At 34.2% G+C, this 60,948-nt stretch overlaps 1 protein-coding gene and 2 pseudogenes across 1 annotated transcript; 1 reads left to right on the plus strand and 2 right to left on the minus strand.

Annotated features, from left to right (window-relative positions):
* The first annotated feature begins 25,238 nt into the window (after positions 1-25,238).
* Positions 25,239-25,919, plus strand: LOC120130233 (serine--glyoxylate aminotransferase-like). Its single transcript, XM_039147513.1, has 2 exons — positions 25,239-25,458; positions 25,645-25,919. The coding sequence occupies exons 1-2, from the start codon at positions 25,254-25,256 to the stop codon at positions 25,917-25,919; spliced, it is 480 nt and encodes a 159-aa protein (XP_039003444.1). The 5' UTR covers positions 25,239-25,253.
* An 8,316-nt stretch (positions 25,920-34,235) lies between these two features.
* LOC120130211 lies at positions 34,236-49,841 on the minus strand (annotated as a pseudogene).
* A 6,931-nt stretch (positions 49,842-56,772) lies between these two features.
* On the minus strand, positions 56,773-60,145 carry LOC120130234 (annotated as a pseudogene).
* Between the last annotated feature and the right edge of the window lie 803 nt (positions 60,146-60,948).

Raw genomic sequence — 60,948 nt, forward strand, 5'->3', positions numbered from 1 at the left:
TTCTATCCTGATATTTGCATCTTGCATGATCTTTACAATGGCATGATGAGGGTGATTGGTAAAGAGTTTAGAGGTCTTTATCTGCTCAGGTTCCCTTTAAATTCTGTTTTTTTGTTTCTGCCTTACAACATTCTGTATGTAAATCTTTTTTCAGTTCTGATATTTTTCTCAATACTTGTAAATCTGTTGATACAAATAAAACACATCTTTGTCATGCTCGTTTAGGGCATGTTTCAGCTTCCTAATTGAAAAAATTACCTATGCTTCATAATACTAATTTGCATCATGAATCTGTTCAACATTTCTCTATCTGTCCTTTAGCTAGACAATCTAGGCTTCCATTCTCAATCAATAGTTCTAGGACTGCTAGTCCCTTCAGCTTGATTCACATTGATTTGTGGAGGCCTTATCGAATTTCCACTCATGCTGGTCAACGTTTTTTTTTCTTGACCATTGTTGATGACTATACTAGGATGTCTTGGATGTACTTATTGAAGCTCAAGAATGATGCTATTTCTTCTCTTCGAACCTTTATCTTAATGGTTCAAAATCAATTTTATGTCTCAGTTAAAGTCATACGTAGTGATAATGGTCGTGAGTTTTTTTAATTTTGAATGTTCTCCTTTGTTTGAATCCTTGGGAAGTATTCATCAAAGTTCTTGTGTGCATACTCCTCAACAGAATGGGGTTGCAGAACGTAAGCATAGGCATCTTTTAGAAGTTACTCGAGCTCTTGTTTTCAGTCTCAAGCTCCTTTCAAATTTTGGGGAGAATGTGTGTTAGTTTCCTGTTATATAATTAATAGGTTGCCCTCTTCAGTCTTGTCTTGGAAAACCCCTTTTGAACTATTATATCATAAATCACCTTTTTATGACCATTTAGAGTTTTTGGATGCTTATGTTTTGCAACAAATCTCAATCCTCATGATAAGTTTGACGCTTGTGCCTTTGCTTCTATTTTTTTGGGATATTCTCCAACCCAAAAGGATTATTTTTTGTTTAATCTTGATTCAAAAAAATTATTCATTAGTAGAGATGTTAAGTTTCATGAAGATCAGTTTCCTTTTCATCAATCTTCTTCCTTTTATGATTCTGCTTCTGTTTTTTACAATCTACTCTTCTTCTTGATGGTGATTTTTTGGTGTTAAAATCTCCAAGTTCTCAAACTTTTGTTTCTCATCATAATGTTCCCACTGAGCTGGTTTCTGTTGATACTGAACATAATTCTCAAGTTCCAGTCCAGTCTTCTGCTTCAATAAGTGCGCCTGACTCTTCCAGGAAGTCTTCTAAAGTATCTAAGCCTCCTTCTTGGTTAAATAATTTTGGATGTTCTTGCCAATCTTCTTCACCAACTTTCAGTTCTCTTTCTTATTCTCATTTACCTCTTTATACTCACGTGTTTTTATATTCCATTTCTCAAATCTTTGAGCCTCAATCTCATTTTGAGGTTGTTCAAGATCCACTTTGGGTTCAAGCAATGAAAGATGAAATTCATGCATTGGAATCTAATAGAACTTGGTCCCTTGTTCCATTACCACCAGGAAAAGTTCCTATTGGATGTAAGTGGGTTTATAGAGTTAAGTACAAAGCATCAGGTGAGGTTGAGAGATATAAAACTCTCTTGGTTGCTAAATGTTATAATCAATAGGAGGGAATTGATTTTGTTGATACATTATCTCTGTGGTCAAAATGGTTACTATTTGAACCATTTTAGCTCTTCCTTCTGCCTTCAATTGGCCATTGTTGCAAATGGATGTCTTCAATGCTTTTTTGCAAGGAGATCTTTCTGAGGAAGTTTATATGCAGCTACCTGAAGGCAGCAAGTATGACTATTCTTTGTTCATCAGGAGGCAACAAGTTAAAATGGCTTTGTTATTAGTCTATGTTGATAATTTGGTAATAACAGGTGATAGCAGTGAATTGATTAATGAATTGAAGCAAATATTGAATAGCCATTTTAAGATGAAGGATTTAGGTGAACTAAAGTATTTCTTGGGAATTGAAGTATTAAGGTCAAATGAAGGTATACTTTTGAATCAAAGGAAGTATGCACTCCAGTTAATCAAAGATACTGGTTTGGAGGAAGCCAAGTCTGTTGCTACTCCATTAGAACAAAATTTGAAAATGACTTCTTTGGATTATGATAAAGCTATGAAGCATGATAATGAAGATGAATATGATCTAGTTGAAAGGTCTGGTTACCAAAGACTCATTGGGAGATTGATTTATTTGACATATACAAGGTCTGACATTACATATGCAATGAATTTTCTTAGTCAATTCATGCAGCAACCTAAGAGGTCTCATATGGAGGCAACCTTAAGAATAGTCAAGTATGTTAAGAAGGAACCAGGACAGAGAGTCCTGTTAAAATCTTCTTTAGACTGTCAAATTTTTGCTTATTGTAATTCAATTGGGGGTCATGTCCAATGATAAGAAAATCTATAACAGGGTTTTGCTTTAAGATTGGTGACTCACTGGTTTCATGGAAATCAAAGAAACAAAATGTTGTAGCAAGATCTTCAGCAGAAGTAGAATATAGAGCTATGGCAGTAGTTACTTCTGAGCTAGTATGGTTATAAGGTTTACTTGCATAACTTAGTATAAAAGGCTTGAAACCAGTAAAGCTTTATTGTGACAACAGGGTTGCACTTCAAATAGATGTCAATCCTGTGTATCATGAAAAACAAAGCATATTGAAATTGATTGTCATTTTGTAAGAGAAAAAATACAGGAAGGGATGATTCAAACAGAACATGTTTCAACACATGAGCAGCTTGTAGACATCATGACAAAAGCTTTGGGAAGCCATCAGCATAGTTATCTGCTATCCAAGTTAGGAGATAAAAATGTTTTTCAACATCCAACTTGAGGGGGAGTGTTAAGTTTGCAGTTAGTTTTCTGTTACTAATTAGTTAGAAGCAGTTTTGAGTTAGTTAGGTTTTTAGATTAGATACTTGTATATTTATATGAACAAATTGTAAGTTTATAATTGTGGTGGATATGAAAAGTAATTTTTCATTTTTTGGTTTTACATTTTAACAATTTGTAATAATTTTGATTACAACTAAAAATGTTATATGAATTTATTAACTATGTTTTAGATTATAATTAGAATAGTTTTTTAATTTACATGATATATGATACATAAAGTAATATATTCAGTTTCAACCTAAAATATTATCCAATTTACTCTAAAAAGTTACGTACTTTATAATTTTTTAGTTACAACCGATTATATTTTTATATTTTTTAACTTTATATTAATCAGTTTTATTTTACACTCCTCTTAAAACAATACTACTGCTCTAATTTTAAGTGATGTTCCTATCAATAACTCAAAAATATTTTTTAGGGTGGACACACATACGTTAATATCATAAAAAATTAAATGGATAAGCATAATTTTTTTAGGGTAGATACCATTAATAAAATAAGTAATTAATCAGAGAAAATTCATATTTCAGGATAAAATGTGTCCACCCTTAATTATATGTGCATCTTGAATTCATATAGATTTAGAATAACAATGTTAAATTGCTCAAAAATGAGTTGGCCAATTATATTATATATAAAAATAAGAAAAAATCATATGAAATCAAAGAAAGTTCGGGTAAATTATATCATTCTTACTGAATATTGCTCTCTTTCCTATTTTACTCACCGTACTTTCAGTTTTTCTAATTTTCTCACTAAACTTTACAAATTGAATCATTTTACCACTCCTCTATTACCTCTCTAACGTTGTGATAACATGTCATTTTATTATTATTATTTAATATAAATTAATTGAAAATATAAAGGGTAAATTACATCGTTCCTTGCTGAACTTTACTCTCGCTTATATTTTTCTTATCCAACTATAAAATAAAAGGTGGTCAGATGCCAGCATCAACCGCTGTAGCTAGTGGTCGTTCGGTCCCAAATTTCATCGGTCGCTTATCTTCAAGACCTTCAGTCTGAATCTGACCTCAATTTTGTCAGAACTTGCTTAGAAGTCCACGAATTGGAGATTGAAAGTGAGAAAGCCAAAACATTTCATTCGAGATTCACAAATTTTGGGATATTTTCCGATGAAACAACCACTAGATTTGGACTAAGGGGTCGAGACAGACCAACCCATAAATTTTGAGATCGAACGACCACCATCAACGACGGTAGACGGTGGCCAGAATGAAAAATGACGTGGTGGATGACAGAGGCAACCAGTCACCTTATTTGCAAAGTATAGGGAAAATAGAGAAAAAAGAGGTTCGAAACGACGTCGTTTTGGTGTATATTTAAGTTTTTTTTCAAAACGACGCCATTTTGATGCTTGTGTCATATCATAACACCGTTAAAAAGTTAATGGATGAATGAGCAAAATGATTCAATTTGTAAAGCTTAGTGAGTAAATTAAAAAATTGAAACTAAGATAAATAAAATAGGAGAGAATAAAGTTTAATAAGAAACGATGTAATTTACCCATAAAATTCATAGTTGAAAGAAAGAAAGAGAGGAGGCCTAACGTCTAAGGGGACTTTCTTTTCCATTTAATGATTGCATTCGCTAAGAACATTGGCTTTTTAGCCCAATAATCCAGGCGGGCCGATTATTTAGCCCAAAGGGCACCCGAAATTTTATTTTGGGATCTATGACAAATGCTATAGTGTCCATGGAACTCATCATGTCGGCGTGACGAGTTCCAAGTGATATATTTTTTAATGGTCCGTGTCACGTGGGTCCCACAACCTGAATTTATTTAATATATTTTATAGACTCGTCATGCCCACGTGACGAGTCCCAATAAAAAATAATTTTTTTAGAAATTGTTAAAAGCATTGTAAAATATATATATTATTTAAATGCTGAAGGAACTCGTCATGCGGTGTGACGAGTTCCAACTGGTATAATTTTGAACTTGTTAACCGTTGGATTGACCGTTGTAAAGCGGTCAATTTTTTTAAAAAAAAATCAAAGGAACTCGTCACGCCAGTGTGACGAGTTCTAACGACTATTTTCAGTTTGAAAAAAACTAGTCGTTTATAGCCATTGGGTAGAGTAGTATAAATAGAGGTTTGGGTTGTATTATTTTTCACTTGGAATCGAACATTCTATTAAGAGTAAAAACTTTTGTGTTGAAGATTTTGGGTTGAAATGGCCTCAAGAGAAGAAATGTTACGTCTTGATGATGTTCATATTTCGTCGATCGAGTTAACTACGATAAATTTAATTTGTTTTATTTCATTTTAGTTTTAACAAAATTATAGTATTAATAATAATTATTTATGTAATTGTATTAAATAATTTATTTTCAAATTGTAGCGAGAAGAACGAGGCATTCGTCATCAAGGAATGACGAATGAAGAGCCACATCAACAGATGATGATATATCTTCATAATCCAGATTATATGGAGTGACATTTCTTTGTGGATTTAAGGTGATGTTGGCACTGGTATCGGCATTGATTGAGGGTTAGAGGCCCAAAACGCATACGTTTCATTTTCCTTGTGGTGAAGTGATGATAACATTGGAAGATGTCCCATATCAACTTGGCGTACTGATTAATGGTATGCCATTGGTGCTTCGCAACAATTATGTGTGAGATGCTGTTATTTAAAATTTATTGAGAAAGAAGGCTCCAACCGATGTCATTGATGGGATGCAGATACAAATGATGTGCTTGGAAAGAGAATTTAGAGTAGATGGATAATCAACGGATCAAGAGGTGATATATTCAGTTCAAACATATCTTATGACGTTGATTGGAGGGATCTTGCTACCGGATAAATCGGGCAATTTGGTACACACCCAATATCTTCCGGTAATGGAGGATTTTGCTGTATGTTGCCAACATAGTTGGGGTTCTACGGCTTTTTTGTATCATGAACTCTACTAGGCGACCATAGTCGTTAGAAGACAAAAAACGGATGTAGCGGGTTGTTTAGTTTTGTTACAATCACGAGCATATTATCGTCTCCCTTTTTTACGCCTATTACATTCGCTCCTAGGGAGTTTCCTCTCACCGCAAGGTAAATTCCTATATTTAAAGTTTTTATATTTTATAATATTTATTTAAATATTTTTAAAATGGCAATAAATAATGTATTTTTTAAGATGGCGACAGTGATAACCGATACAAAGTTGTTAGGTGCAACCAAAGTAGATATCCGGATAAGAATTGATATCGCCGGTAGACATGCTTTAAATATTAATAATTTGTGCATTAACTTTGAAAATTGTAATATTAATTGTTTAATTATATTGACACAATACTTTTGACAGTTTAATTGGATGCTTTAATGTGAGTTGGAGATCTAACGGTGTCTACTGCCATTTTTCTTTCAAGGAGCAGAGACATTGTGCCGTAACACCATTGCACCACTTCAAAATTGTTGAGATCCATGCTGTTGATAGAGCTTTGCAACAATTTGGGTTTTACCAACCGATGGAAATGTCCATATATAACATGGACGATTTTCATAAAATAGATGCGCGTGGGAAGCCTAGGAAAGATTGGCCGAGGAAGCATGTCATATTCATACAACAATGAAAAATAGACATTTATATTTGCCTAATCGTTTTGAGGTACAACCCGAAGATTTTTATTTCAATGTTTCTCCCTACCTCCAAAATTATGAAGCAAATGGGAAACCATACTTGACAGCGCCGAAGGATCGGTCTGAGTGGGAAATAATGAAGGTAAAATATGCAGAAAAATCATCATCTTCATCTTATGATTCTGCCAATTTTTATCTATTGCAAGAAAGTTATAGTGGATATGGTGCATATCAACCATCTATGGAGAGTCGTGTGGCATGGAAAGGAAGTTGGGGGGATCAAGTGCTACCTTCACAACAATTTTCTTCATAATCTGAAGAAAGAGGTCCATGGGATCATCTTGTTTAATATGAACAATCTCAATCTCATGTCGATTTCAGTGTGCACTTTAAGGTGATGACGTCAATGATGGCGTCAAATACCTTAAATACTCCATCGTTTTCACCCAAAGATGTAAATCAAAGTGGTGGAGCAATGTTCAGTACACCGGAACTGGAAGAAGACGAAAATGACGAATGTGGACGACCACGAAGAAATTGACGAGCACCACGTCATTACTATTTTACCACTCCTCGACATCGGCAAGAATTGCGCAAATATAAGTAATAAATTTGTTTATTTAAGTTTTTGTACTCCATATTTATTTTATAAAAAATCATTGATAAGTAATTCCAAGTTTCCTCTTATTCTTTTTTAACAATGGCGAAGGAAATGGGTAAAATATTTCTGTCCCCATCTTGTGCAATGGTTATCATCAAGACGTGTCTGTAGAGCCCATACAGAAAAGTGCCATCGACTTGAATAATTTGTTTGCAAAATCTAAACCCTTTGATAGCTTACTTAAATGCCCAGAACAAACCACCAAAAAATTCTCTTCCCACAGATAACGTCTCCCTCAAGAATGACTACAAGATGAGTATAGTACCTAACAATGGTTCCAGGGATGAAAAATTGTATTGCTTACAGTAGATGTGATAGGTCATTATATGACTGATCTCAATCACCATACAATAAGGTCATTGCTTTCTATTTAGCCATCCATGCCTTGTAATAAGTCGAAATATAACCAAATGTATTGAATGGATGCCACTAACATAGAAATGGGCACTCTTGGATTTTTTTCCACCAACAGCTTTACATAAGGGCATATGACATCCGAATCTAAATGTCTATAGTCTTGTGTCAAGGAGGTCATTGTACATGTGTGATGTGCATTAAACCTTATGACTTCCCAAACATCTTCCGTTGTAGGTATGATACTCGTATCCTCAATTTACAGCCAACATCATGGTGTATACATAGTACAAAATAAGTCTTTTGTTCCGACTCCGCGACATAGAATTGAAGATGAGCTTTGATGCAGTACTCCTTGATTGCTAGTTGTGCCTCTTTTTTGTTTCAAATTGAGAACCAATAGCCAACTCAGATGACCACTTGTCTGAATAACCCCAGTGGGCAGCACATAACTTTGGCATATCATATATTTCAGGATTCCATATAGCATCGTAGTTAATGTCATGCATTGTAACTGCATGATGATACCGAGGTAAATCATGTCAAGGCATTTCATGTTGAGAGTCTCTTTTTGCTCAAATATTTGGAGCATTATGAAATCCTTGACATCTTGAAAGAGTTGTCTCCCATACATCAGCCTCAACATCCACACCTTGTCCCTCTGAAGCATCCTCAAAAACATCGAACTCATCGACTAACGGTGTGTATCATCGTCTACCAACAGAACAATATCTTCATCATCTTCACTAAATTCAGCAAGACTTTCACTGAACCGTCCAACAACGTTATCATCACCATCACTTGCATGTGATTCAGAGGGGCTTGCTTCTTCTGTTCTTCGAGATGGTACTGATGAGGTTGGAATATTAGTTGTATTCGTGGTTTTGACGTACATCTACACCACATTATTATTTGATGATTGATGAAGTCCAACTATAACAACAACATCATCGTCGTCATCAAGCTGGACTTTTTTATACGTCATTGGACTTGAGGTGATCAGGTGCCGATAACTTAAACATGAAATAGAAGCCCCAAGTTTTCTCTCAATTTTTTGCTTCATTTGCGATGAGATACATTTACAGGGAACATCATATTGATGGTCCTGTGTGACTTAAACACAACACCGACATTAGTTTATAAAATTTCGTCAATATAATGGACAACTGTGAAGAATTTGTTTCTCATTGTTTGAAATGTATTTGGTTAGAAGAAAGGAGTTTGTTGTGTAAGAGATTGAAGATGAAAGGAGTGTGTTGTGTAAGAGATTAAAGGAGTGTGTTATGTACAAGATTGAAGATGATGTACACTACTTAAAGGGATGAAAACTTTTTAGCCGTTGGAACTCGTGACACCGACATGACGAGTTCCGTTGAATTTTTAAAAATAATTTGACCGTTCAACAACGGTCAACAAATTCAAAATTATACATGTTGGAACTCGTCACGCCAGTGTGACGAGTCCTGTAAAATATATTAAATAAACTTGAGCTATGGGACCCACGTGACACGGACCATTAAAAGTTATATCCCATGAAATCGTCACACCGGCAAGACGAGTTTCCATGGACACTGTAGCATTTTCCGTAGATCCCAAAATAAAATTATGGGTGCCCTATTGGGCTAAATAATCCACTCGCCTGGATTATTGTGCTAAAAAAGCCAAGAACATTTATTAACATTATTTTACTGTTTCTCCAATAATAAATTATTGTATTGTGAATCACATTTTTTAAAATAGTTTAACGTATAAGATAGTATCTATTTAGAATTTTCTTTAATCATTGACAATATAATATTAGACTGTAATATTAGACTCAAGTATTGATGTTTATTATAAACATTTAGTATTTAAATTATTACTTTTATTCTTTTTTTAGTATATAATTTTTTTGAAATTATACTTAATTTTTAGTTTATATTTTAATTTGATAATCCACCGTTAAAAGATTAATCAAATTATTGATGTGATATCTATTTTATTTTTTTAATAATGATTTGGTATTATCTTATGGTGGTGACACGTTACCATCACCGTTAAGTTTTTAACAATGATATATTAAAATAAAATATAAACTAAAGATTATATGCGATCCAAAAATATAAATTTATTAATTTAGATACTAAATATATACTTTTATTTTAAAGTTAACAGTAAAGTTATTTCATCAAAATCTTTTCTAACTGTTTAAAGTCAATTGTATATCAATTGTTTTCAAGAACATATTTTTTTTTGAATAGTTTAACTTATTAGGTCATATTTGTTTAGAAATTTTTTAATCATTGATGGTATAAACTCGTAAGCAAAATTTTTGAACTTAAATTTTTTTAAGAAGAACAATATTTATTTTAACTATTTAGGCCACCTGATAAGTTCAAAAAATTATTTTTTATATTATTAAACAACTCCTTCAACATATATTGCATGAAACAAACAACTGAGAATATTTTTCAACCAAACTAAAAATCACTATTAGGAATTTAAATTGCGGTAGTGATTGTGTTTTCTGTTGCGTTGTGTTTATCGTAGTAACAAATATAATAGATGTTATTATGATCATTTTGAGTATCACGATCGTGAACTATTTTCTAAAGGATATGATTTTTTAAAAGGAACTGATTCTTTAAATTGTAATAGAAATTGAAAATATTAGTACTTTTGAGTATTATTAAATTATAAATGTTAGAGAGTATACTAACATTTGTATGGTATGTGTACTAAATTGATGCTTGTGTAGATCATAACCAAGCTCCCGAGTCAAGCAAGAAAAAGGGCAAGGACAAAGTTGCGGAGTAGTTGGACATCACTACAAAATACTAGGGAGGCATATCAGGTGAGTGCATATATTGTAATTATATGGGATGAGGGAGAATCACAATAAGTCAACCTCAAATGTTTAAATTAATGTATGTTTTACCGTATAAGATATATGTATATAATGTGTATGGAATTGATATTATGAATAATTTTTAGAGTAGAAACTGCTCTAAATGAAAGGTCAAATGCCTAGCTGTGCATTTGGCAGAAAGGTGCTTGTAATACAAGTTAGATGAAATGTTAAATGCCTTTGGAGGAAAGTTTAAATGCCTAACTGTGCATTTGGTAGAAATATGCCCATAATGCAAGTTAGATGAAAGGTTAAATGCCTTTAGAGGAAAGTTTAAATTCCTAACTTTGCATTTGGTAGAAATGTGCTCATAATGCAAGTTAGATGAAAGGTTAAATGCATTTAGAGGAAAGTTTCAATGCCTAACCGTGCATTTTGCAGGAAGGTGCTCATAATCCAAGTTAGATGAAAGGTTAAATGCCTTTAGAGGAAAGTTTAAATGTCTAACTGTGCATTTGGCAGAAAGGTGCCCATAATGCAAGTTAGATGAAAGGTTAAATGCCTTTAGAGGAAAGTTAAAATGGTTAACTGTGCATTTTGGTAGAAAGGTGCCACTAATGCCAGTTAAATGAAAAACAGTGTATTTCGGCAAAAATGGTGCCATTTATTGGTTTAACTAAAAAGATAGTAAAGGATTCTCACAAAGTAGATGAATTATCACGGTTTTGATAGTCATGACATGCTTATGAATAAATTGTAGTTTATTTACAGTATTATGCATCACTAAGTAAATCCTTAACGTGTGATGATTCACGCTTAGGTAAAAATTAAGGATTTGCCTAGTAAGGAGTGCAGTAACAATATCTATCATCAATTTAAGATTGATTCGTTAGTAACATTATGACAATCATATTTATTTTGAAACTTAGTTGGCATGTAATCGAAGTTAAGAAGAATATTTTGTAAAGGATTTGTAGTGATAGTTTTTAGTAATATATTTCAATGAATATTTTATCATTGTAATAAAATGTTTGGTTTGAAATTATATACAAATTTTTTTATGGGTTTTAGAAATGAGATAATGTTTTTATAAGTCAGGTGACACCTATGACTTGTGTATGGAAACGTATACGGGAAATGGGTGTTACAATCATGCTCATTCGTTTCTTGAATCTAACTCTTCCGATATTATATAAATGATAAATTTCAATCATTTCCCAATTCACTCGAAATCAATTAACGAACCAAGAATGAACAAACTTTGAACTTCAATAAATCTAAACGTTTTCACAACCAAAAAAACCCAATAACCCAAGCCAATTTAGTTTAGTTCATGCTGGGTGCAAAAGAAATACAAAATAAAAATTTCCCAACATAAATCAAGAAGAAAAAAAGAAGAAGACATACAACTTTTCTCTCTCTAGTCGGTCACCACTTTGCAAATTGTGATTCCTTTCATATTTATAGGAGAGAAATAGGTTAAATTGGTTATTGATGAGGATGAATTTCAATTGGAATAAAAGAGGTATTAATTCTCTTTTATCTTTAACTTCAAACTTCCTTGCAATTCAGACTTATTCTCCTATTTAAATTCTGTGTGAAAATCCAAAATTTTAAGGCTTATCCTATTTTTGTCGTGATATTCTTGAATGAGGTGAACCCCTTCAAAAATCTGCTTCAATTGCCAATGCAATTCCTATTTGCCAAGGCAATTCCTATTTGCCAAAACAATTCCTAATCTGCACAAATTTACACACACCAGCAACATCTTTTCCAAAAAAAACCAACCAAAATGTAATATCAAACTTAATGGTGAAGGAAACTATGAAATCATGCATGGATGACTAATAATGCAACTAAAATGAGCTTAGATCTAATAATAATTATGAGTAAAGGGTAGAAAATATAGTACTTTATACACTTAACAATAATATTAAATATTATAAATATCTAGATTATTTTATGGATATTTCTAGATATCTAATTTTTTAAATTAATCTAAAATATTCATAAGATTTATCTCCTAAATTATAATTATATATATCTAAAAGTTACATTGAATTTCAAAAACATAACTTTGAATTTGTATGCGCTGAGTTTCACCGTTATAGGTGTCAAAACCGTCTTTCGGTTGGGCCCGAAATTGGGCTTCGACTTAAATAATTGGATTAGAATCGTCACCGATCATTTTAAAACAATATTTAGGTAGATCATACACCATCTTACCTGATCTGCACTTTACCAAAAATGTGTCAGGTTCAGGAGTCGGTTATAGTCAAGGAAAGATTAACACCCTTGTACTGCCCTTTCGGTACCAATTAATTGTCGGTTGTCTTAATTGTGAAAATTGAAATTGAAGTTTAAATTTAAATTTAAAACGTTCGATTCAAATTACTTACCTTTGATTGGTTGAAAACTATCCCTAAAGTCATAAATATTGTTAGATTGTAAAATAAAAATAAATATGAAAAAAGAAAAAAATATTAATATAATAATAATAATAAAATAAATAGATAACAAAGATAAATAAAAGTTAGTAAAAAATAAAAAAAAAGGACCAAAATGAATGATGATCAAAGATGGAAGGATTACACCAAGGTTTAGCACTTTATAACCCCAAATACACGTGGGTTACACGAAGCAAATGAGTCTGGTTTTTTAACCCGTGGACCCAGAGGGATTGCATAAATTGGTAATTGTAGTATCGACAGAGAACCATAACAATGTTTAAAATACCTGCATAAGCATTTTAGTATTCCAGAAAGAGAAGCAAGATGTAATAATTGGGGAAATAAACCGTCTTCTGAGGATGAATGGATATCAGGAATTATAGCTACTCCACTTTGTAAAATTTTGAAAGCTACATCCTTTAAATTATCACATGGCCCAACATAGAAGAGATGTTTTGGAATTGATCTACCATGCCCATCAACTTTCTGGTTCGTGTTCCCTTCTTGGAATTCACATACTGTAGTGCTTCCCATATTTTGCATGTAGATTAACAGAATGATTAGCACATAGAAATGCAAGTTTTGAAAAGTCATCAGCCAACACCTCTCCGTATAAGTCTTGTCTTTGCGGAGGGAGCGTTGCTTTTTGGGACCAAGCCAAGCAGCAACGGAGCGCTGGTGGGGAGAAATTGTGTACATTTCACACCGTTAATAGAAACAGACTTCATCTTTCTGCCATACGCCACCATGTTTGCCCTTCTCTATTTCTCATTTTTCTTATTTTATGAGCAGAAACAGACACAGACAGAGCAAATTTCAAGCGGAACAAGGAAATCACGGCACAAACGGAAGAGGCTTCAAGCCTTTTTACGGCTGTAGCGGCTGCTGCTCATTTGTCTGCCTCTTGCTTACTTTTCAGCTGGGTTTTTATGCCTAGAGAGCCTTTACTAACCGTGGTTCCCCCTTTAAAGCAGCGTGTTTGTTCAATATATAGGGGAAGGGAAGTGGTATGTAATTGCCAGAGATTATGGCCGAATTTTTAGGGGTGTAGTGGAATAGTTGAGATACGTGGGGGTTAAACATGAGGCCATTTAGATCATGACTCAGCTGATGTTGAGTTGACTCTGCAATCATTTCCTTCATCACAAATTGATCATTGGGATGTTGCATGGAGGGCTGCAAAATAATATTAATTAATTAATAATAATAATAAGTATAATATATTTTTTTCCCGGATAAAAACGGATGTCTATAGCTGCCCCTCTTTTCACATTCTTGTATTAACAAGAATATGGCAAAGACAAAAAAAGACAACCAGTTTTTTTGTCCGATTCTTTTTTTGGTTTTGGAAACTTGATAGTGTTTGTTGCGACACTAAGTTGATCCATTGGGCACGATATCCTTCTTCTTAAGGTTAAAATCGTGGGTGACTCCTTCGTTGTGAAGTTGAGTTGAACTGTAAAATTCTAAGCACGATATCCTTCATTTTTAAGTTAAAATTATGGACCTCTTGAGGGCGATAACCCTCCTTGTGACGTTGAAACCGAGCTCAAAGTATTGGGAAGTAACTCCTGGATTGTCTTCTAGCCCAATATACTTCGTCGGGAAGATGAAACTTAACCCGAAGACTTCGGTGTTGTTGTGTTAGATGACTTCTTTGTCGTGAAGTTTGGTTAATCTTTTGGGTACGATATTCTTCGTCGTGAAGTTGAAATCATAAATGGCTCCTTCGTTGTGAAGTTGAGCTTTGAATTGGATATCCTTCGTCACGAGGTTGAAATCCAATCTTGTGTAAGTTGCGTTGTTTCGAGTTCAATATCCTTCGCTATGAAGTTGAAATTGACTCTGAATGAAACTGGAAAGCTCATTCGCTGTGAAGTTGAGCTTTGAATTGGATATCCTTCGCCGTGAACTTGAAATTCAATCTAGAGATGGATGTTGCTAGTGGGCACGATATCCTTCGTCGTGATGTTGAAATCGTGGATGGCTCATTCATTGTGAAGTTGAGCCTTGAATTGTATATCCTTCGTCGTGAAGTTGAAATACAAAGATTGTTGGCACGATATCCTTCATCATGAAGTTGAAATCGTGGATGGCTCCTTTTTGTGAAGTTGAGCTTTGAATTAGATATCCTTCATCGTGAAGTTGAAATCCAAGTATTGTTGACACGATATCCTTCGTCGTGAAGTTGAAATCCAAGTATTGTTGGCACGATATCCTTCGTCGTGAAGTTGAAATCGTGGATGACCCCTTCGTTGTTAAGTTGAGCTTTGAATTGGATATCCTTCATTGTGAAGTTAAAATCCAAGTATTGTTGGTATGATATCCTTCATCATGAAGTTGAAATCATGGATGGCCCATTCGTTGTGAAGTTGAGCTTTGAATTGGATATCCTTCGTTGTGAAGTTGAAATCCAAGTATTGTTGGCACGATATCCTTCGTCGTGAAGTTGAAATCGTGGATGGCCTCTTCATTGTGAAGTTGAGCTTTTAATTGGATATCCTTCGTTGTGAAGTTAAAATCCAAGTATTGTTTCACCAAATTGGTTTTCAGTTGGATATCCTTCGTCGTGAAGTTGAAATTTAATCTCGAGTAAATTGTGTCACTTAGAGTTCAATATCCTTCGCTGTGAAGTTGAAATTGACTATGAATTAAACTGGAAAGTTGTTTGTTGACAGACGCCCCATCGTTGTGAAGTTGAGCTTTGAATTGGATATCCTTCGTTGTGAAGTTGAAATCCAATCTTGTGTTGTTCGAGTCCAAGATCCTTTGCCGTGAATTTGAAATTGACTATGAATGAAACCGAAAAGTTGTTTGTTGACAGACTCCCCTTCGCTGTGAAGTTGGGCTTTGAATTGGATATCCTTCATTGTGAAGTTGAAATCCAATATTGTGTTGTTTTGAGCCCAAGATCCTTCATCGTGAAGTTGAAGTTAACTCTGAATGAAACTGGAAAGTTATTTGTTGAGTCTAATATCCTTCGTTGTGAAGTTAAATTTACTCTGAATGAAACTGAAACGTTGTTTGTTGAGTCCAATATCTTTCGTTGTGAAGTGAAATTGACTCTAAAAGCTGCAAAATTATGTATGCAAAAAATGATGAATGTGATGCTCTTAAGTATGTCTAAGATGCATTCAATATGAATTAGCTCTTGTTTTATCTCCTGGGTGGAGTCTCGTGCTTTGTCTGTCGTTCTGGTCATCGGAATCGATCGTGCCCCATTTTCTTCTTGGGTTTTAACTTCAAGGACCTTTCATATTTGAGACTATCCTGTTTGAAAATGTTTTTATCCTTTCTCTTATTTTAGGAGGGAAAATGATATGAGTGTATAAAAACTTCTGTAAAATGTTGCTCCTTAATTCAGGCTTGAAATCGAATCAAATTATAACATGAGTTCAAAGCATATCAAAAGAATCAATAGCTCTTTTAATGCTTTCAGAGTTATATCTCTTTGACAAATATATGAATTGATGAGTTGGCTCCAGGTTGGCTTCCTAACAAGAAATGTCAATTGGTTATTGCAACTTGCCTTTTTCTTGGCTTGGCATTTTAATTGGATGCGGACAAAATGATGCAACTAGCATAATTAATTACTAGACCTTCTATTTCGGTCCTCTAAAATCTTCCGTTTGTTCAAGCTTTGTAAACTCCTCTAACAAAGGTAGTGCAAAAATATCGTTCAAAAACTAAAATTCTTGAGTGCTCGTGTGAAATTGACTATAACAGGTGTTCCTTAACTCCCTTAGTCCATCATTACCGAAAATTTCTTATTTAGATAAATTTGATTTAATTGGTCATTATCTGGCTAGCCAAATCCATAAAGCTGGGGTGTTTAACCAATTGCTTTAGAGGGACAACTTAGTATTATAATCACTTTTATTAGGTTAACTAATGGGTTCGTCTCGTCACGAAGTCTTCGGCCTGACAATAGCAGTGGAGAAAACATCAAATTACCAAGTGTCCGAGCAATGTCATGGTTTGAACGCAATCTATTAATAAAGCTAGGGCTCTCGAGTTTCCTCTATAACCAATTGCCTTAGTGGAATAGCTGAGCTTTACAGATTTAATTACTTAAGATTGTCAAGAAGAACCTGTTATAGTCTAGGTGTTTGTTGAAGGTAAAAAAATTTCATCTTTAGAGTTCAATATCCAAGCAACTAACCTAAACTAGATTCACCTACTCGACTATTCCATCTGTAAAGATCATGACATCATTGAACATCTTAAACAAAAAGTATAGTAAAGTCATATGCAAAAGATGCCCCATGTTGTCCACACCTATGCACACCTAAATACCAAGCCTCTTTTTCGTTCCCTTATGAGAGGAAAAGGATATATCGGTTATTTACAAGAGAAGGGTACGGTGTTTGAGCGTAGCTTCTTAGGTAAGGTCAAAGTCCTTTGTTTTATCGGCTTTTAATAGTGTTACTTTGTCAAATATCTGTAACTCTGAACCATTTACAAAGTTTTTTAATTCAGCTGATATTCAAAGAATTTCAAGTTGTAAATTTGATTCAATGCTCAACATAAATTCATTGAAATATCCTCATAAAAAGAAATATGTCAAAGTTCAAAAAATAAGTTCAAACAGGATGCTGTAAAATAGAATAAATAATCATTAGGATGCCCCACTATTTCCAGAATGTCGAGGATTAGGGCCTTCATCTGTACTTACTCCCCATCTTTTAACTGTTTCACTTGTCGGGGCTCCTTTTGATGTACTCTCAGACGCACAAATTTATGCTTCGGGAGTGTCTTTTCTTTCATCTTTTTTATGAGACATCTCTTGTTAGTTAATGTAATGAGAAAAATATAATATAAAAGAAAAAAATAATGCGAAATATGCAAGAATGCATGATGCATGAAGTTTCGAGGCACTGATCCAAAAATGTGTCTATTACTGTAAATAATCTTTATTGGGGACAAAAATGTTATTTCTTAAGAGACAAAAAAACCGCTAAGTCTTCTAGACCCCGAAGACCTTTTGACAGGTCGACTCATCTTCTGCCTCCGTATGCCACCGGTTGAATACCTTATCGAACCGCTCTGATGAATACGTCATTGGAGCCCTCCATCGAAAGGAAATATCTGAACCTTACTTGCTTGCTTCTTGAATTCGTCAACAATGGCCTCTAATTTCAGCTATCATTTTGCCATCCTACTCTTGTTGTCTTTGAAGGGACTCTCCAAGTCAGTAGCCTTTTTCTCATCTTGCCCCTGCAAATTTTTCCAACTCAGAAGGTCGACTTTTGATGTGCTCGATGTAAATCCCGGTCAATTTTGAATCCTTTATAATGCAGCAGTATGTCATATTCTTCGATTATGGGTACCAAGTCTTTTTGGTTGAGCTGTCTTACAAATTGTCTCCCTGACCATAGCCAGACCTATGCGTTTTTCACCTCTTGTATTATAACCCCTTTGTCCATTAATGCAAATTATTTTCGTTTAACGAATACATTTTAGTGGATCAACACCTCTTTTAAATGATGGAAATAAAATGAAAGAGAACAAAAATAAAAAGAGTTAGTGAGGTAAATCAAAACAATAATGAAAAAAAATCCTACCCCGCATGATATCTACCCCATATGCTTATTATTCCTACCCAGACATGATCTCTATCCCGTAAGTTGATTTCGAACAAGTCCTAACCACATAAATTTCTAGTTCACATACTTTGAACAGAAAATAAAGTAGGAAATAATCTCAAAACAGCCTAGGGTTTGAAATGAGGCTTTGAGGTGGGCTCTAATTCCCTGTAGCCCCCCGGTTTAGGTTCTAAAGATGGTATCTGAGTTCTCCTTGCCGGTGTCCCCTTGGGCTTGCCAGACCCTTAGTCCTAAGCCCATTACAAGCTTGTGTGGACTAAGTTAAACTCGAGAGGATACATTCCCTTATGCCCATACAGAGAATAAATTCACACAAAGGCATAAGGTATATGAATCCCAAAGGTTACTTGCTAGGCCCATACGGAGAATAAATTCTCACGAGAGCATCGCTTTCCCCACACTTAAAACGGGTTTGGAACTCGGGTATAGAGCCTTAGATGGAAAAAAGCTTTAAAGCTGAAATCATTGAAAGAAATCGTTAGTACAACTATTTATTTGAAAAGAATATCAAAGATAAATAATAAGAATCGAATAAATAAATTAAAATTTAAACTTATAATTTTCGCTAAAAAAGACAACCGAAAATTAATTTCGGCTTGACTCACATACCTGTCCCCAGCAGAGTCGCCAAGTTGCCGGAACCGTCTTTCGGTTGGGCCCGAATTGGCTTCGAATTGAATAATTGGATTAGAGTCGCCACCGATCATTTTAAAACGATATTTAGGTAGGTCGGATACCATCTTACCTGATCTGCGCTTTACCAGAAATGTGTCGGGTTCAGGAGTCGGTTACAGTTAAGGAATGATTAGCACCCTTGTACTGCCCTTTCGGTACCAATTAATTTGTCGGTTGTCTTAATTGCAAAAATTGAAATTTAAAACGTTCGATTCAAATTACTTACCTTTGATTGGTTGAAAACTATCCCTAAATTCGAAAATATTGTTAGATTGTAAAATAAAAATAAATATGAAAAAAGAGAAAATATTAATATAATAATAACAAAATAAATAAAATAGATAACAAAGATAAATAAAAGTTAGTAAAAAATAATAAAAAATAATAATAAAAGGATCAAAATGAATGATGATCAAAGATGGAAGGATTACACCATGGTTTAGCACTTTATAACCCCAAATACACGTGGGTTTACATGAAGCAAATGAGTCTGGTTTTTTTTAACCCGTGGACCCAGAGGGATTGCATAAATTGGTAATTGTAGTATGGGCAGAGAACCAGAACAATGTTTAAAATACCTGCATAAGCATTTTAGTATTCCAGAAAGAGAAGCAAGATGTAATAATTGGGGAAATGAACCGTCTTATGAGGATGAATGGATAACAGGAACTATAGCTACTCCACTTTGCAAAATTTTGAAAGCTGCATCCTTTAAATTATCACATGGCCCAGCATAGAAGAGATGTTTTGGAATTGATCTCCCTTGCCCATCAACTTTCTGGTTCGTGTATTCCTTTCCCTTCTTGGAATCCGCATACTGTAGTGCTTCCCATATTTTGCATGTAGATTAACATAATAGGATATAAATAGCGTTTGCGGCCGCGTTTTCAGTCGTATCGCGTTTATCGCGGTTGCGGACATAATGGATGTCATCGTGGTCACTGCATGTGTCGCGGTCGTGAATTTTCTTAAAGTTCTCACAACTTATTCTAAACCATAATAATAATAATTATAATTTTAAAGAGTTTTTTTTTAATAATTTTTAGAATGTTTTCTAAAAGAAAATAACATATATATAATATAGTTCAATCAAATATAAATCAGTTATAGGATATGATAATTAATTAATAATAACATTGTGAATACATTATTATTTAAAAAAATAAGACTATCAACATAGGAAAAACTCAAAAAATAAAATAGATAAAAATAAATTACCCGTTATTATTTACTTACCAAAATCAACATATTATAACTTAAAACTTATTAAATTAAAAATAACTCATTATTTATTTAAAAAAAAACTATACATAAGTAAAAAAATATCAAATCCAAAAAATAATTAACTTATTAGGTCTGTTTTGGTCCAAACCCAAAACATTAAAAGTTAAAAATTAATTAACTTGTTATTGGACCTGTTTTGGTCCAAATCTAAAACATTAAAAGTAAAAAATAATTATTTAAAACATAAAATATAACTAAAAAATTATTAAATCCCTTCTTTTTATTCTTATGTACTACAGCAAAAATGGCTTATTGCGGCATTTTTTTTACTTATAGCAGCGTTTTTAAGCGCCGCTAAAAACACCTACGGCGTAAAAACAACGCCGCCGTAAAAATAGCGCCGCTAAAGTTTGCGGCGTTTTTCAACAAAAAAACGCCGCAATATGTTACAACATATAGCGGCGATTGTTCAACAAACGCCGCAAAAGGTATTGATATTTAGCGGCGTTTAGAATTAAAAACGCCGCAATAGGTGTTGATATTTAACGGTATTTGGCAGACAAACGCCGCAATAGTCGTTGATGTTTAGCGGCGTTTTCTTCAAAAACGTACAACAGTCTTATGTAATGTCAGTTGTCATAAATATCTTCATCAACGTCCTCCCGAACCCATTGAAATTGTGTTGTATTACTGATAGTTTCATCTAAGTTTTGTGGTAGTAGAGGTAAACACTCTGATCTTGTTTCAATGTCATCTCTACTTCCATCCCCGATGTCTATCAAGTCTCTGGGAGTATTTCGAAGCACAACATACCAACCGTCATCCATTGGATCGTGACAATAAAATACTTGTTTCACTTGAGAGGAAAATACATATGGTTCATCCATCAAACGTTGACCCGTGTGAATTAATCGAGAGAAATTCACCATTGAAAACCCGAATTTATCTCTTTTTATACATATGTTTACATCAACCCAGTCACACCGAAACAACACAACCTTTCGTTTTCCATAATAATCTAACTCAATAATGTCCGTAAGATTTCCATAATAATCGACCTCTCCATCCTGCGAATTATTGTCCCTTACAGTAGCATAACTTGTAGTTGATGAAGTAACTACGACTCCACAATTTTGTGTCCTCCTTAATCTTTCACGAGATTTCGTGTGAAGCCTGAACCCATTAATGAGGAAGGCATTATATCTTTTAACTATTCTATTCGGACCTTGAGAAAGCCATTTAACTTCTTCACTAACTTCTCTCCCACTCCAAACCTATTACACTTGAATGGTGAATTAATTTGCATTGATGTCGATATAAAAAGCAAGACATATATTATTTATAAGTGTTCGTAAGATTTAGTTGCTTACGTCTGGCCTAACCATTCATGAAAAGTTTCTGTGAATAACTTATGTAGCTCTCGCTGATTTAATCTTCGGGAGCGTGCTCGAGATCTCAATACTTCTTTAAACTCACTATAAAGAATATTATGTCGTTAAAAATTGATAAATATAAAAGATAAAGAGATTTCATTAGGATTGGGTCCGAAAGACTTACGTGCGAAAGTGATCTATTGAATCGTGATGGAAAAGAATATATCGGTGTGCTTGTACCCAAGACGTGTCATCTAAATGTGCAATTTCAACTTTCCCTAATGGTTGACCATAACTTCCAAACAAATAATGTTGAGTTAAGTCATCAGTACCTAACTCATCATTTCGATTTGGTCTATTCCATCTTGTTTCAACATGTTCCAAATATCTAGAGCAAAATGTCATACATTCCTCTGCCAAATACCCTTCAGCAATTGATCCTTCCGGATAACGCTTATTACGACAATAAGACTTCAACTTGCCCAAGAACCTATACAGAAAACAACATACTACGTAAATACATTTTATTCAAATGTATAATCAGTAGTAATTTGAAACGTGTAATTCAATTAACACCTCTCTATAGGGTACATCCATCGATAGAAAACGGGACCACCAACTCTTGCTTCGTGAGGAAGATGAATTAACAGATGCACCATAATTGTGAAGAATGAAGGCTGAAATATCTTCTCCAAGTTGCATAAAGTCAAGGCAACTCGATCTTGTAGTTTATCAAGTTCTTCAACCATTAGAACTTTCCCACATATGGCTTTCATTATATTAGAAAGTTCAATGATACAAGACGTCACCTTACTCGACATGCAACCGCGAACAGCTACTGGTAGTAAATCTTGCATTAATATGTGATAATCATGAGACTTTAAACCATAAAGTCTTCGATCTTTAACACTACCACATCGAGAAATGTTTGATGCATACCCATCTGGGACCTTTATATCCTTCAACACCGTGCAAAACACTTCTTTTTCTTTCTTCGAAAGAGAAAAAATAGAAGGCGACAAGAAATTTCTTCCATTCGGACGTAATTGCGGATGAAGATCATGTCGAATTCCCATGTCCACTAAGTCAAGTCGACTCTTAAGATTATCTTTAGATTTTCTGCCATCATTCAGAATGGTCCCGATAATATTCTCACAGACATTCTTCTCAATGTGCATTACATCAAGATTATGTCTCAAAATCTTCTTTTTCCAATAAGGCAACTCGAAGAATATACTCCTCTTTTTCCACAAGTCTACCTCATTTGGATCATCCTCTTCATCATACTCATCATCAGTTTGTTCGTCAACTTCAAGCTCTTCATTGACCTGTTTTGCCTTTTTATTTGATCGTGTACTAGTTGGTTGATTCATCTTTCCATAAGTAAAATTGATATTTTTCAACATTTGAATATTTCAGAGCCGGTTGTTTGGTCAGGAGCATTTCGAAACTCTCATCACCATCAAACATATTCTTTTGACATCTAAATCTATGATTATCAGGTAACCACCGACGATGTCCCATATAAGAGAACTTTTTTCCATTAACCAACCACTTCGAACATGTTTGTGCAGCACAACAAGGACAAGCATAACGACCTTTGGTACTCCAACCAGATAAATTTGCATACGTAGGAAAATCATTAATTGTCCATAATAAAGTAGCGCGTAAATTAAAGTTCTCCTTCGTCAACACATCGTACGTTTCGACCCCTTCCCATAACTGTTTCAACTCTACAATTAGCGGCTGCATGTAAATATCAATATCATTTCCGGGGCCTTTCTCGCCGAGGATTATTATGGATAAGATGAAAGATGATTGTTTCATGCAAATCCAGGGAGGCAAATTGTATGGAACAAGTACAACAGGCCAAGTACTATACGAAGTACTCATGAGTTTGAAAGGATTAAACCCATCTGTTGCAAGACCGAGCCTGACATTTCGAGGATCTCTCGCAAAAATTGGATACTTGTTGTCAAATGACTTCCAAGCTAAAGAATCTGCAGGATGCCGTAATAATCCATCATCGGTTCTGCCATCATGATGCCACCTCATAGACTCAGCAATCTTGGAGGACATAAACAATCTTTGTAGCCTAGGTATGAGAGGAAAATATTGCAGAATCTTGATCGGTTTCTTTCTTGATCGTGCTTGAGCTTCATCCTCAGTAACATTTTCTGCCTCTCTAGTAATCCATCGAGATTTTCCGCATACATGACAAGACTCCTGATTTTTTCGATCACCCCAATATAACATACAATCATTCGGACAACTATGAATTTTGTCATATCCAAGACCCAAATCTTTGATCATTTTCTTCATATATTTGCATGATTGAGGGATTTTTGCAAAAGGAAACACTTCTCCTAGTAACTCCAACAATTGCGTAAAGGAGTTACCAGTCCACCCTCCCAGGCATTTTAAGTGGAAAAGACGAATGCAGAAAGAAAGCTTTGAAAACTTTGATCCCTCATAAAGTTGTTCATTCATTTCATTCAGCAACTTGTAAAACTTTGCCGCTTCTCCATTTGGCTCTTCATCACATCCACTTCTTCCAATCTCAGTGAAATCATTAACATCATCCTGACAATAATTTTCTGTATCATACGACTGATGATTGTGCATATTAAATGCATATCGTAACATCCCTTCCATGTCATCTTCTCTAAAAGTTGGATGGGGAGAAGGAGCACGATAAGTTGAGTAACTCGTGGAAGCAGATCTATCTGATACAATCTCTCCATGAAAGATCCATTTTCTATACCCCCGAACAAATCCAAAAATTACTAGATGCTCGTACACAACTTCACGAATGTGCCAATTAATGTTCACACAATTCTTACAAGGGCAAAGAATCATATTTTCTTGGCTTGCATTCAGAAAAGCTAAATTTAGAAAGTTTTCGACTCCATTTCGATATTCGACGCTTACCCTTGAGAAATCCATCCAACTCTTATCCATTTCGTATTTCTGGAGTTTCAATTTCAAATGTTAATTGCTAATAATATAGATAAAATTAGAACCTAAACAGAAGCATTAAATTATCATATTTAGTGCATAATAATATTTGCATAGTATAAAACTAATCACTCGTAAATTATACAACTTTTAAATTGATAAAATTGTATGGGAGCAAATGTATCTCAGTTAATTTATAAAAATTATAACGAGAATTATATACAACTGCATACTATAGAACTAAATACTTACACATGTTTCATCGAAATGTAGCATTTACATATAAACAGACTCATGTGAAATATAACCAGATTTAGATAGCTACCATAATCTTCTAGCATCTCTTTGTTCATTTGGTTTTCCCTCTGCGTTTATTTATATGATAGAGTGATAGAGTGCTGTTAGTAACCAATCACCCTAATAAATCTGCATTAGAATCTAATTTATTCATATTATTTGAAGCCTATAGAATGAGATTACAGATTAATTTATCATCTGTGATTTTGTTTTCAATGTTGACGTTGGAACACCGAAAAGTAGTGGAAATTCAAGTTATCGGTGGTGATATTTCTAAGTGGGAGAAAAGATGGACTATGTGTATGGACCGGGAAAGAACTATCTCTTTATTCCGGGGCCGGTTAACATCCCAGAACCGGTTATTCGGGCCATGAACAGGAACAATGAGGATTACCGTTCCCCTGCCATTCCTGCAATGACAAGAACTCTTCTTGAAGATGTCAAGAAGATTTTCAAAACTACCACCGGCACTCCCTTTTTGATCCCAACTACAGGTATTTATTGTTTTAATCACGCTACCATGTTTTCAGCTATCCATCTGAAGTTAATACTTAAGATTGACCGACTTGAAAACTAATAGCATTAATCAATCACATAAGTAATATGTTGTTAATACTTAATAATAGTATCTTACCTGTTTCAGATTAGCTAACGAAGATAATGTTGGTGTTTGAATTCAGGAACTGGTGCATGGGAGAGTGCACTTACTAATACCCTGTCCCCTGGAGATCGAATTGTATCTTTCCTTATTGGACAATTCAGTCTGCTGTGGATTGATCAACAACAACGCCTCAAGTTCATCGTCGATGTAGTTGAAAGCGAGTGGGGTCAAGGTGCGAACCTTGACATTCTGGCGAAAAAACTTGCAGTTGATCACGCCCACACAATCAAGGCCATTTGCATTGTTCACAATCATGCAACCAAAAAATCTTTGTTAACAACAATGCAACAATAAAATAATTAGACTTTCCATTTTTCCATGAAACATTAGCTTATTAGCAGCAAAATCCGAAAAGAAACTCGATTGAAACTACATCACACGAATCGCTTATTAGCTTATTAGCTTATTTCCAGTTTTCCATGCAACAAGAAATGTTGTTGGCAAGAAGAGAAACTCGATTGAAACTACATCACACGAATCGCTTGAGATTAGGTAATGATTGTACATACCTTGTTTCAAAGCTGAGATTGAGATGGTCGGAAATTTGTGACTAGAAATTAACGACAACAGCTTGATGCGCCGCGACGTTGATGATTGGTTGTGCAACAGTGGTCACCCGCGGCGTGATGGTGGTGAGTGGTGCACCGATTTGTCAAGTATGCACTGCTAATTCGAGGAAGAAGATTTGGGGATAAAACAAATAAGGGATTCGGGCTGTAGAATTGGGGATATATAAATTAAAGGACAATTACGGCGTTTATATTAAAAACGCCACAAAGGAACTATTCTATTACGGCGTTTATTACGAAAATGCCACTAAGGGACACACTATTGCGGCGTTTATGTCACAAACGCCACTAAAATACAACTTTTTAGGGGCGTTTTTTAAAAAACGCCACTAAATTCAAAGTATTTTACGGTATTTTCTTAAAACACGCCGTTATAAATGACAATATACAACTCTATTGCCACTACAATATTACTCTTTTGCGGCGTTTTTGGATACAAATGCCACAACATATCAGATCTATAGCGGCGTTTCTGGATACAAACGCCGCTAATTACCTTTTATTTAGATAATATTAGTTGATTTTACATATTTCATTTCTAATGTACATCAACTAAATTGACTGATATATGTATAAACATTATATGGAGAGCTATTGTTGTTCCAGAGAAGAAGCTTTGAGGGAAGAAGAGTTTAAATGATTTTAGGGTTTGGGTAGGAGAAAAAGAGGATTATATATTTAACATTTTGCGGCGTTTATACAAAAAAAACGCCACTATTGATTACACTATTGTGGCGATTGTTAAAAAACGCCACTATTGATTAAAACTATTGTGGCGTTTATCTAAAAACGCCACTATTGATTAACACTATTACGGCGTTTGTGGTATAAACGCCGCTAATTTACCGATATATTGCGGCGTTTCTTAACAAACGCCGCAAGAAACCACACTATAGCGGCGTTTTTTGTAAAAACGCCACTAAAGTATAAATTTGTGGCGCTACGATTGTAAACGCTGCTATATGTTTAACTTTTGTGGCGTTTTCTTTCCAAACGCCGCTACATATCAGTTTTGCTGTAGTGTGTATGGTGCATGAGTGAGAAGGAGGCATAAAGGCAGAGCAAATATTAAAAAAAAGAGATTTTTTGTTAAAATTCGTCATTTATCTTCTTTATTTTTTCATGTTTTTAAATTTTCTTTGCTTGCTAGCTTGATTCCTGTCAAATATACCCAAAAAATCTTACTTTGCTGTTTGCATGTTACACCAAAAGAAAAACAAGAAGAAAGATAAAATAATCATGTACTTCTCTTCAAAGTGAAATTTTTTTTTCTGATTTTGTTTGATTTTGAGTTTGGACAATTAAATTTGAGAGAAAATCTGAACTTTTATTTTGAGTTTGGTGTTGACTTGGTGTAATGGAAAATAACGGGAATAATGGGTCGTTACAGTCGCGATCGGCCGTTACACGTTAAGTTGCGGCCGCTATCGGCCGTTATTGTTGTGATTCTCGCGTCACACCGCTTCTTTGAACAATATCAATTTCGGATGGTGACGTTACCGTAAAATAGCTGCCGCAATAGCGCTTTCATTCCGCTATTTGAAACACTATAACAGAACGATTAGCACATAAGAATGCAAGTTTTGAATAGTCATCAGCCAACACCTCTCCGTATAATTCTTGTCTTTGCGGAGGGAGCGTTGCTTTTTGGGACCAAGCCAAGCAGAAACGGAGCGCTGGTGGGGAGAAATTGTGTACATTTCACACCGTTGATGGAAACGGACTTCATCTTTCCGCCATGCGCCGCCATGTTTGCCCTTCTCTACTTCTCCTTTTTCTTATTTTATGAGTAGAAACAGACACAGACAGAGCAAATTTCAAGCGGAACAAGGAAATCATGGCACAAACGGAAGAGGCTTCAAGCCTTTCTGCGGCTGCTGCTCATTTGTCTCCCTCTTGCTTACTTTTCAGCTGGGTTTTTATGCCTAGAGAGCCCTTTACTCACCGTGGTTCCCCCTTTAAAAGCAGCGTGTTTGTTCAATATATAGGGGAAAGGAAGCGGTATGTAATGGCCGGATATTTAGGGGTGTTGTGGAATAGTTGAGATACGTGGGGGTTAAACATGGGGCCATTTAGATCATGCCTCAGCTGATGTTGAGTTGACTCAGCAGTCCTTTCCCAGCACAAATTGATCACTGGGATGTTGCATGGAGGGCTGCAAAATAATATTAATTAATTAATAACAATGATAAGTATAATATATTTTTTTGTCCGGATAAAAACGAGTGTCTACATTAGGCATGTTCCTATGCCACTATGGTGCAAGGTAACAGCTTGTTCCTATAATCTCTGTAAACGATTTGCTTTGTTTAGGCATCATTAGCTTGACCAAACTAAAATTTATGATCTTCATCTCGATTAGTATATTTTTCAGGTTTGATGTCACAATGGATGATTTGGATGACATTCTTCGTGCAAGTAAAATATTTCTCTAATTATGTTCAATATTATACCAATTCTTCTTTCCCAATGTATCTTCAAATTGGATCTAAAGAGAAGATATGCAAGTGTCCCTCTTTTCATGTACTCATACTCCAAGAGCTTATTGGTTTTATCATAGTAGTAACCAAGCAACTGAACTAGGTTCACGTGAAGAGTTTTCCCCATTGCTTTCATTTCATATCTGAAATCTTTTTCTTCTTCGGCCATTACTCTTTTAAGTCTTTGGTATGAAACCTCCGAAGACTGTCATGTATCTGTCTCTCCCAAAGCAATTCGTCAAATTGCTAGTTGCACTCTTTATCTCTTCTATGTGAATGACTTTAATGTGACATTCCCAACAATACTATTATCCTGCTAGTCTATAATCCTTGTGTTGTTGAATCCGATGTCAGTACATAAGAACACCAGAGAACTCTAAAAGGTATAGCGCGACTGACAAACATGAAATGCTTGAAAAGAAGATGTTCATTCAAAGTTCTCGCTTCTTGAATTTCTCTAAACTTATTTTTTGAGAACATGTTGCCATTTTTACAAATGTTGTCGATCTACCTCTTTCCTGCTTTTCTGTATCTTAATGGAAGCTTCAATTTTTTGCCTACTTCCTTGATGCTTTGATATATGACAATTGCACAGTTAAAATCTCGACTGCATTCTTCTTTGCAATCATTTTTCAATCTCGGGTTAAAATTAGTATAATAATCTTCATCCCAAGATAAACGATATAGTTCAATAACGCCAGAGTTATGGTCCTTTCTGGTGCAAGCATCTTCGGTATAATTTATTCGGCATCTCTTTTTGGAATCATTATCTTTTGGAACTAAACTTCTTTAATAAATCTGGGATAAGTACAAGGCAATATCATTTGGAGCGTCGTGATTCCTCATTATCGTCGAGTATTTTACCCAATTTAGCTTGCCAATTTTAAGAACCTTTTTTCTTTAAAATACCACTATAGCTTTGTGAGCATTTTGTGTCATCCTCAAAAATTTGATAGTGTTTCAGTTTGTATGAACCGAAGAAATTAGCAACCTCAGATATCAACATTGTCGATGTAGTTAACCATAGTTGATGAACCTTGGTATCTTGGTCCAATTGTTCCACTTGAATTCCATCATCTCCTTCAACATGGTTTTCCTTTGTTTCAGTGGTGTTAGAAGAAACTATGTTATTTCAACCTTTTGAATATCAACTTTCTTACCAGCCTGAAACAATTTATCATCAGTTTTAGAGTTTGTTAGTGTTGACTATTTATCAAACACATGGGTGATCATTGTGCTTAGGTTGACTCCATTAGTGCACGGGAAGTCATCTGCCTTACTACCCTAAATCAATTGATCACCAATTTCAGAGTTTATTGGTGTTGGCAATTCATTGAACACATGGGTTATTATTGTGCTTAAACCGTCTCGTTTAGTCACTACTTTCTTTTATCCATCAATTTTAAATTGTGCCTTGAATGTTAGTCCAACTGTGATGATATAACAGCTAGTTGGCATTCCACCTCTTGAAGTGTTTGTTGGATCTTTTTGTTCACTTGTTTTTACTCTTCAGCATGCTCTTGCAGAAAACTTAACAATTGTTTGTAGCGAGCGACGGTTTCCTGCACCATAGTTCATTCTTTGTGATCGTTGGTGATCGTTGCTGGATTGCTAGCTCCTCTACAGATGTGTTCTCAATTCTCCCTATTACTGCCTCTGTCCTATCATAAACACTTGCCTATACTTTTGTTTTTTTCTTTGTACAGGATATCATGTCTTCTCAATCAATCATACAGATAAGACAATCCTTTTGGTGGAATAGGGCAATCACCACAAAGGAAGGAAATCAGTACATACTTTTTATGACGGTAAAAGAAAGTTAAAAACAGCAATAGTTTTGTTGTATGACGTGAAAATTGAAGGTTAATTTATAACTGATTTTAATCTAAAATATTATTATGTCTATTATGAAATGTTACACGAATGTTTTAGTGATAACATTTTAAGTTCCAACGAGAATATTATGAAATGTATATGATTTGTGATGGAAAACATAATATTTCAGTTTTAACATAAAATATTACTTAATTTATTTTAAAAGGTTCGTATTTCATAAATTTTTTAATTACAACCTATTAATTTTTTTTTTGTTCTGTTGTATCTTACACTCCCCTTAAAAAAAATACTACAACTCTAATTTTAAGTGATGTTCTTGTATAATACGTTTAAAACATACATTTTCACATCTTGAATTAAGGGGAATAATATGTAAAAATAAATTATTATTATTATTATTATTATTTCATTATTTCTCCAATAATAAATTATTGTCAACAACGACAAGGCGTAGTTCTTCCCTGACTTTGTTGCAATATCAGGCTCAAGTATTGAAGTTTATTTTATGGTTAAACCACACGTTTAATATTTAATTTATTATTTTTATTCTATTTTTAGTGCTTAATTTTATTTTTTAAAATTATATTTAATATTTAATTTATATTTTAATTTGGTATCAGACTGTTAAAACACTAATAGAAGTGTTGATGTGATATCTTTTTTATTTATTCAATGATGGTGTGGCATTATCTTATGGTGACACGTCAATATCAACGTTAAATTTTTAACAGCGGAATACCAAAGTGGAACATAAACTAAATGTTAAACGTTTTAAAAAAAATAAAATTTAAGTACCAAAATGAAATAAAGTTAATAATTTAGATACTAAACATATACTTTACCATAATTTTAAAGTAAACAATGAAGGTACTTCATCAAAATCCTTTCTCACTTCTTAAAGTCAATTGTATATCAATTGTTTTTTTAAGAAAATGTTTTTTTAATAATCTAGAATACAAGATAGTATTCAAAATCTTTATGGATCATTGGCAATATGAACCTACATACATAATTGTTTGAACTTAAGATCTCTAGGGAAAATAACAGTGTCTTTAACTATTTAAGTTACTTAATAAGTTCAAGAAAATATTTTTTTTATGTTATTGTGTTGAATCTATCTTAGAAGTAAATCCGTTCATGTAATTAGAAATAAATGTGACTCTTAAAAGAATTTAATACTTATAAATTTTTGTACACTTGAAATGAGCCAATGAAACTTAAAATAGTGTTGCTCTTTCTAAACCGAAAAATAAAATGTTGAAAGGAAAACTAGAACCAATTGTGATCATTATTGGAAGGCTCGACTAAGAGAGGAGAGGATGTTGCAACTGATTTGTGTGATTAAAAAAAGAAGGGAAGATCTCCTTTTATAGCTGAAAATGGAGGGAAAAAGTATCCAAAATCAGTTGGACATGATTTTAACTTGTTGATAAGTAACATCTTAAATCTTACGTCGGTAGAAATGAATATTTTGATTGGCTAATTAGATCGGTTAATAATTTTAAAAAAATAGTTTAATTAACGGTTAAATAAAAAGATCAATTACTGCAATTTTAGTTAATTCGATTCGAGTTATAGCTGAATTAACAATCTAGACTTGAAGTAAAATTAAACTCGAGTTTTCAGTATTATTTCTGTGGGTTTATAATTACTAGTGTTTAGGGTTTGCATTCATTACCTGAAATTTTAAACTAATTATTTAGGGATGAAACAAATTGTACTGTGATTGTTTGATAATGGAGAATGCCATGCTATATGAATTTGAGTTGGGTTTACTTGTAATATAATATATAATAATTAGAGAGGCATGTGTTCTCATTTGTTCTTCAAAATGGCTTTTGTCTTTTGTAACCCCTTAGGATTGGGGAAATTCGAATCCAGTTCCCTAATGAATGAAATATATACTCCATCTTTTTTTCTAAAATGACATTGTTATCAGATCAATATATTTTCATCTATCATTCAAATAAAAAAAATTATACAAAACTATTATTATTATTATACTTGGTTAATTAATTAAATGAAGTGGAACTCTTTGTATAAACTTCATAATGCTACGTACGATCTATCAATTATAAATTTTAATTATTTATCAAATATGTAACTCTTATCTAATAAGATGTTATTTTAATTTTGTAAATAAAAGATGTTATTTTAACGATAAGCAAGTATTGGTGGTGTGCCAAGAGACCATTTAGACAAAGCTTAAATCCTTGGATTTTTAAGCCAATATAATGTCTTTCTAAACCCAAAATAAAAGATGTTAGGTTATTAATTTATATCGCCTGAGATTTCCTTATCAAACACAAAAACACCCACTGTTCAATAAATCAGAAAACAAAATTAAGATGAAAGTTATGCATTTTCCTATTGGAGATATGGAAGAAGCATCAAATGCATATTTACTGATACCATTTTCAGAGCTCAACAGAAGAATAGGGAACTCCATAATAATAACCACCATGTTGATGCTGATCTAATGAAATTAAACAAGAGAAGGAAACATTCCAACGAAGTCTTGCTAAGGAAAAGACCAAAATCAAAACTAAGTTGATGAAATAAAATATCGCATTGAAAAAACAATGACATGAAAGAGACAAAAAAGTCGCTCGGGTTGTACCAGAAAACATGGGAAATATGACTGATATTGTGATTAATTTAAAGGTTCTGAAGGCATTCGAGGACTCATCGTATCTTTATCCTGGGAGTAATCAATGTAGGAACTGTATTTGTAATGAATGAGGGTTGAAAAGCATTTTTGTATAGAATGTTGCAAACAAGCTCTATGCATACATTCAAACTGAGTTTGATCGTTAAGTTTTTGTGTGTGGATATAACGAAGTATAACGTTAGCTTATGTTATATAAGTTTTCAATATTGTTTTTGTCTTCTTCTTCTATTTTGTTTCACTTTAAGGTTTGCACTGCTATATATAGTGACGGATTTTGAAACATTTTTCAGGGTGAGTAGACATATATATATTAATTACATAAAATTTTGATAAATGGGCACATTGGGAGGCTATTATTCGTTTAATTCCTAGGAGTGAAAATTCGGAGGCTAACATATTAGCAAAGGAAGGAATAGGTTGAAGCTAAGCTTTTAGGGGGAGTTTGAAAGATGGGGTTCAGGGTAAATTAACAATTATGAAGGGCATTTTTAATGAGACCTCTAAGTCTTATAAAAAAGTTAAAGGGTGGAAACAGCTAAAATTCAAGTGGGTACACTCTTCACAAATCTAGTAACAATGATACATCTCATCTCATATTTATAGATTTTAGTGTTCATTGATTGTTGATACATGTAAATATTTTAGCTATCAATCTTATAAATGTTGAGAATCTTTTATAGATAATTCTAGATGTAATATCAAATATTACAAATATCTAGATTATTTTATGAATATATATATATATATATATATATATATATATATATTATGTAACACCCTAGTCCAGTTAGACCTGAAGATCCTTGGATTACATTGTTACACGGGACTACTAAAATAGTTACCCAACAATTTCTTTTAAAACTGCTTGTAAATGTAACACCCTATTCTCGTATTTGTTTCCGCATACGAGTCAAGAATGTCACATAGAATTTACAAAAAGTCCTTTTTCAAAAACCAGTAAAATTTTGATTCTTTCTAAAATAATTCAATTATTATCTAAGGTCTTAAAATATTTCATTTCGATAGCATTAAAAATCATTTAAACGGAAATATTAATCAGCTAATCTTAATTATAAAACAGTAATAATAAACACTACCAATCAAAACCAAATTCCAACATAACTATTTTTAAGTATCATAATCATCTAGTATACATGCCAACAAGTATAACATCATTTTAGAAGATGTCATATTGATTCTAGAGAAGATCTGATCTTCAAAAGTTGATGTTGAGCCTACCTCTTTACTCCGTATGCTTACTCTTACTTACGCGTGAAAATCATCACACGTTAAGTATACACTTAATGAGACATTAAATTCTAATAACATTAAATTCTAATAATAATAATATTAAATATAGTAAAATCGGTAATAATATATTTATCAAAATATCACATAAATAAAATATAAGTGTTATATGAAAGATTGACTAAAACTAATTTGACTTATTAGAGTCAATATCATATAAAATAACTTGTGAATAAACAATTCATATATAAGGATTTCAATGCCAAATCATAGTTCTCAATAAAAACTTTATTCCAAATCAAGTAGATCAAACTTATACGTTTCACTTTCATTTCAATTCACAACCCATTGTATGATGAATGAGAATATATGATACATGAGTCATATATGAGTGTGCGCAACTATGTAGTCGAAATTGTCGCGTAAATAATATGCACATAAAATTCCACGTAGATTATATAGGTATTGTAGAACACACCAACACTGTATAAATCTGGAATATCATAATGATCAACATCATGAATTTCCTGAATGCACAAATAGTGTCACGTAGAATTGCACATAAAGTGCCATATATAATTGCACTCGAAAGTTGAACGTAGAATGTATATGAATGTACCATGTTAGATCGATCAAAGATCACTCAAACTCTTGGCATGCCAATTGTATCACTAACTCTCAATGCACATACTTATATTTAAATCCATATACCATTCACATGTTGTAACCCCCTCATACCGATGCGGGTAATCCAATCCGATCTGGAGTGTCATATTAGGGCCACCGGAGCGATCCACTGTAAAAATAGCAGAAAATTTAAATTTTTTATTAAAACATGTAACTTATAAAATGATTTTATCAGTATGCATAAATAAAACAGATTTTCAGACTCGTATATAAAACAAAATACAATTACATGCCCCCTAATCACATGTACCATACTCTGCAAGCAACGCCGGAAGAACTCGCTTACTGAAGTTGATAGTTTCACTGGTGCAATTCTTTTAACCTGCAATGGTGAGTAATAGAGTGAGCTTCGAAAAGCTCAGTAATACAAAACTACCAGACGATGCTGAATAACATGCAGATACATACAAACATATATTTCCTTATCAGTTTAGATATCTACATATCTTTATGATGAGAAGAAATCCTACTGATATTTCAGGTAATAATAGACAGTGAGCTTTCAATTCAGAGAAATATTTCAGATGACTGAGTTTAGGAGATCAAATATGTTATCTAGTGTGTTCCTGCCAAACCAGTGAAGAGATACAGATCTTTTCATTTTTTTTTAAATAGTTACAGTTTAAAACATATTTTTATTCAAAAACCTTATTAATCCCTCCAACCAAACACTCCATAATGTTTAGGTTCCCCAGAACCATACACCCACCTACACACCAAGTAAGGACTTACCCTGAGCACAAAGCAGAGGAGCCTGCAATAACGGTAACGGTAACTTCCTCTAATAACACCCTCCATAAAACATTTATCAAAAACCATAGTATTCCCTCCAACAGAACACTCCATAATATGTAGGTTTCCCATAACCATACACCCACATGCCCACCTAATAAATACCATGATTCCATAAATCAGGAACAATTCATATTTTCCAGTGAAAATAGGAAACCATATAACACATTTCAGGTAAACATAATTCATAAACCAGTAAATTCCATGATTTCATAATTCATGTACAATTTATATTTTTCGATGAAAACTGTAATCGGAGATCACATACCATGTTGCCATGGTTCATAAACCAGTAAATCAATAATTTCGGTAAAACTCATTTCAAACATATAAAACCGTCATGTAGTACATGTGGAACACACTAGAGGATTAAAGTATTTATCTAGATATATTGGATAATCTTATCGGACAGAGAAACACGAATCTTCAGTATAGTGATAGAATGTCAGAATTTAGAATCACTATTGGAAGAGTTTATTAAATGACAGAATCATCAGTTATTCATAATGTGATTTGAGCTTATAAGAAATAAATAAAGGTTCAGGACATTTACGGTCTGTGTCGATCTATCGGATTATCGAAAAAACTCAAACTGAACAACTCCCAGAACTAATGCTTGTTGACCGGTTCATTCTTTGTCCTTCAAATATTCACTCTTTAATAACAACAATTAATGTCCATAAATCATCTTTGGAGTCATCGCTGAATGGGTCTTCTAATGGTCTTTATTTCATTTCCACACTTCAACGATATCATGAAATGCTGACGTACTTGATTTTTTGGTTCATAACCCATAGTAATTGTACACTATGTAAACTCTTCAAAGTTTCTAGATTTATCCAAATCAATTACTAAATCCTCAGTCATTGAGGTTACCTAGTTCATTTAGTAGTCAAATTCATTACAATTACTTCAGAGTTTTCCAGATTAATTTGGACGTCTCTGAATTTTGGATACAATCATTTATTTGAGTCATTTCGTATAATTCTGTCAAAAGAGCACTATCGATAAATTATTCTTAACTCGGATATTTTCAGGTCCATTGCCTTCTCAGAAGTTACAATCAGGTTATCATAAATTTTTTGAACAAAAACAGAATCTTAACAATTAAATCTGTAATTTATCGAGTTAAGTATGAATCCTCAAAGTAGTTTCTCATTCAGGGTCAACTCGGACTATTTTTACCTCTTAAGGGCATTTTTGTAATTTCTTAACCAGGTAACTTCGGTATTAACTCTTAATGAAAATAATTATAATTTAGAGATCCTATGGTTAATTGCTTTCCCGAACATTCTCTGATCTTGAAATGATTCCCTTAACAGACTTCTAGCATCTTGCACAAACCCTCATGGGGTTAAAAACAAATTATCCAAATCTTCTAAGCAAAACTAGCATTTCTTATGCACATTTGTAATTTTACCGGATTAATATGTCTTTTCAGAGTTATTAACCAACTTCCAAGGACAATTCTTGTCATCTTACAACATAAAGGTATTTTCGTAATTTTACCCTACCGGAGTATTCTCATAATTTACCATCCAAGTACCTTTGATGAAATAAATTATATGCTACAGATCCAAGTTGATTCCTTTATCACTAATCACAGAACTCATAATTTAATTCTAACAATCCCTTAATTTCTTATATCAGTTATCCGAGATGTATTCATTTACCAAATTTTTACCGCATTCATATCGAGTGTATGAAATAATTAACTACCCAAATGAGACCAAACATATTCATTCATGCATTTATCAATACCAACATGTTCCATAAAGCATGAAAAAGTAGTAATGTATTACCTCGATTTTCGTGCCATACTGATCGACCATAAAAATTCCATTTGAACGCCCTCGATCTTTAAATCAACTTCCAATAATTCCTTTGATGCATATCAATTGAAATTTCATTAAAAACGGAGTTTAATTGCAAAAAAGGATCGAATCGGGTGATTAATCAGTCAAAAACAACTTACTTGGTTCGAATTTGATGAAACAGACTTCGTATTCGAATTCAGGACGTCGAAAAACATAAAATATGGCTTTTCAAAAAAATTTACTTTTTGGTCAAATTCAACGGGTTTGACTGACAATTTCGAGACTTTCGTGTTCGAATTTTGAAAAATGTACTTCGGATTCGATCTGAGGACGTCAAAAAAATAAAATATGGCTTTTCAAAAATTTTGACTTTTTGGTCAAAGTCAATGGCAGTCAACAGTCAACGGGTCGGGTCAATGGGTCAAGTCAAACGGGTCTGGTCAAAACTGGGTCAAACTGCCCCAACAGTTACCGAAGCTCCCCCACTCGTAGGGGCGCTTGAACAGTGCTACGGTGTCGGAAAAATTCCCGAAAATTTTCTAAAAATTATTTTAAGGCATTTTGAGACACTTGCCAAGCTCGGTTCACAATTTTGAATGGTGGAGAGCTCAATTCTGAAACGTCGAAAACTTTGACTTTCTCACCCCTCCATGCTCCGGCGATGAAGGAGGACACCGCTGGGATCGGAACAATGCAAGGAACACGATGGTGCAGGTGGTGTCGAAAACGGATGTCCAGATCGACGTGAAATCGACGGAAAAAGAACGAAAATTGATTTAAAACTGACGATACTTCCGACTGAAATTAACGACGAATGACGACGATTCACGATGAAAGGTTTGAGCCCTTTTGATCATCTTTTAACAACGAACACGATGGTGGTTTCGGTTTGTCAAACGGTGGTCGGACGGTGAGTAGATCAGAGTTCAAATGAAGGTTGAGGGGAAGGGAAAGATGGGAAATTCTGCAGAAAACACACGGGGGAGGGGTTATAATTCATCCCATAAAAAAGAGTAAACCATAAGTTTCATCACTGAATTTCTTGCACTTCTTAAAATGGTCTGCCAACTTTATAATTTTACAATTTTAATCCTTAATTTCTTTCAAAATACCAATTAAATCCAATACTTTATAATTTCTAAAATTTAGCCCCTAAATTAGAGTGTTACACATGTCAAAGTTTCGTAAACACGAATATATATATATCAAAATATTATATATATAAAAAATTGCATTTGTTAGTTCATACCCGAAATCATTCAAATAATTTATTCAAATCATTTTCATTGTCGAACTTTCAAAATTGGTTCAGCACAAGACAAATCATTCAAAATCATTTAACAAAGCATTATGACAATATATAATAATACGACTCAAAACATTTTTCTTTCAAAACAGTCGAGGTTGACGCATTGCAAGTCTTCCTCATATCACATATATATAAGGTAGAAAATGCACACCTGGTAATGCCTCACTAGTAACTTTACTTAACGTTCCTAGCTTTACTCTTGAACTTTTCCTTTACTTTTAATCTCTCTTTGATCTCGATCTTCGCTTTCTTCATTTATACATCACATACATTCCAAAGTATATATTAGTTATTTGCTAACATAGGCACAATTTAGTAGTAAAATTCATAAAAATTCTATCGATATTAAATCCATTTCAAAACATCAATGCTAATCATAACACTTAAGTATAACTTCAATCCTCTAAACATTCATGTCAACTCAAAACTCAATTAATTATTTTAAATTCCATTATCTAACCACTAAAATGAATTCTTTTAGAATTCTTCTCAACATTTCCAATTTATTCAAAATAGTTCCTTGCCATTTAACTTCAATTTTAAGCATCCAAAAATATACTCAAGCATTTTAATCAAACATTTAAACATTACTCTTCAGCTTCTAATCCATTTCCACTTCTATTCTAAAATTTTCATATTCTGACAACTTGCACTACCTTTAAAGAATCATTATTCTGTATTGATCCACACACTGGAATTTAATTTCGTTTCTTCCTTTGGAAACTAAACTCAAATAATAATCTAACCATATAAAGTACTTTTTCTAATTCAACTTGTACAATTTATAGTGAATTTTCTAATCCAATTTCTAGAATCTATTTTGAGCATAATTTACTGCCCTTTTTTCTGACCTATCATCGATCAAAAATTCACATCGTTCATTATACAATTTGAAATCGATCCTAGTTTGTTTTAAAAATAACTATATTGGCATACGAACACAACGATATAAAAATCACCTCTAAATCATTTTAATATAGTTTATGGTGATTTTTCAAACTCACTGTTAGATTCAAAAATCTAAACAATTCTCATTATTTTTGCATCCTTAATTTCTTCTATAATTCCTACATCTTGCATCTTGATACCTTATAATTTTTACTTATTCGAGTCAATCCTAAACATTCCAGAATTGTAAAATATATATTCAATTCAATACCTTCATACTACCATAATTACAATTCAATCTCGTATTTCCTAATTCATTCGAATTTCACCATCACATTTAACCAAATTTGCAATTTGATCTTATACCAACCTTTTAACTTAAAATTCAGCATCCAAGTATTAAATTTCAACATTGAAACCTCAAAATTGGAAAATTTCACTTCAATATCTCATAATTCCAAAAAAAACTTATTCTTTTTTAATTTTTGGTTCCTAAACCTTCATAAGCTTCCAAATTGGTCCAAACAACTTTCCAAAACCTACAAAATCACCAATTCATCATTTCTAGCCTTAAGGAATTTTTTATATATTTTCCCCCAATTTATTCACTATGTCCAAATATGAAGGGTCACTTTAGGCAAATTTTCCAACTTGATTCAAGCATAAATTCAACTTCCAAACATCATTTCCAATCATCTACAATCAATTCCATATCAATTTCAATTCAAACAACCAATCTCCTTAAAACCCTAACTTGTCCAAAAATTACTACAAGCATTTCCAAGTAGTTTCAATCATCATACAATCATGGAAATAATTCTCCAACATCAACTACATCATAATCCATCCTTAATTCATCAAAACCTAACCTTCCCTTCATCCATCCAACTTATAAAAATTCATCATCCAAACATGATTTCCATGAAATAATTATACCAAATGATATACCCTTAAAATTAAAAATTCATAAAATGCTAAATTACTGATTTACCCTTAAAATTAAAATATATTTACTAATTTACCCTTGAATTTCATTATAATTACTAAATTACCATGCTTTCATCATCCATTACATCATCACTGCACAAACAATTTTTTTGTCTTCCAATTTTTCCCCTGCAATTTTCCAAGAATTACAATATAGCCATTTTTCATCCAAAGTTCAAATTGAATATAGAAATTATCTCAAATCCAATGTTCATATAAAATCCTACAATTTAAGTCATGAAAATGAAATTTATAACATTGCTTCATCATCCTTCAAATTTTCCTAAAATTTTGAATTCGCTCCAATTATCCGAATTTTTCCCAAAATTTATCGCTTTATAGCTTTTTAATACAAAATTCATACAAAAAAATCTTATTCCCAAAGAAACGTAATTCTTGGGGGTGAACTATTCATTTACGGGACCAGATTGCATAACTTTTTAAAATTACATTTTGGTCCCTAAACATTTCCCAAGTTTATACTTTGGCTACTAAACTTTAAAAATTTACATTTTAGTTACTAGCTGAAATTTTGGGGTATTACAGTAAATCTATAAAATTTAGACATCCATAATGTAATATAAAAACATAGAAATAAAATGGGTTTACAATTGGTTTACAATTAATGGGGAGCTCCCAAAATATATCCGCAAAATAATACAAAATATTGAGTTTTAAATGAGTTACAACTAAATACATAACAAGGTTCATACAATACATGCCCTCTAGAGATTACTCAAGATGTACTCTAAGAGGTCTCTGGAAATATGCTCTACTGTACTAGAATATCTGATGATGATGGTTCCCCACAATATACCCCCAAGAACCTACGCACGGAAACACATTCCGAACGCTGAGCTTACAAGCTCAATGCCTCACTAAAAATAGTATTATACTATATGCATTCACTACATGAAATGGAAAGTGGCACAAGTTTGAGTATACAACTATTGGACTGCTAATATATGGTTTTTTATCATGGTGCAATTGAGGGATTCTGCATCTCGAAGCTCATGCACCCCTTTAGTACTGTCGAAGCACTATCACGTACTCCTGGGTGAAATCCAAAATTCTGCATCGAAACGTACACCCACCGACTTACTCTATTGAGTCTTGAGGCATCTGCGCCCAATCGGGTGATATAGTACCATGGCAATGACTTGGATCCATTGACTGTCTTATTTCTGCTAAAGGAACTCGGGTGTCCTGATTATTTCTCGAACGTCAACCAATGCTAGTTTTATGTAAATCTGTTATTATGTTTCTACTATTCTAATATTAATTATTGTCTCACTTAAAGTCTTATTTGAGGATATACTGAAGTGTTGGGGTACCTCAAGTCTAATTCCTTTAAAAATGGAATTTTTGTCCAAAATAGACTCAAAGTATCGATATTATCCCAATAGTATCGATACTTCTGCAAAGTTTTGATACTATATATAATTACGATACTTTTAAACATTCGATCTGCCTAGTTTAGAAACATTTTGTAAATTTTGAAACCATGACTCAAAGTATCGATACTCTTGCCTAAAAACTCACAAGTTTGCCCGATAAGAAGAAAAAGTTTTTATATTATCCATCAATTATCGAAACTCAACCTACAGTGAGCATAAAATACGTGCAAAAACTCCTATTATACTATCCCAAAGACCTTAATAAGGTCTCCAAAGATTAAATGTTTTATGAAGATACAAAGAAGCACAAAATAGGGCTTTAGACATGTTTATAACTCTAAAACATGAAATCCACCATGAGGATGCTTCAAGCTTATGCAACCTACTACATTTCATCTAAATAACTGACATATGGTATAGTTTAGTCAAGAGTGAGTTACCTTTGATGCTAAACTGCTGAAAACACCCAATGCTCAACCAAGGGTGAGATTCTCCTTCCCTTTAGATTTGGAGCTTTCTCCAACCTCTCTCACTAAACAAGATTCAAAACAAATATTACTAGCTGAAAGTGAAGTCTAATAAGGGTTTAAAAACACTTTCTATAGCTAGGAAACACTGAAAAGAGTTAGATTCTATGAATTCCTTAAACCTCTTCAAAACCCTTTTTTGGCTCCATCACCAAACCTTGTAAGAGTGGGCTTGAAATTAAGCTTGGGAAGAATAGAATGTGGTTCTTACCTTGGTTTAAATGGATAAACTGGAGATAAACTAAAGCTCCCAACTTTGCTCAAGTTTTCTAAGAAAGAAGGTAAAGCTTTGGAAGAAGAAAATGACAAATGAGAGTTAAGAAAATGAGGAAGGGAAACAGACGTGAAATAAACTTCAACTAAAGGATTTCAACTTTATTTTTGAACAAGGGTATAATTGCTTCCTTGGTCCCTCCAATTCTGACTGCAGATTAAAAGCACCCTTTTTAATATTTATTTGGCTTACCTCAATCCCACATCCTCTTAATTTAGGTCAAGCTTTCTACAAGCTAAGGAATTAAACCAAGGCCCATCTCGAGTTAGCCCAATACTTCTAACCCTAGATTCGGGGCGTTGCATATTATTTTAGAATATTCTCAAGATATATCTTGTAGATGATAATATATATTTATATAGTGATTTTCTAACATTGGCATTTTTAATGATTAAAGAGAAAATCTTTATTTTAAAATAAATAAATAAAAATGATTAATTTGTACAAATTATTTGTAATTTGATACTCTTAATTTATCTCCATCGTTGCTTACAACCGCACACCGATAAAATGTTTGTTTTCGTATTCATTAGATATCTGATATGCCATGACAATATATCCTTGTGCAGTCCCTCTATCTTAGCTTGAGTTTATTCTCCTGCTTCCCCAGTCGGATGAGGCAAGAATGTCGACCCTGTAATATATTCAGAACTGGCTGGAGATGCCTCGTACAAAACAAGTTGCCTACAACATGAAGTTCTACTATGAGACGCCTAAAATAAGGTTAATAAACAGCATGACCAGTAAAAAGTATATGTTAAAAGCGGATCACAAAATATTATAAATCAGAACTGAAAAAGTTATAGTCGGAGTAACATAACGGGTTGCACTAAAATGTTATACATGGTAAAAAAATTTAGTTATAATCGTTATAATCGGTAAATATTATTAATACTATTAATATTTTAGGTTTCTCCAAGAATGTCATGATTCAGTAAGAAATAGTTTACAAACTGTAATATTATTTTTATTAATTATTCAAAAGTATTAATAGATTTTAATCTTTCATTGTTTCAAATATATTATTTTAATTTTTGAAATGTATTTATAATTAATGTCATGAAATATAGATTTGATTTAGTGATTTGATTATATGTTGATTTAGTATTTGTAAATTTTAATGCTTTGATTTAGTATGCATAAAAATTATTTGATTTAATATATACAAATATATATATATATATATATATATTATTTTGATATTTTGTTTGATATTTATAAATTTATGTTTGGTATATATTAATTAATTCAAATATAATATTTTGATTTTTGGAAAGTTGCTCATCGTCGTTTGACCCATGTGATCTCAGAGAATATTTGTCCACTCGCCGTCGTGAAGTTTCTCACCGTACGAATTTACGGTCGGAGATGTTCGTCATCACCAAAAAATCTCAATAAAGGTTTGACGTTTCCTTAAAATTTGCTCTATTTATTTTAGTTTCTTCTATTAGTTATTCTCTATTTTTTTTGCAGGTCTACAAACTATTTTTTTGTAGATATTTAGGTTGTGTTACAATTTTTTTTTACAAATTATAGTCTTATCAAGTTATTGTATTTTTTTAGATTAACTTGCTGAAATATGAGAATAGGTAATTATTTTGTCATTTTCCAGTATTTGGTGCAAAGTGAATTTGGAGGAGATTCAAGGTTGGGTTGACCCGTTACGACTGCTATTAGAGCTAAGGGTATTGGATCTAGATTATATATTAAATTGGATTGCATATTGGATTTGAGTTTTAACTAGATATATTTTTTGTTTTATTTTAATTCGGGCTTGATGAATGAATTTTAAACCCAAATAAAATTAATGTTTATGATAGGCTTTTTTAGTTATATTTTAGACATAAATAAATTCAAGGTAAGCATAAAAATAATTAGGGTGTGTACAAATTAATTTTAGGATGAGCAAATATATAAAAATTGAATACTTAATACACAAATTTTAAATTCCAGTGTGGACAAGTATCTATCTTAAAAGCATATACCTCCGCCACGGACTATATATATGCGAACTTGAGATAGGGGTTTACTTAACATAATATAATATAATGGACAAAGGAGTCAACCTTCTACAAACACTGAAATGAAGAAATGTTAAAGTTATACCAAACACTGAAATGTTAAATTTGCAGAATTTGCAGAATTTTCCTTTTACAAACACTGAAATGAAGAAATGTTAAAGTTATACCAAAATGTTAAAACTAGATTGGGTTTTTTTTTTGGTAATAGTTAAGTAATATTTTTCGAAGAGGATCTCACGTATCTCTCTCATGAAGCTTCTTTTGATATTAAAATCTTTCCTTTATTTACTTAGTCATCTCTTGCTTCGTGTCCAAAACCCATAATTTTGTTTTTCATTTTCAATTAATTTATGGCCAAAAGATTAGGGTTTATGACCCCTTGGGATTGGGGGAACCGAGTTCTAATCTATTACTTTTCAGTCCCCTCCTCTCCAAACAAAAATAACTAGCATAAATATATTATAATTCCAAATGGAAAATATACTCCACTTTTGTTTTAAAATGTTTTTTTGTCATATCAGCATCAATAACATAACAGTAAGGATTAAATTGCAAATTTTGATGAAGTACAAAGAGCTGTACAAAATTACACAGTATTACCATTATGAATAAGGGGAAGGGCACCTCATTGTATAAGCTTAAGTTTAGAATTTGATATGAATTAACACTTCATTTACCTTACAGTGTTAGGGGAAGAAAATATTTATGTGAAAAACATATTTGATAAATCGCGAATTTCAAGATTGTTGATGTTGGTATTTATAATTTATTTAAAAATTCTCAAAATATGTTAATTATGTGAATATGAAACTAATTAATAGGGGCGTTCAAATTAATCATTAACCGGTACTATTACATTTTACAAGTTAATTAATTTAAATATCAAGGTTAAATAGTTTCGATTAACCAAACCGCTAAAATATCGATTAACAATTACAATTACAAATTTTAATAAATAGTATCATCGATTAATTATTAATAAATTATAATTAATTTAAATTGTTTTTCAATGACATGACATTTATTTTTTAACGATGGCAACGGTGATCATAATAAAACTAAATAATAAATTGGTGACCAAATAGATAGTTTAGCCTAAGATTTAAAGCCGAGGGGCTAAGACGATACAAAGCTTCTTACGTACCCGTTGGGGACCATTTCATTAACAAAAGAAATGGGCATACTCAGTACGAAACAAAAAGGCAGACATAGCATGAATTTACAAATTCGCTGTGAATGCTGCCACTAAAACAGGCTAATACGTTGAACCAAACCCAGGAGAAGCTTCACAACCTCAGGTGAGAGAAGAGGGATGGGACAAGATCTACCACCGACCACGCAAGGCCTGCATTGAAGGAAGCGGATACCGTGTCTACGTCGAATAAATCTTGGTTAGAGAAAAATAACATCTTCTGGATATAACTTGACCGCTTAATCTCACTGGTTTTCTTCTCTGTAGTCGAACCATTAAGCATCGGAATATAGCTGGTTGATTTTATGGGGATACCCAATGTGTTTGATACTACCGGGAGAATCCATTTCGCGAGTCTTACTGCAGAACTTGACGATCAGGGTCATCGGTATCCCAACAAGCATTCTTTCCAAAAAAGCAGGAATCATGAGTCGAGAGGTAAATATTCGCGGAACGGTTTCATGGTGGAACTGATGGTATGTCTGCTGAATCCCAGCCACCTGCTCGACATTAACAAATTAAAGTGTTACATTTGATGAGCGTTTTCATCTCTGTTGGTGGAAGAAGGTTCAATTGATTTTCTTGATGCAAATGCAAATATTGTACCTTTGTTTCTGTCAATGAATGATGCTCACTTACGAAAAAACATGCATGACTATGTATAATTTTGAGTTACTATAAATTACAGGCTCAGAAAAGGACTTGTTTATGATACTTGGATGATGAGCAAATTACTCATCAAAATCCATAACCATAACCATATTCAATGCCAAGAACAAGACACGGAATTGTACTCTCGGTAAATTCCCATGATGTAGTTCACTGTTATAATGGTACCAAACACCATGCCACATGTTTGAATAACACCAACCACATCACCTTCGTAACTAAAATACGTTTCTTCTACTTGAATTTGCTTCATTTTTTCTATGTTGGCACGTGTCGATATCCATTTATTCATGCCAATAATATTTGTCAAGATGCAGAACCCTGCTTATAATTACTCTTGACGCATCTTCTAATGATCCAACAGCTATAGAAAATATCTTGACACAGGAACTGCCACTCCCTACTGCCATCAGGAGCGGAAACTGTGAGAAATTTTGATTTGCTATCTAAGCATAGGTTTTTTGGAGTGTAAGATCGGGAATTTCCCTTTGGTCTGCTAAATTATGCAAATCCAAAGATCCCAAAAGAACCTGACCAACCAAAGCTAATTTTTCTTGTACACAATAGATAAAAGTGTAATGTGATAATTCTATAAGCTATTTTATACCATAAATTCACCTCTAAATAATTCTAACCATAACCATAGTTATTTATCAAGCTTGAAGTTCACACAAGCAAATGATTGGACACAAAAACAGTATGGATCAACTTTTGTCTTTGACATTTTCAAGGCATAAGCATCTTCAGCTTTCTTATCTAACCATGATACGGTGTTTGCCCCCGAAACAATTTCCTTTTCTTAAGTGAAAGCAATGAATCTCAGTTCTCACAAATACCAATTTGTTTTTTTCTATGTTCATGAGATCTTTAACCTTTTGCATTCAATATGGTTAACTTTAAAGGTATCAGTAATTCATCAAAAATGCATTCCTGCAAAAATTTTGGTGAAAGTAGCTAAGAATTGTATCAATGCTATATGGATGATCAATTACTTACAATTCCAAATGTAACACCATCAAAGGCAGTATGATACTCGAAACATGGAGTTGGCAACTCAGGCGTGGGATAAGCAAAAAGAGAAAGCTCAGGGCAGCCCAAAACGATGTAACTACAACAGGAAAAGTAATTATGTTTCAAGCATTAAGATTACCGATCATATTTTGCAAGTTAGAAAGGCCACTGGTCATTTTAATCAATGGGACCAAGGCCAGGGAAATAGAAGATCGATCCCTATTCACCTAATTGGTTTGGTGACAATACAACCTGCTCAGACAGATTCTTTCAGCCTATGAAAGCTCAAATGTTCTGAATCCAGGTTTACTTACCATTTTGTCCAGAGACAATAAAGGCATCAACACATTCATAGACTGTTAGCCACATTGCAAGAATTACCAACTCGATGACAAGACCTCCGGCGATATCAATTAAGCTGTGCATGCCAAGGTATATTCTTCCTACCAATGAAACAAAATTCGGCTGAATATTACAATAACAAAAGCCAAGAACTTCTGAAGAAAATTAACCTACCGAAAACAATGAGGCCTACAAGCAAGCAAATAGACGGTGCCCGCACCAAGTTCCACACAAGCTCTTCTTTTAGTTTTCGCCTTGTTTTCCCGTCCTACCAACACATGAGAATTATGAATTTGCCAAGAATATATATTATGTTCCCAATAATTGAGGCATATGACCCTCTGTAGATATCCTCAAAATACTTCTTACAATGTTTAATAGCGTCTACTGCATTACCGTTTCTCTCAAAGTCATTTAGATAACTTATCGATAAAATGTAAACTACAAAAGCTCGCACGGCTGCTAAACCAAAAGGTTTATGCAAATAGGAAACTTCCATACCCAGATAAGCATACTGTATTGAGAGTATGAGAAGAAGGCAACCCATATTCCAATGCATTGTCTTCTTCATCTTTTGTGGCCGATATCCTTCTAACACCTTCTAACAGGCGGGCAATTCGGTCTAGGAGCTGATAACAAATCCTAAAAACGAAGACCATCAAACAGAAAGCAAATTGATGTCAAAATTTGCTTCACTCAACACAGTGCCATAAAAAGAAATGATAAACCATGTAAACAAGGACCTTAATGCAGTTTCCTAGATAATCACAGAAAGCAATCAACAGCGTCTATCTGCCTCGCTAATTTCCCATGCCCACTCTGGAAACATCATAAAACGAAATAGCCAATGAAAAAAAATTACAAATCAAATTATCCGAAAAGTGAAAGCAAAATAGAAACGTACCCAGAAAAGCAAAGGAAGAAACGCGGAGTAAAAGGGCACAGAAACCACACAGAACAACCCAGAAAAGAGAGCAACCAAGAATTTATGCCGATGTTTCTGAAAAAAAAAAGAATAGGAAAAACAAAACCCATCAAACAAAAACACAAATGATCTAACGAAAAGAAAAATGACAATCTGTGTATCATTTATTTTGGTCAAACCCTGGATCTTGAGGATGTAGAAGTTCCTCTAACAACATGGTGAGAGACCCAAGGTTGAAGAAGAGATCTAAACTTCTTGGTTACATTAAAATAGCAAGCTATTACAATCCATGAAAAAATTCCAGATAAAGCCAACCCTTGCCACATTACATTCTCCATTCAATCTCTCCTCTTATTCTTCTGTTTTACTGCAAATGGGGGATCAGAAGTAGAAATAAACGAAACGAAAGAAACCACCACAACTGAAAAGTCTTTCAAATTCATACTTGGGGTTGGGGAGGAAAGTTGCACGAGATTGACTAAATTATGTTGTTTTGAATTTTCTGCACATAAAAAATAAATCTATGATCTATCAATCATTTTTTCGTTAAAAGAATTGAGATGTTTTTGAGATCCACGGGTTCATGGCTTTGTTGGTTTTTGGCTGGTAATCGACCACTGAGAACGATCAGCAAAGACGCACGGGATTGAAAGTTAGAACATTCTGACGGAATGTTTGTTTCGTGTAATTGGTATTTTAGAATTTTTTTATTTTTAATGTTTTAATATAATTTATTTTCTATTAATAAAATTTCATTTATATTTTTAAAAAATGGGTTACGATTTAATTTTTTAATTATTTTTTAAAACTTTCACTTAAAAACAAAAATCTCAAAATATTTTTATTTTATATTTACTATTAATATATCATTTAATATATTTAATAAAACATTAACTATTATTATATTTATCGATATTTTTAATAATATAATATATATTTTTAACATTATATTAATATTTAATTACATTAAATAATATTATATTTTTTATTTAATAATATATTAATAATTAATAAGTAATATTCTTTATTATTTTAAAAATAATATTATTGAATATTTAAAATATATCAATTAATAATTTTAAAATATAATATTTTTATCTTAATAAATGATTAAAAATAATGTATTATTTTTATTTTAAAAAATTAATTTATAATTATATTTTATAATATAGAACCTTAATATTTTTTTGACTAGTCACATATTTTATTGATGGTGTTCATCCTGAAATTTTATTTCTACTACCCATTCAAAAAATTATTGTTAATATATATGTCCACCCTAAAAAAATATTTTGAGATCTGTCATTAAATCTCATGTTCTCAATTTTTTTTGTCTAATAACAATTTAGGTGATAGTAAGTCTAAATACTAGACAAATTAAATAATGTCTTCTGAATTTGAAATTTAAATATATAAAAAAATCGTTATATTTTTATTAAAAACTTCAATATTTTAATATATACTAATATTTAATCTTAGCTCCGTTTTTATACATGAATAAAATTATTAACGTGACATATTGACATAAAATATCACATCAGCAGATTTTTTAAAATTAATTAATTAGACTTTTACCTTTTTAAAATTTAATTACTAACCAATCAACCAATATCACTTGTGTTGGTTTAAAAGTGAATAAAACACAAAGTGAGGGCAACGAGACTTGTTCATATGTCTTGGGAGTTAAAGGCTTAATGCCTAACCAATAACCACCAAGCCAACTTGCTTACATGTTATAAATTGACCAACAAATATATTTAAACTATACGTAATGGTAAATACTTACATATTTTCTTTACTAAAAATAATCGTGCTCTGATCACACAGCCTCGATTCATTAACCAAATTTGGAATCCCGTCTCCTTAGAACTCAAGGATGCAGAGCCTACAAAACAGATCCTATGCAAGTAAGGCCGTATAATTACTCACACATATTTTCATCAATTAGAGGTATTTTGTTTGTAAAATAAAATGTTAGGGGTCAAGTATTTTTTTAAAAATAAGTTTAAAATAATAATGTTATCAAACGTTAAAAGTGTTTTTTTGTCATTATGTCTTAAACAATTTATATAAATTTATCAACCAGTGAAAAGTGATTTACATAACATCATCTAAATACCATGTTAAATTAAAGGGCCAATAGCATATGTGTCACCAAACTATTATCACATTTTTAATTTAGCCAACTACACGTTTAGTACTTAAATTATTACTTTTAGTCTATTTTAGTTGTTTTCAAAATCATATCTAACATTTAATTTAGGTTTTATTCCCCCATCGTTAAAAACATAACAATAATGTTGTTGTGTCACTATAAGGTAATGATACGTGAAAAAACAGTTCTGTTAATTTTTAACAGTGGGTACCAAACTTAAACCTAAACTAAACGTTAGGTATGATTTTGAAAAAGACATAATGCTAAAATTAGCATCAAACGTTTACTAAATGGTCATTTTAGACCTTATTCTTTTTTTGGAGTATTTTGGCTACCAACATTTCATTTTGGGGTAAAAAGTTGTTTCTATAGATGAAATTTGTTAGTTAATACACTATTAATGCTATAAAATATGAGTTTTTACCCTAAACTAAAACGTTGAGGGACACAATTATCCAGAAAAAAGGAATAAAGGCTAAAGTGAATATTCTTTCAATTATTAGGGGTCTTTTTGCACTAAAATGAAACGTTGGGGTCAAAACGACCATTTCAATAAATATTGGGTACTAATTTTAACATTATGCCCTTGAAAAAAAATAAAATTTATGTATCAAAACAGAATAAAAGTAAAAGTTTAGGTATTAAGTGTATAGTTTAAGGGTGTTGTTGCATTGATTGAGTTTGTGCATAATGTCCCGGGCTAGAAACTTGGGTCCGAGACATTGAAACAAGCGTCCGACAATGAGGTTCAAAATAGAATATCGGGCTTGCCAAGACCACCAAACTTAGCCCAATTCTTGGAGAATGCCTACAAGTCCGAGAAGAATCAATTCTGAGGCGTCCGAGAGAAGCGACGAGGGTGTTATATGTGCGATGGGGGCAATTTTTTCAAGGCTCGTGGATTCGAACCGAGACATGTGTACGATGATTTTTGTAAGAGAATAATACAGAGTGTTGGGCTTGCTCAGAACCATCAAACCTGGCCCACTCTTTGGAGGATTCTAGAAGGATAATGTTAGGTGGGATTTCCTTGATTTAAGGGATTTGGGTTAAGTGGGAATCAATCCTAACCATTCATGTAAAACGATCTTGGCAAGTGATTGAGAGGGAGCTCAACTATAAATAGAGAGCTTTCTTCCTCATTTGTAATCACCCAATTCCATTCTTCTCTTTGAGAGAGTAATATAGCTCTGAGGCATTTGCTCTATACTTTCAGAGTTCTTTAGTTCTTTGTTCTCTTTGTGTTGTTGCCTATCTTTGTGGCTAGGAGTAGCCACACTCATGTTGCACTTCCACACGATAGTCCGACCTTGGTGGCTTGGAGTAGCCACGTTGGTGTTAATGCTTCTATAATCCTAGAAGCCTTGAGGACTTGGTTTCAACCTTTGTAAGTTTGCATGCACACTTAGCTTGGGTAAGGCTTACTTAGTCGTAGAAAAGACCAATGAGCGTTAAGAAGTGTCTAAGGCCGCACAACCCGTCAGACCTTGACTCTGATATTCCAACGGTTTGAGGCGTTGAAGTTCTGAGGGCATGACAAGTGGTATCAGAGCGAGTCGTTGTGGACAAGCAACGATCGTTTCGACCGTGTTTGGTGGAAAGTGCGAAACCAGGTAAGTTTGATTTACTTATTGTTCAATCAATTTACTTTGATAATTGAGTTGGCAAAGTTAAAGTGAGATGGGGCACAAGAGAAAAGGAGTTTTCGCATGCAAAGGTAAGGAGTGCCATGGTGGAAAATAGGAAGAGAGTCCGGTGGGCTCGAGGGCATCGTCGGTGTCCAAGCATGGGGATACCACAACGATTTCACAAGAAATGGTTGAGGTAACGAAACCACACCAAGGGGAGATACATCTCGAGGTAGAGAGGCTCAAGGGTGATGCCGAAAGCATGTCCAAGCGAGACAACACGTTCTCTCAAGAAGACAAGGAGAGTCTTGATTAGGAACAAGAAGAAGGACTGACAATGTACGAGAAGTGGGCTTATATGATAGAAGGTATTGCTGACCACGCATAAAGGCTCTTCAAGTTAGAGAATATCTCAAATTAATGAAAAGAGAGGGTCGGGAGACTTGAAAAAGTCAAGGATGAGGCCAAGGAGACCCAAGGTGTTGTGGAGTCCCACCTTGATAGATTGGAGTCCATGGAGGATAGATTCAAGGACGAGACACTACGAGTTCTCAACGAGTTGGAGACGGTTTGAGTAAGTAATGCCCAAAGAGCCGAGGTAATGGTTTTCAGGAACAAGGTGGATGAGCTCAAGAAGGAGTTGCTCATTTGCAAGTGAGCAATGAGTGAATGGGGTGCGCTCAAGACCTTCTTGGAAGGACTTAGGCCAGGGGCGATGCTCGGGGGAGAGCAAGGTGATGCCCAAAGACTTTTATAGGTCATAGCTGTAGCCGGAAAGTTGACTGAGCTTGCAGATGTCAAGCCAAGCAGTGATGTGTCGTCCAGGCCCATGCCCAGAGATAGTGATAATAGTGGGGGAGACCAGGAAAAGGTGCAGCGGGGAGATGGTAGAGGAAGCTCTTCGAATAGCCAATGTGAGCCATCGATTGTTCGTAGCCAAGGAAAGTCATCAGGAAAGAATGACAAGGCTAAGTCCTGTGTAAAGAAGAAGGGGAGCAAGGAAAAATTGAAGTGTTACTTCTGTGATGGTCCTCATTTAATTATAGGATGTCCCGAGAAGCATCGCCTTACAACCATTATGAAGAGGATGGGAGAAAGAGAAGGAGAAAGAGAAAAAAGGAATTGGCATGGTTGCAAGTGTTAAAACTGCCAAGCCAGGAAAAAGACTTAGTCCGATTGAGGGGATCAATGCGGGGAAGCAAGGAACAAGACGAGGGAAGGCGTTGGTATTGAGGCAGTCGAACCCAGAAGAAAGCCCAATGTGATTGCGAGTGTCCAATGAATCAAGTCAGGAGAAAGACTTTGTGAGGCTACATGTTCCAAAGTAGCTGAATCAATGGGCAAGCTTGGTGCGACTACAAGTTCTCAAGTAGTCAACCCAGGATCGAGACGTGACGAGACTTCGGGTGTCAAAGTAGTCGAGCACAAGAAGGAATCTGATGTGATAGAAGAGATAAAGCCATCAAGCCGAGGGTGCAAAGTGAGCAAGTTCGTTCACAGTATGCCAGGTTGGAGGCGTGATCCAAGTTGAGGTGTCTCAGGCATAGAGGGACACTTAAGGAGTATGCGAGTTGATTCAGAAAACTCATGTTCAAAGTCCTGAGTTTGACTGAAGGAGATGGGTTCTTCACCTTCATGATCGGATTGAAGCCGTGGGCGAAGAAAGTGTTGGAACGAAGGGAAGTCAATGAGTTGTCTAAAGTCTTGACAACCGCTGAGTCCATCAAAGAATTTGGAGTCAAGAAGAACAAGACTTCCAAAGAAAAGCCAAAAGTCGAGGGTAGCGGCAAGAGATTCTGTGATAAAGGCAAGTCAGAGGATGAGGAATATTATTCCTCGAGTGGCAGAGAAAGTCCACTCAATGATGAACCAGATGGGGGATCTGGGGAAGATGTGTGCAGTCTTGGAACAAGTTCAAGTGCCAAAGATGCTAAGCCGAGGGTAAGAGCTGAGCAAACGAGCGGGCGCAAACTTAAGATGCCAAAAGTGTTCAAGATTACCCGAGGGGAGCCGAGTCATCTAAGGTGATGGATGAGCCCAAGATCGAGTTGTCCAAAGAAGAGGATGAACCCAGGATCGATGGGGCATTGAGAGTTGTCTCAATAAGGTTCATTTCTGCCAAGGCGGGTAGAAGCCAAGTGTAGGAGGAGTTGGCCATGTCCAAAGAGTTTGCCGAGCATGTTCCCAAAAATAACATGGCTTCAGAGACCATCATAAGAGAACGGTCGAAGCAGGGGCTTACCGAAGATGTTCAAGTGAGGAACAATCCTTCAAAGACTCGTAAACAAGAGTTGAAGGGGCCAAGACATCCATTTGTAAGGTGGGAAGTGAGCTCCAACCTTCGTGTTAGAAGGGAGGAGGCAATAATGGGCATCACACTTTGCCGTGAGAAAGTACCGATGCATGGTGGCGCAAAGAACTCCAATGACAAGGGTTCAATGCGGGGAGTCTCAGACTTCATGGAATAAGAAGGGATGACGCAATTTTGAGTAAATGCCAACTAATCAAAGGGGAAGATACATCTTAACACTATTTTAGTGTTCGTTTAAGTTTGATTTATTGTTTTAAGTGGATGTAGGTTGAGCAAGACCTAACCTTTAATACGGAGGAAACAACAGGGCCAAGAGGTCCAAGCCAAGGCAAATCAAGACTTGTAGGAAAGAGTTCCTACGATAGAGATGCACTTGTGGGCGTGTTAGCTCATTTCAACACTTGGCGGCAAGAGCCGAAGCAAGCACAACCGTTATAGGAGACCGAGTCCTTATGGGCGGACATGAGCAAGTGGAGGTGTCGAGAGGCAACCAAGTTGATGTGAAGTAAGGCGGATAACATCGTGAAGTTACATGCGACAAAAGCCAAGGCAAGTAGTTCGTATGGGAGGACCGCAACAAGCCAAGGCGTTGGAAAAGTATCCAAGGTGATGCTGCTCAGGATCGTCGAGTGCGACAACGAGGGCGTCGCTAGGTTCGGTGGGGGAGAATGTCACGGGCTAGAAACTTGGGTCCAAGACATTGATGCAAGCGTCCGACAATGAGGTTCAAAATAGAATATCGAGCTTAACAAGACCATCAAACTTAGCCCAGTTCTTGGAGAATACCTACAAGTCTGAGAAAGATCAATTCCAAGGCGTCCGAGAGAAGTGAAGAGGGCATTACATGTGCGATGGGGGAAATTTTATCAAGGCTTGTGGATTCAAACCGAGACATGTGTATGCAGATTTCTATAAGAGAATATACAGAGTGTTGGGCTTGCCCAGAACCATCAGACCTGGCCCTATCCTTGGACGATTCTAGAAGGATAATGTTAGGTGGGATTTGGGTTAGGTGGGAATCAATTCTTACCATTCATGTAAAACGATCTTGGCCATTGATTGAGAGGGAGCTCAACTATAAATAGAGAGCTCTCCTCCTCATTTGTAATCACCCAATTACATTCTTCTCTTTGAGAGAGTAATATAGCTCTGAGGCATTTGCTCTATACTTTCAGAGTTCTTTAGTTCTTTGTTCTCTTTGTGTTGTTGCCTATCTTTGTGGCCAGGAATAGCCATACTCGTGTTGCACTTCCACACGATAGTCCGACCTTGGTGGCTTGGAGTAACCACGTTGATGTTAAAGCTTCCCCAATCCTAGAAGCCTTGAGGGCTTGGTTCCAATCTTTGTGAGTTTGCATGCTCACTTAGGTTGGGTAAGGCTTACTTAGTCGCAGAAAAGACCAAGAAGCGTCTAAGGCCGCACGACGTCATACCTTGACTCTGATATTTCGACGGTTTGAGGCATTGAAGTTCTGAGTGTGTGACAATAAGGAATTATATGGTGATTCAACAGTGATGGAGTTGATAACATTCATTGGTTCAATCATGACATGGTTGATAACATCTACTTATTAATTGGAGCATATGCTTGTGAATGTTTGTTCAAGTTGGAGCATATTCGTATAGCATCAATTTCCAACTCTTTTTGTGCATGAGTTATTGAATTGCAAGTTAACTATGTATGTGCCTTCTAACTCTCAAGTTACTAACATTCGAAAGCAATTGAGTCTTCACTTGTTCAGAGTTGGAAAAAGCATAGCAGGGTGAATGTTGAGGAAAGCATGGAGGTTGATGTTCAGTTCAGTCACAAATTGATAAGAAGAATGAAATTTCCTCATCATTGGTTAGTTGTTATTTGGTTTGTCTTTAGGGTTTAGGGTTAGAGATAGGATTTAATATTAGACCGCCCCTCCCTCGGTTTAGAAAACTGGGATTATTTGGTGAGAGAAGGTGAATGGGATTAAATAAGATGAACTTACTTGATAAAACCCTCAAGAGAGTTAAATTACATCACAAATAAAAAGGGTAGACTTCTCTGCCTTCTTTGGGTTTTTTTAACATAAAGAAAATGTATAAAATCCATTTATTTCATACATAAATTTATCTTAAAATCTAGCCAATAGATGAAGAACATGTCCCTCTGCCCTTCATAACATGGCTCCTTTATATAATCTTTCCAATCTATGCTTTCCACATCAAATTCAAAGCTCCCCCTTCTCTTCTTCTGACATTGTTTCCAGTAATCTCTTGGTGTTGCTGTTGTCAAACCATGATTTGAACATCATATGCAATGTGAAACCCGTGGCTGGACTCAAGTTTTGATGCAAAAAATCGACTTACCTTCCACTGTAGAATGTCTACAGTTCGTATATGTTGGCCAAGTACTTTGCCTGCTCCACTGACTTCTTCGAGCTTCTGCTGCAGCTTTCCGCTCCAGGACGCCAGTGCTCCCAATCCGGTTCTGTGCATAGCGTCTCTCCATAGGTGAGCTGAGAAATCCTCCATGGAACTGAACAGCTTCATCGACGGGACGTGGATCGGGGTGCCCTTCGAGTCGTGAAAAGGCCAGGAATGGTAGTTCTCGTGGAGCATTTGGGCTAGATCTTGGAAAACCAGTGGATTAACTACTGATGATGCGACCTGGTAGATGTTAATATCTGGTTTCGAGCACATTCTGTGCCTTGCAATTGCTGCCAAAGTCGCATTCACAACCATATCGGCCGGAACCTGTAAGGTTTTGCCATTGTTTTGATTCATCAAACACAATAAGGACAGAATTGATGAATAAATTAGACTACAACAACTTACAACATCAAGAACTCCATTGGGATCAACAAGGAAACCTGTTAGCCGCCCTTTCCCATAGCATAATACTATTAGATCCATCATCCTATAATATAAAGAAAAGGGTAATCTCAGTTTTTTCTTAGAAACCTTTTCATTATATTTTCATGTACATAAACAAGAGATACCTATTTCCTTCCATCCATCCAGGAAATGGTTCTTTGCAGGTGCTCTCGATGACACTGTCGAATTATAATCACCGGTATTTCTCCTCTCATGATATTGATCATCATTTCTCCCATGACCTTCGTGAACACATACGTGTCTTGCCATCCATGTTTTCTATCCCTGATCGCATGTTAATCGTGTCAATGCATAAAAGAAATAGAAAAGTTACAGAAATCACATAGGAACATATCATAAATGATTTGTACATAACTCTTTCTAAGTTCCGAGTAAGACTATAAATGTTCATGACATATTCTGCACATTCTCAAGCTTTATGAGTAAGAAGGGAAAGAGAATTCTCACCTTTCTAAGCCCAATTCTTTCATTTTCTGATCCACTTCACCTTCCTGACAACCTTCCCTGGTATCAATAGTCAATACGAACTCTTCTTTGATATCTAAATCGGGTATCAATCTCGGTGTGGTTTCAGAAATTAAATATTCCCTTGCAATGCAATCTCCTATGTCAAATGCCTTTTCCATAACACATCCTTGTCTTTGGCCATTAACATATGCTGCACATAAAGATATTCTGCTTATCTTAGGTTCATATATACACCATAAATATATACATATATATTGATTTTGAGCACTTACCTGTTGAAACTTGCAGAAAGAGTTTAAGTTTCTTGCACTTCTTGGCGAAACCCATGAGATGGCATGCACCTTTTGTATTTATATCCATGGCAACATCATATCTGCAATTCAATGATCTTAATCTCACATTTCCGGAATCATAAAGAATGGATCGAAGCAAGACCTTTCATCAAAAGTTGTATTAGCTACAGAATTCATGATAATGTCGACTTCTTTCGCGATCAATTCGGCTACATCGGCATCCAATCCAAGATCAGATTCACAAACATTTTCTACTACAGGGACCAGTTTGCTTAACATGAAACTTTGGTAACCATCCCCATATGTTTGTTGCAGACACTTGAAAAGATTTGAATTTATGATCTAAAACAAGAAGAAAGAAAAAAAAAGCTAAAATTTGATTCAATAGCAAGAAAAAGAAAACCATTCAAGCATGCTATAAGCAAGAAAAAACAGACATAACGTACTTCATTTTTCAATCTTTCCATTGCTGCTTCTTTGCTTTTAGCCTTCACCAACACAAATATCTTCCCAACATCAGGCACAGTTCGTAAAATCTTCTCAACAAGAACTGGATATAATTAATATAAGAAAAAAATATCGAAAATGTTATATAGCATATTCTTTTTTGGTACAAATGCACATATGGCGAGTCCAAAACCCTATAGGAAACAATATGTAGAACAATTTAGACATGGACATGTCTACGTGCTAGGCATTTGTCACCCAATAGAACATAAGTATTCGAATAGGTTGCTCGAACCTCGAATAAGTCTAGAACACATTCTCGTATTCGACTCCGAAGGAAAATAAAAACCAAACCTTCGGCAAGAAATCCAGTCGAACCAGTAATGAAGAACTCCTTCCCCCTAAGGAACTTAACAATGCCAATGCCCTCTTTCAACTCCACTACGTAAGGCACCAAATCTTTAACTGCAATATCAGCTTGAGTATTCCCATTGGGATTAGGAGACACGATTAAGTTTCCGGCGTCCACAAGCGCCGCACTACGTTTTCGACCTTTTCTCACGGCCGAAGCAGTCTTCATTGCTTTACAAGTACCCCTTGGCAATGCACAAGGTTACAAGTGTTGTTGTTGTGCTTCATGGAGTGGCATTTATTGAGAAGTTTGCTTGGTGGTGAAACAGAGAAGCAATTGAGGAACAAGGCCCCCATCGAAACAAAAGGAGAGAAGTTGAGAAGGAAGAAAAGTATAACGAAGAAGAAATCAAAGCATTTTTGGTAGTTCAAAAGAAATGGTTGCCTTAACAAAATACACTAGTAAAGTAACACTGCCCTATAATATAAGAAACGAGAAGAGAAAAAAATATTGAAAACTAGTGGGGTTTGGGAACATGAAAAATGAGAATATTATAAAAGAGGAAGGGGGAGTGGGGTGAATTTAAGGGAAGAATGAGATGAGAATTAGGTATAGTTTTTTTTTTCCATGCAAAGGCTCCCTTTAGCCCATTTTCTTTCAAATAAATTCACACTTGTCGTCAAGGAGCCTAACATGGGGCACTTCTTTCATTAACATTTTCTGTACTTTGGATTTTTATATTTTTGCAAGGAAAGCGTGTGGGGATGGATATTAGCCTATTAATGAGTACCCAATCATAGATATGCATCCCTATCTCCTTGGTTAACATACCCTTTTTTTAAATTATGTAATTTAAGTAGTTTAATCCGTAGTCAATTCACAATTAATGTACATCAAGACATAGTTGTTCGAACTTGAGAATTTTAAGAAGAATTTGACAATACATGCTCATACCCCTACATATGCCTATTTAAATCTGAAACTTTAAAGGAAAACAACAAATTCTTTAATCATTGAGATCTCTTGATTCATGCCAATAAATTTAAATTTTAAATATTAAAATTACAATTACAATTTTTAGGATATATAGATGCTAGTAATAGTCCCCCACTTACGCAAGGGTTTTATAAACCTTTTATATTATTTAATCAATTACTTT

The sequence above is a fragment of the Hibiscus syriacus genome, unplaced genomic scaffold (genome assembly GCF_006381635.1).
Source record: "Hibiscus syriacus cultivar Baekdansim isolate YM2019G1 unplaced genomic scaffold, ASM638163v2 tig00110528_pilon, whole genome shotgun sequence".
NCBI lineage: Eukaryota > Viridiplantae > Streptophyta > Magnoliopsida > Malvales > Malvaceae > Hibiscus > Hibiscus syriacus.

What these genes read in the sequence shown, in the direction of transcription:
- LOC120130233 (XM_039147513.1), top strand. Translation starts at nt 25,254, where the DNA reads ATGGACTATGTGTATGGACCGGGAAAGAACTATCTCTTTATTCCGGGG. An exon ending in CTTTTTGATCCCAACTACAG is followed by an intron (nt 25,459 to 25,644) that starts GTATTTATTGTT and finishes GTTTGAATTCAG; the next exon opens with GAACTGGTGCATGGGAGAGT.